This window comes from Lithobates pipiens, unplaced genomic scaffold (genome assembly GCF_037356315.1).
Source record: "Lithobates pipiens isolate NorthernLeopardFrog02 unplaced genomic scaffold, aLitPip1_a1.2 Scaffold_8, whole genome shotgun sequence".
Taxonomy (NCBI): domain Eukaryota; kingdom Metazoa; phylum Chordata; class Amphibia; order Anura; family Ranidae; genus Lithobates; species Lithobates pipiens.
The window spans coordinates 608,863,569-608,935,657 of NW_027507903.1; the positions used below are offsets into that span (position 1 = coordinate 608,863,569).

The following is a 72,089-nucleotide window of genomic DNA, read 5'->3' on the forward strand; positions in this document are numbered from 1 at the left end:
ATTTCATAATGAGCTAGTATGCGGTGCATACTAGCTCATTATGCCTTTTGCTTTGCAGGTTTAAAAAAAAAATGTGCGGGTTTACTACCACTTTTACCACTGCGCATGCGTGAAGCGTACAACGCTTTCTAATTGGCGTGGGTGGGGATGACATGGTGACATGATACTATAAATCAGGTGGCGCTGTGGCTTAGTTGGTTAAAGCGCCTGTCTAGTAAACAGGAGATCCTGAGTTCGAATCTCAGCAGTGCCTAGCATTTTCTTATTTGGAAATTTATCTCCAAAGAAAAAAGTATTAAAGCGGAGGTCCACCCTAAAATGGACCTCCGCTCATCGGAATCCCCCCCCCTCCGGCGCCACAATCGGCACCTTTCAGGGGGGAGGGGGGTGCAGTTACCTGGATAATCCAGGTAACTGCACCCACTTCCGGGCTAGCTCTCTGCGGAACGGGGCGTACGTTACGCCCCGTTCCGCAAGCGCCCGCCCCCTTCAGCAAGTGCCCCGCTGCCTGCTGGGAAACACACAGCTCCCAGAGGCAGCGGGGACCGTCCGGATTGCGCCGCGCGGCTCGCGCATGCGCAGTAGGGAATCGGGAAATTAAGCCGAAAGGCTCCATTTCCTGATTCCCATACCCAAGATGGCGGCGGGACCCGGCAGCCGAGCGAGCGATCGGCTTCGGGTGCCGACATCGCGGGCGCGCTGGACAGGTAAGTGTCACTATTTAAAAGTCAGCAGCTGCAGTATTTGTAGCTGCTGGCTTTTAAAAAAAAAAAAAAAAACGCGGAGTCCCGGTGGACTCCCGCTTTAAGCATCCAGGAAGATTCCACCATTTGCCTGTCCTCAGAATATTGATCTGACCATGAACAAGTGTTTGGAAAAGGGGTTCAGATTTAATATGACATGGGGAGGTCTTGGTGGCCATCACTTACTGACATGCTATGCAATCTTGTCTGCCATGTGTGAGGCCTGGATGTAATGAACTCCTTCTTGCAGGCCATACACATATACACTATATTGTCAAAAGTATTGGGGCACCTGCCTTTACACACACATGAACTTTAATGGCATCCCAGTCCTTAGGGCTCTTTCACACGGGGCGGATCAGTGATTCTCTGATCCGCTTGCTCTGCGCGGATCGCTCCGTTGATCCCCGCTGAGCAGGAAGCTGACAGGCCCGTCTCTGCACACTGCAGGGACGGACCTGTCAGAGCACCGCTCTCCCCTATGGGACATCAGATGATGACGGACCGCAGAGTTCCTCATCACGCGATCTGCAGATGGATGGAAAAGTAGGTTTCTCCTCCGTCACATTTTTTCGGATCGGTGCGGGTCATATGTCAGCGGACATGTCACCGCTGACATCCGACACTCCATAGAGGTCTATGGAGCATCCGTTCAGGTCCGCCTAAAAAACTGACAGGCGGAGCCCTTAGTCCGTAGGGTTCAATATTGAGTTGGCCCAACCTTTGCAGCTATAACAGCTTCAACTCTTCTGGGAAGGCCGTCCACAAGGTTTAGGAGTGTGTCTATGGGAATGTTTGACCATTCTTCCAGAAACACATTTGTGTGGTCAGGCTCTGATGTTGGAAAAGAAGGTGCTGCTACCATCTGGTGGTTTATGTACATTGGCCAGATGAGAGGGGGTTAATGGAGATAAGGAGAGAGTGAGGAGTTTGTATCTCAAATCAATACAGCAGTCTAGGGTAAGTTGGAACGAATGAATGTTCAAGTGCTAAACATGCCCAGCGTTTAGGTATATTTACACGCGTTTAGTCTCTGCTCTAATTTATCCCAAAGGGGTTCTATCAGGTCCATCGTGGCCTCCCACGGTAGGGGTGTCAGACAGAAGTGTGGACACATGCTTTACACCGGCTAGACACACTTTCCCAACACTTCGCTCCTTCTATTATGCAGCTGTTTACTTTTTGATTTATTGTCCAGGAGTTCCATAGCTCCCAACGGTCTCTTATTTGGAGGAACTGTCCACCATCAGGAACCAAATACATTTGTCCTTCTTTCCTTCTCAGAGGACCTTCTTTTTATTCTTGAGTACATTCAAATATATTATTCATCTATCAAGCAGAATATTGCACTTATTTCATTTCACGTATTAGCCTAGTATACCGGAAATATTAGAATTTTCTTGTGCAATCCACTGAACATAAATAAATTGATGGTCATTAAACTTCAATATTTTTGGTCGCTAAGTAAAGGGATCAGCCATAGTAGATTGTCAGGTCTTGGGAATAGCATGCTCTGGTTCAGTTCATTACAAGCTTACGATTGCAAATCCTTCAGAACTACAGTCCAAAATACTTTTGTTGATTGGCTTTTCCCCTCTCTGCAGACTGAAAAGGCATTGTACTGAGATATGCTCATAGCTCCTGCCACATGTACAAATTTACCTTTAGATTTGTTATGTTATGTGTAGATCTACGTCAATGATGGCTTTTTCCTGTACAGTTATCAGCCACAGACTCAAATCTGTAGAACTTGAGGAAAAAAACTTGCACTGCATTGGCCGGGAATCGAACCCGGGCCTCCCGCGTGGCAGGCGAGAATTCTACCACTGAACCACCAATGCATTTGTACTATATTTTTTGACCTGTAATCATTTGTAAAAATATTTCACATTTTAGTTTTTTTTAAAATGTAACAGCTTGTTTTAAAGCCCTCATTAAAGCAAGCCTTCAGTAATTTTTTCAACTTTCCATCTATTAAATCCTCTGCCCTTGTTGTTTACATTTTGGATTAGCCTAGGTTTATGACATCATGCAAGCATTTTAACTGTGGGCAGCTGAAGCTGCAGACTGTTCACTTCCTGGATTTACAAAGACACACAGAGCCACACCTCCAGCTCTGCAGCTCTGATTGGCCCTTTGTGTCTGTGTAAATCCAGGAAGTAAACAGTCTGCAGCTTCAGCTGCCCACAGTTAAAATGCTTGCAGCCAGACTTAGGCGGCACTGATGGGCACTGTTAGATGGCCCTGCTGGGCACTGATATGTGGCACTGATGGGCACTGATATGCGGAACTGATAGATGGCATTGATAGGCATCACTGATGGCATTGGCAGGCATTGGGGTTGGGCACTGATTGACAGCTGCCTGGGCACTGATTGGCATTTCCCTGGTGGTCTAGGGTGGCATACCTGGTGGCCCAGTGTGGTGGCCATCCCTGGTGGTCCTGGCGTCATCCTCCTATTTTTTTCTGCCTGGAAACTCACCTCCATCTTAGCCAATGTGTACATGCACACTATGGCTTTATCAGGCATATGCTCCTACAGGCGGTAAAAACCCCACCAAACTTGAGTTTTTGAGTGGAGCTAGTGCCCAAAAGAGCTAAAAAAAAGCTCAAAGGAGCTCAAAAAAGCTTGAAAAGGTACAACACACATGTTAAAGCTTTTTGTTTTGCTTATACAATGGTTAAAAAAAATACTATCTTGGAAGGCTTGTGAAAAAAAAACGCTTATGCTCAAAGGAGCTTGAAGAAGCTTGTAGTAACTCAATAAAAACATGCAAAAGAGCACAAAAAAGCATAAGCTTCTTCAAGCTGAAATAAAAACTCAAATGCCTGTAAAAGCAGTTTTTTTTGAGTTGCATTGTGCATGAGCCCTAAGGTGCTCCTTGGGAATTGTGGACTATTATTCATGAATGGACTTTTATTAGGGCCACGTTTTCATTTTAATATTTTTGATTGTTACCCACAATAAATGCTCGCTGCTGTCCTTTGTTGCAAAACCCAAGTGCGGTGAAATTTTATTTATATAATGGCAAAATTATCATTGAAGGAAATTCCAATAGAAAAATTTAATACTTGCTCTGGTTCATAGAAGGGTAGACAGGTAAGTGAGCTGAAGGAGCTAAAGTTTTTTTTTTTTTTTGAAAGAGGGAGGAATAATTAAGCCGTAACCCCTGAAGATCTCTCTAAAGTAAGGGAAATCGTTTTTGGAAATTTTCACAGAAAGGGTCCTCTTTGAAAGATCTTTTTTTTTCCATTCCTGATGCAGTAGCAACTCAAACTTTTTTGATTTTCTCATTACTTTTTATCCTGGTGGCACCATAGAGAGGGTAATTATACCCTAGGGCAGTGGTCTCCAAACTGCGGTCCGAGGGCCAGATGTAGCCATTTGCTTGCCTTTATTAGGCCCTTGGGACACCATTCCTCCCTCTGATTCAAGACACTATTCCTTCTACACCAATGATTGGGCATCATTTCTGTCATTGATACCAACCATAGGGCAGGATTCCTACCACTGATCCCAACAATGAGGTACTATTCTTCTCATTGACACCAATGGTGGGGCAATTTTCCTCACCCTGATACCAACAATGGGACATTATTCCTCCCACTGACACCAATGATGGGGTACTTTTCCTTCCACTGACACCAATGATGGGGCACTATTCCTCCGATTGACACCAATGATTGGGCACTATTCCTCCCACTGATACCAATGACAGGGCACAATTCTTCCCAATGTCACCAAGGATGGGGCAATATTCTTCTCACTTACACCAATGATGGGGCAATTTTCCATGCCCTGATATCAATGATGGGGCATTCATTCTTCCACTGACACCAGTGATGGGGCGCTTTTCCCTCCCACTGGCACCAATGATGGGGCACTATTTCTCCCAATGACACCAGTGATGGGGCATTATTCTTCTAACTGACACAAATGATGGGGCAATTTTCCATACCCTGATACCAACAATGGGGCATTATTCCTCCAACTGACAGCAATGATGGGGCACTATTTCTCTCACTGACACCAATGACGGGGTACTATTCCTCCAAACGACACCAAGGATGGGGCACTATTATTCCCACTGATACCAATGACAGGGCACTATTTCTCCCAAAGAAACCAATAATTGGGCAATATTTCTTCACCTAATGTCAACAATGGGGCAATATTCCTACTACTAATACCAATGATGGGGCGTTGTTTATTCCCTTTCATTTCTACTCCCACTGGCCACTGTTCACCCCCCCCCCCCCCCCAAAGTCTGAAGGATAGTAAACTGGCCCTTTGTTCAGAAGGTTTGGAGACCCCTGCCCTAGAGCAATACAAATCTGGCAAAAGTGGAAATCCTTATTTCTATCCAGAACCAACAATTGGCATTAGATTGTTTTTTTTCCTCACCTCTAAATGCTCCTCTTCTAATACGCCTGTAAATGCTGATGTCTATTTGGCTACAAAGGCGAACATAGAGGTGCGTTTAGAGACTAAAAAAAGAAGGCAAATGCCAGTAAAAGCAATGTTGATTGGAGGCTTACAAATTGAAGAAACTTACAGACTCAGATACCAAAGATACTATCCAAAATTCTGTTGTAGACCAAAATTAATTGTACAGTAAGCATGAGTAGTAATTTTGTGGTTGAATTCTTATCTGCCACGCGGGAGGCCAGGGTTAGCTTCCTGGCTATATTACCAAAGGTATTGGGACACCTGCCTTTACACGTACATGAACTTTAATGGCATCCCAGTCTTAGTCCGCAGGGTTCAATATTGAGTTGGCCCACCCTTTGCATCTATAACAGCTTCACCTCTTCTGGGAAGGCCGTCCACAAGGTTTCGGAGTGTGTCTATGGGAGTGTTTGACCATTCTTCCAGAAGAGCATTTGTGAGGTCAGGCACTGATGTTGGACAAGGAGGCGCTGCTACCGTCTGGTGGTTTATGTACATTGGCCAGATAGGAGGTGGTTAATGGAGATAAGGAGAGGGTGAGGAGTTTGTATCTCAAATCAGTACAGCAGTGTAGGGTGAGTTGCTCATCCATAGATGTAGTACGGTGAGTGAACATTATTATTGACTCGCAGTCTCTGCTCTAATTTATCCCAAAGGGGTTCTATCAGGTCCATCGTGGCCTCCCACGGTAGGGGTGTCAGACAGAAGTGTGGACACATGCTTTACACCAGCTAGACACACTTTCCCAACACTTCACTCCTTCTATTATGCAGCTGTTTACTTTTTGATTTATTGTCCAGGAGTTCCATAACTCCCAACGGTCTCTTATTTGGAGGAACTGTCCACCATCAGGAACCAAATACATTTGTCCTTCTTTCCTTCTCAGAGGACCTTCTTTTTATTCTGGAGTACATACAAATATACTGTTCATCTATCAAGCCGAATATTGCACTTATTTCATTTCACGTATTAGCCTAGTATACAGGAAATATTAGAATTTTCTTGTGCAATCCACTGAACATAAATAAATTGATGGACATTAAACTACAATATTTTTGGTCGCTAAGTAAAGGGATCAGCCATAGTAGATTGTCAGGTCTTGGGAATAGCATGCTCTGGTTCAGTTCATTACAAGCTTCCGATTGCAAATCCTTCAGAACTACAGTCCAAAATACTTTTGTTGATTGGCTTTTCCCCTCTCTGCAGACTGAAAAGGCATTGTACTGAGATATGCTCATAGCTCCTGCCACATGTACAAATGTACCTTTAGATTTGTTATGTTATGTGTAGATCTACGTCAATGATGGCTTTTTCCTGTACAGTTATCAGCCACAGACTCAAATCTGTAGAACTTGAGGAAAAAAACTGGCACTGCATTGGCCGGGAATCGAACCCAGGCCTCCCGCGTGGCAGGCGAGAATTCTACCACTGAACCACCAATGCATTTGTACTTTACAGATTGACCTGTGATTATTTGTAAAAATTATTCATATTTCAGTTTTTTTTACTGTAACGGCTTGTTTTAAATCCCTCATTAAAGCAAACCTTCAGTAACTTTTTCAACTTTCCATCTATTAAATCCTCTGCCCTTGTTGTTTAAACTTTGGATAGTAATTTTTTTTTTTTCTGCCAGTAAATACCTTATACAGCCCACTTTCTGTTTCTTGTCTGGTCATTAGCCTAGGTTTATGACATCATGCACAGCTCTCTCTCTCACTCTTGTGGGAGTTTGCCCGGACGGATGAGTCATAAAAGGGCCAATCAGAGCTGCAGAGCTGGAGGTGGGGCTCTGTGTGTCTGTGTAAATCCAGGAAGTGAACAGTCAGCAGCTTCAGCTGCCCACAGTTAAAATGCTTGCAGCCAGACTTAGGCAGCACTGATGGGCACTGTTAGATGGCCCTGATATGTGGCACTGATATGCGGAACTGATAGATGGCATTGTTAGGCATCACTGATGGCACTGGCAGGCATTGGGATTGGGCACTGATTGACAGCTGCCTGGGCAGTGATTGGCATTTCCCTGGTGGTCTAGGGTGGCATACCTGGTGGCCCAGTGCGGTGGCCATCCCTGGTGGTCCTGGCGTCATCCTCCTATTTTTTTCTGCCTGGAAACTCACCTCCATCTTAGCCAATGTGTCCATGTACACTATGGCTTTATCAGGCATATGCTCCTACAGGCAGTAAAAACCCCACCAAACTTGAGTTTTTGAGTGGAGCTAGTGCCCAAAAGAGCTCAAAAAAGCTCAAAGGAGCTCAAAAAAGCTTGAAAAGGCACAACACACATTTTAAAGCTTTTTGTTTTGCTTATACAATTGTTAAAAAAATACTATCTTGGAAGGCTTGTGAAAAAAAAAACGCTTATGCTCAAAGGAGCTCGAAGAAGCTTGAAGTAACTCAATGAAAACATGCAAAAGAGCACAAAAAAGCATAAGCTTCTTCAAGCTGAAATAAAAACTCAAATGCCTGTAAAAGCAGTTTGGTTTTTTTGAGTTGCATTGTGCATGAGCCCTAAGGTGCTCCTTGGGAATTGTGGACTATTATTCATGAATGGACTTTTATTAGGGCCACGTTTTCATTTTAATATTTTTGATTGTTACCCACAATAAATGCTCGCTGCTGTCCTTTGTTGCAAAACCCAAGTGCGGTGAAATTTTATTTATATAATGGCAAAATTATCATTGAAGGAAATTCCAATAGAAAAATGTAATACTTGCTCTGGTTCATAGAAGGGTAGACAGGTAAGTGAGCTAAAGGAGCTAAAGTTTTTTTTTTTTTTTTTTGAAAGAGGGAGGAATAATTAAGCCGTAACCCCTGAAGATCTCTCTAAAGTAAGGGAAATCGTTTTTGGAAATTTTCACAGAAAGGGTCCTCTTTGAAAGATCTTTTTTTTTCCATTCCTGATGCAGTAGCAACTCAAACTTTTTTGATTTTCTCATTACTTTTTATCCTGGTGGCACCATAGAGAGGGTAATTATACCCTAGGGCAGTGGTCTCCAAACTGCGGTCCGTGGGCCAGATGTAGCCATTTGCTTGCCTTTATTAGGCCCTTGGGACACCATTCCTCCCTCTGATTCAAGACACTATTCCTTCTACACCAATGATTGGGCATCATTTCTGTAATTGATACCAACCATAGGGCAGGATTCCTACCACTGATCCCAACAATGAGGTACTATTCTTCTCATTGATGCCAATGGTGGGGCAATTTTCCTCACCCTGATACCAACAATGGGGCATTATTCCTCCAACTGACACCAATGATGGGGCACTATTTCTCTCACTGACACCAATGATGGGGCACTATTTCTCTCACTGACACCAATGATGGGGTACTATTCCTCCAAACGACACCAAGGATGGGGCACTATTATTCCCACTGATACCGATGACAGGGCACTACCGTATATACTCGAGTATAGGCCGACCCGAATATAAGCCGAGGCCCCCAATTTACCCCCAAAAAAACTGGCAAACTTATTGACTCGTGTATAAGCCGAGGGTGAGACATGCCTGTCCATCCCTGTGTGTGTGTCCGTCCATCCCTGTGTGTCCGTCCATCCCTGTGTGTCCGTCCATCCCTGTGTGTCCGTCCATCCATCCCTGTGTGTGTGTGTGTCCATCCATCCATCCATCCCTGTGTGTGTGTGTCTCCATCCATCCATCCATCCATCCATCCCTGTGTGTGTGTGTCTCCATCCATCCATCCCTGTGTGTGTCTCCATCCATCCACCCATCCCTGTGTGTGTCTCCATCCATCCACCCATCCCTGTGTGTGTGTGTATCCATGTGTGTGTGTGTGTGTGTGTGTGTGTGTGTATCCATGTGTGTGTGTGTGTGTGTGTGTGTGTGTGTGTGTCCAGCCTACCTTTGTCCCGAGCCTCCGTCCCGTGCCTTGCCTCCTTGCCTCCGTTCCGTCCCGTGCCTTGCCGTCGTGTCGTGCCTTGCCTTGCCTCCGTCCCGTCCCGTCCCGTGCGGTGCCGTGCCGTGCCGTGCCTTGCCTTGCCTTGCCTTGCCTTGCCTCCGTCCCGTGCCCTCTTCGGCGGCCATTGTAAAATTCAAAAGCCGCGCCTCCTCCTTCGCCTGTGATAGGCGGAACACTGAATTTCCCAGCAGCCTGTGTTCCGCCTATCACGGACGTCGTATCATCCTCGTCCGTAGTACGAGGATGAGCGGATGCCCGTGATAGGCGGAACACAGGCTGCTGGGAAATTCAGTGTTCCGCCTATCACAGGCGAAGGCGGAGCCGGAGGCGCGGCTTTTGAATCAGAATGGCCGCTGTCTGTCTGCTCGACACGCTGATCGAGCGGGCAGACAGCGATGACTCGAGTATAAGCCGAGGGGGGCACTTTCAGCCTCAAAAAAGAGGCTGAAAATCTCGGCTTATACTCGAGTATATACGGTATTTCTCCCAAAGACACCAATAATCGGGCAATATTTCTTCCCCTAATACCAACAATGGGGCAATATTCCTACTACTAATACCAATGATGGGGCGTTGTTTATTCCCTTTGATTTCTACTCCCACTGGCCACTGTTCACCCCCCCCCCCAAAGTCTGGATAGTAAACTGGCCCTTTGTTGAGAAGGTTTGGAGACCCCTGCCCTAGAGCAATACAAATCGGGCAAAAGTGGAAATCCTTATTTCTATCCAGAACCAACAATTGGCATTAGATTGTTTTTTTCCTCACCTCTAAATGCTCCTCTTCTAATACGCCTGTAAATGCTGATGTCTATATGGCTACAAAGGCGAACATAGAGGTGTGTTTAGAGACTAAAAAAAGAAGGCAAATGCCAGTAAAAGCAATGTTGATTGGAGGCTTACAAATTGAAGAAACTTACAGACTCAGATACCAAAGATACTATCCAAAATTCTGTTGTAGACCAAAATTAATTGTACAGTAAGCATGAGTAGTAATTTTGTGGTTGAATTCTTATCTGCCACGCGGGAGGCCAGGGTTAGCTTCCTGGCTATATTACCAAAGGTATTGGGACACCTGCCTTTACACGTACATGAACTTTAATGGCATCCCAGTCTTAGTCCGTAGGGTTCAATATTGAGTTGGCCCACCCTTTGCATCTATAACAGCTTCACCTCTTCTGGGAAGGCTGTCCACAAGGTTTCGGAGTGTGTCTATGGGAATGTTTGACCATTCTTCCAGAAGAGCATTTGTGAGGTCAGGCACTGATGTTGGACAAGAAGGCGCTGCTACCGTCTGGTGGTTTATGTACATTGGCCAGATAGGAGGTGGTTAATGGAGATAAGGAGAGGGTGAGGAGTTTGTATCTCAAATCAATACAGCAGTCTAGGGTGAGTTGCTCATCCATAGATGTAGTACGGTGAGTGAACATTATTATTGACTCGCAGTCTCTGCTCTAATTTATCCCAAAGGTGTTCTATGAGGTCCATCGTGGCCTCCCACGGTAGGGGTGTCAGACAGAAGTGTGGACACATGCTTTACACCAGCTAGACACACTTTCCCAACACTTCACTCCTTCTATTATGCAGCTGTTTACTTTTTGATTTATTGTCCAGGAGTTCCATAGCTCCCAACGGTCTCTTATTTGGAGGAACTGTCCACCATCAGGAACCAAATACATTTGTCCTTCTTTCCTTCTCAGAGGACCTTCTTTTTATTCTGGAGTACATACAAATATACTGTTCATCTATCAAGCCGAATATTGCACTTATTTCATTTCACGTATTAGCCTAGTATACAGGAAATATTAGAATTTTCTTGTGCAATCCACTGAACATAAATAAATTGATGGACATTAAACTACAATATTTTTGGTCGCTGAGTAAAGGGATCAGCCATAGTAGATTGTCAGGTCTTGGGAATAGCATGCTCTGGTGCAGTTCATTACAAGCTTCCGATTGCAAATCCTTCAGAACTACAGTCCAAAATACTTTTGTTGATTGGTTTTTCCCCTCTCTGCAGACTGAAAAGGCATTGTACTGAGATATGCTCATAGCTCCTGCCACATGTACAAATTTTCCTTTAGATTTGTTATGTTATGTGTAGATCTAAGTCAATGATGGCTTTTTCCTGTACAGTTATCAGCCACAGACTCAAATCTGTAGAACTTGAGGAAAAAACTGGCACTGCATTGGCCAGGAATCGAACCCGGGCCTCCCGCGTGGCAGGCGAGAATTCTACCACTGAACCACCAATGCATTTGTACTGTACTTTTTGACCTGTGATTATTTGTAAAAATATTTAATATTTCAGTTTTTTTTACTGTAACTGCTTGTTTTAAATCCCTCATTAAAGCAAGCCTTCAGTAACTTTTTAAACTTTCCATCTATTAAATCCTCTGCCCTTGTTGTTTAAACTTTGGATAGTAATTTTTTTTTTTTCTGCCAGTAAATACCTTATACAGCCCACTTTCTGTTTCTTGTCTGGTCATTAGCCTAGGTTTATGACATCATGCACAGCTCTCTCTCTCACTCTTGTGGGAGTTTGCCCGGATGGATGAGTCATAAAAGGGCCAATCAGAGCTGCAGAGCTGGAGGTGGGGCTCTGTGTGTCTGTGTAAATCCAGGAAGTGAACAGTCAGCAGCTTCAGCTGCCCACAGTTAAAATGCTTGCAGCCAGACTTAGGCAGCACTGATGGGCACTGTTAGATGGCCCTGATATGTGGCACTGATATGCGGAACTGATAGATGGCATTGTTAGGCATCACTGATGGCACTGGCAGGCATTGGGATTGGGCACTGATTGACAGCTGCCTGGGCAGTGATTGGCATTTCCCTGGTGGTCTAGGGTGGCATACCTGGTGGCCCAGTGCGGTGGCCATCCCTGGTGGTCCTGGCGTCATCCTCCTATTTTTTTCTGCCTGGAAACTCACCTCCATCTTAGCCAATGTGTCCATGTACACTATGGCTTTATCAGGCATATGCTCCTACAGGCAGTAAAAACCCCACCAAACTTGAGTTTTTGAGTGGAGCTAGTGCCCAAAAGAGCTCAAAAAAGCTCAAAGGAGCTCAAAAAAGCTTGAAAAGGCATAACACACATTTTAAAGCTTTTTGTTTTGCTTATACAATTGTTAAAAAAATACTATCTTGGAAGGCTTGTGAAAAAAAAAACACTAAGCTTCTTCAAGCTGAAATAAAAGCTCAAATGCCTGTAAAAGCAGTTTTTTTTTTTGAGTTGCATTGTGCACGAGCCCTAAGGTGCTCCTTGGGAATTGTGGACTATTATTCATGAATGGACTTTTATTAGGGCCACGTTTTCATTTTAATATTTTTGATTGTTACCCACAATAAATGCTCGCTGCTGTCCTTTGTTGCAAAACCCAAGTGCGGTGACGTTTTATTTATATAATGGAAAATTATCACTGAAGAAAAAGGGCAATAGTAAAAATGTAATACTTGCTCTGGTTCATAGAAGGGTAGACAGGTAAGTGAGCTAAAGGAGCTAAAAAAATGTTTTTCTTTTTTTGAAAGAGGGAGGAATAATTAAGCCGTAACCCCTGAAGATCTCTCTAAAGTAAGGGAAATCCTCTTTGGAAATTTTCACAGAAAGGATCCTCTTTGAAAGATCTTTTTTTTCCATTCCTGATAGTAGCAACTCAAACCTTTTTGATTTTCTCATTACTTTTTTATCCTGGGGGCACCATAGAGAGGGTAATTATACCCTAGGGCAGTGGTCTCCAAACTGCGGTCCGAGGGCCAGATGTAGCCATTTGCTTGCCTTTATTAGGCCCTTGGGACACCATTCCTCCCTCTGATTCAAGACACTATTCCTTCTACACCAATGATTGGGCATCATTTCTGTCATTGATACCAACCATAGGGCAGGATTCCTACCACTGATCCCAACAATGAGGTACTATTCTTCTCATTGACGCCAATGGTGGGGCAATTTTCCTCACCCTGATACCAACAATGGGACATTATTCCTCTCACTGATGCCAATGATGGGGTACTTTTCCTTCCACTGACACCAATGATGGGGCACTATTCCTCCGATTGTCACCAATGATTGGGCACTATTCCTCCCACTGATACCAATGACAGGGCACAATTCCTCCCAATGACACCAAGGATGGGGCAATATTCTTCTCACTGACACCGATGATGGGGCAATTTTCCATGCCCTGATACCAACAATGGGGCATTAATCCTTCCACTGACACCAGTGATGGGGCGCTTTCCCTCCCACTGGCACCAATGATGGGGCACTATTTTTCCCAAGACACCAGTGATGGGAAACTATTGTTTCCACTGATATCAAAGACAGGGCACTATCCCTCCCAATGACACCAATGATGCGGCATTATTCTTCTCACTGACACAAATGATGGGGCAATTTTCCATACCCTGATACCAACAATGGGGCATTATTCCTCCAACTGACACCAATGATGGGGCACTATTGCTACCACTGACACCAATGATGGGGTACTATTCCTCCAAACGACACCAACGATGGGGCACTATTATTCCCACTGATACCAATGACAGGACACTATTCCTCCCAAAGACACCAATGATTGGGCAATATTTCTTCCCCTAATACCAACAATGGGGCAATATTCCTACTACTAATACCAATAATGGGGCATTGTTTACTTCCTTTGACTTCTACTCCCACTGGCCACTGTTTGCCCCCCCCCCCCAAAGTCTGAAGGATAGTAAACTGGCCCTTTGTTCAGAAGGTTTGGAGACCCCTGCCCTAGAGCAATACAAATCTGGCAAAAGTTGAAATCCTTCTTATTTCTATCCAGAACCAACAATTGCCATTAGATACACTTTAAAGAGAGTACAATAAATACATTTGGATTCTTTTTGTGTCGTAGAGGGACTTACATTCCCTATTGTCAGCGAAGGCAACTGGAACGTGATGTGTAATGGCTTCAACTAGTATCAATAAATGTCTCTATCTGGAGTCTCTTTGGTGTTCCCAGACCATTATCTGTTTCCATATCAGCCCTCTTCTACAGAGGTGTCAGACAACAGTGCGGACACTTCCTCATTGTTGTCACCTGGACACACTTCGTAATGACAAACTGGCAGTGACACACTTCTGTCTTTTTCATATGCGGCTGTTTGATCTTCTGTCCACTTGGTTTTCAGTCCTCACCTAAACCTGTAGAGCATCATAAAGGGCAATGGTCACTTCTTTGTGGAAATTTCCATATGTTTTACTTGTGTACGACCCCAGCTTTACTGATTGACCCCAGTAAAACTGGGGTCAACCAATAACTCTTTCTATTTGTGGACAATCAATGGACCAAATGACAATGTAAGATGGTTCGTTGATGAATGCATACCGATCCATTCAATGATGTTTAAAACGAATGTATATTTTTAACAGTTAAAGCCTTTCTAAATCCAAATTTAATAAATTGCAGCTTACCACTACTTAGATGTGGTGACTATATCATTTTCTATATATTTTTAGGCCTTTTTATCTTTATTTTCTAGTGATCATGCCAGTACCACACGTTCTGTCCTAAAGTGACAATCCTCACTCATTGTACTGTATGAGCAGCAGTATCAACCTGGGGCAAAAAGTGTGTTAGGAAATATTTTGTGAAATTCTGCGCTAGAAAGTGGTCACTTAAATTCCAATATTTTTTTTTTCTTCTTGGAAGACGTCCCGTCTGACGAAAAGTTCAGGGCGGGTGTCATCCGGGGTTGGTGGGTAGTTTATTTTATGCTTTTGGCCTTTGTTGTTTGAGAGTATAATCTCGCTACTTTTAAAATACATGGTTAAAAGGTACCTCTCTATTGGCATCTTCTTGCTCTCTCCTTGTGGTTTGAATGACACCTGGTGTACTAGGAAGCATCTTTTAGCCCTTGTACACATGGTCGGACTTGGATTTTGTCCGACGGATTTTGTCCGATGAATTTTGTCCGAAACTGTTGCATACACACGGTCGGACAAAGTTGTCGGAAAATCCGATTGTACATAACGTGATGACGTTATTTTGTTACGACGGGACTACGTTCAGGCTAGTAGCCAATAGCTTTGGTCTAGGAATTTGATCTGAGCATGCGTGGCACTTTGTCCGTCGGAGTAGGCTACACATGATCGGAGTATGTCTGATCGGAGCATTTTGTCGGAAAATTTTACAGACAAGTTGGAAAACTTGGTCCGTCGGATACTCAGACGGAAACAGTCCGATGGAGACCACACACAGTCGGATTATCCGACAAAACGGTCCGATAGGACACAGACCGTGTGTACAAGGGCTTAGAGAGGATCCGAGTCCTCTGTTTGAAAACTGAGATGGCAGAGGTGCTCTTGGACTAAGGCATACACGTATATAGTGGTTATTATCTGTCCATCCATCCTGCGTGTTATCCCATAAAAAAAATTCAGACCTCCCTATATTTAAGGTCTAATGCTGCGTACACACGACCGTTTTTTCAGTTAGAATAAACTCTGACGGTTTTTCTGACGGAGTTCCGCTGAAATGGTCTTGCCTACACACGATCACACCAAAGTCCGATCGTCTAGAATGCGGTGATGTACAATGCATACGGCGGGACTAGAAAAAGGAAGTTTAATAGCCAGTAGCCAATAGCTGCCCATGCGTTGTTTTTGGTCCGTTGGAACAGCATACAGGCGAACGGTTTTCCCGATAGGAATTGATTCAGTCGGAAAGATTTAAAACATGTTCTATTTCTAGGTCCGTCAGAATTTCCTTAAAAAAAGTCAGATGAGGCATACACACGATCGGAATATTCGATGAACAGATTCCGTCTGACTTTTTCTGCCAGAAAGTCCGACCGTGTGCACACGGCATTAGACTTCGGTAAGCTGCTGCATGTTCTTTCATGGTGGCTGATGCACTTTAATGGTGTGAAGAATATAACTTAATTTCATGGTGGAATCCAAGATTTTGGGACTATTTATATTTACTATATTATATTTGCACATAATTTGTGAATGATACATTTAAAGGGGCAGCACAACACATTTTTTGTTGATAAGAAGTGTGTTAGGACTTTTCCATAACACAAAGGGCAGGCATTCACAAGTGCTAATAGACTTACTGATAACATTATTTGAGAGAACACTGCAGAGTACACAGGACAGCACTGGATTTCCATCAGGATCAATCATTTTTGTCTTTATAGAATAACAAAACATGTTCTTTCAGTTTTTTGGTTGGAATTCTGGAGTAAAGTTTTGCATGGCAAACAGCAAAATCATCATTATTCTATTAATTACAATTGTGACAAGAGTGGACTGAGCCTTAGATAGATAAACATCAATGTCAAGGTAGAAAATTAGGAGAGGAAGAGTAGGTTATAGAGGAGGGCGTTGTGAGTTTTCAATGTAAGATCAATTATCATGAGTGAACCTGTTTTAATATATAACCATGGATACCAGTTATTTTCAAACTGATGTTGTTTGTCTTTTAGTATACCAGAAAGTTTTTCATATGTTCAATCCTTGCCCCACTACAAGAGTGTCTTTGAATTTTACCTTGAGTTCAGCTTAAACCTAATCCAATAACGCTAAAGTTAAATTTAAAAAATTTGCAAGAACAAAATACTGCCAAAAAATCATGGAGTTATCGGACAGTGTGGTATACCCTCTGCACCCAAAAGTCTAAGATCTACTGTATTATGCTGATAAATACTGATCCATCTAAAAAGGTGCTCCCAAGAGGAGTGTTTGAATAGTACAATTTTCAATCCTTTCAACACTAATCACATAATAAGGTGTTCATTCCATGGTCTGTACTGTCACAGATTTGAGGGATCTGGGGGCTTTACAACTTTGTTTAGAGGCACCAAAAGGCAACAGGGTAAGTATGCTTCTAAAGTGTGTCTTTTCTGTGCTCACACTTCCCTTTGATTACCTCATTACCATTTAGAGGTGACATTATCTCCGCAATTCGAGGGTCCTTGTTAAGTTCACACAAAGCTATGGGAAAAGCTCAGCTCAACTGTTCCCGTTCACTATGATTCTGAAGGGGTGTTGAGGAGAATGTAGGTGGTTTACGGCTCTAATTTGACACATGCAAGTTTAGGATAGACAGTGGTGCCCATTATGGCCAAATAATTGTGGACGCCCGATCATCATATCTACAGTATATGAGCTCATTGAACATTCCTTTCCAAAATCATGGGCATTAATATGGATTCCTGCTATAATACCCTACACTCTTCTGGCAATGCTTTACACAAGAATTTGGAATGTGTCTGTGGAAATCTGTGCCCATTTAGGCAAAAGAACATATCAACCTTCTTCTACAGAGGTGTCAGACAACAGTGTGGACACGTCCTCATTGTTGTCACCTGGACACACTTCCCAATGACACACTGGCAGTGACACACTTCTGTCCTTTTTATATGCGGCTGTTTGATCCTCTGTCCATTTGGTTTTCAGTCCTCACCTAAACCTGTAGAGCACCTTAAAGGACAATGGTCACTTCTTTGTGTATATTTCCAGATGTTTTACTTGTGAACAGCTGTTTTACATAGCTGTAATACTGGGGTCAATCATAGCTCTTTCTGTTTGTGGACAATCAATGGACCAAAAGACAATGTAAGATGGTTGATGAATGCATACCCATCCATTCACTGATGTCTAAAACTAATTTATATTTTTAAGAGTTAAAGCCTATTTAAATCCAAATGTAATAAATTGCAGCTTACTACTACTTAGATGTGGTGACTGTATAATCTTCTATTTTTTTTTAGGCCTTTTTATCTTTATTTTATGGTGATCATGCCAGTACCACACTTTCCGTCCTAAGGTGACAATGCTCACTCATTGTACTGTATGAGCAGCAGTATCAAGCTGGGGCAAAAAGTGTGTTAGGAAAGGTTTTGTGAATTTCTGCGCTAGAAAGTCATCACTTAAATTCCAATAATAATAATTAGTTGCCTCTTGGAAGGCATCCCGTCTGACAAAAAGTTCCGGGGCGGATGTCATCCGGAGAGTTGGTGGCTTGTTTATGTTATGCTTTTGGCACAGTATATGAGCTTATTGAACATTGCTGTCCAAAACCTTGGACAATAATATGGATTCCTGCTATAATACCTTCCACTCTTCTGACGGGGCTTTACACAAGAATTCGGAATGTGTCTGTGGGAATCTGTGCCCATTTAGGCAAAAGAACATTTGGGGGGTCATGTACTGATTTTGGATGAGAAGACCTGGCCTGCAACTGGCATTTCAATTAATTTCATAGGTGTTCAATAGAGGTGAGATCAGAGCTCTGTGCTGGCTATGTCTACATGGTGATGGCTTTGTGCACAGGGGCAAAGTCATGCTGGAACATAATAGAGTCATTCCCCAATTATTGCCACAACCGTGAAAGTGAAAAATTGTGTAAAATTTGAACATTTGGTGAACATTTCCTAATTCAACTAAAATCAGCTGGATCAGGAGACAATGTGATGTCTGCGAGGTACCCATGGACATGCCTACCAAGACTCGTGGAAGGAAGTAGTGGAGCATCAATATAACAGTCAATTAACTAGTATATCATTCTTATGGGACAGAACTATCAACACCCACCATCTCCTCAATATAAGTTTAACTTTTCAAATAGTGGAACAAACCACAACACTCTAAAGAAAAGGATTTTAGGGGTGGGTGGTCTTGCAGAAGAACATCAATACACTTTATAATTACAACCCTCTTTATTCCATAAATCTCAAAAATGAAGGGGGTACATAGACCCCAACTTAAAATCGCTTCACACGCAACATAAGAGATATTACAGAACATCAACCCCATCCAACATATTTAGAAACAATTATATTTATATTCCACGTTTACAATGTGGTACCGATTAAATGGCTACTCAATATTAATGAATAATCCACCGGCAAGATCCCAATGCATTTCACCCAAGTAAAAAGGGTGTTTGTGTTCTGTTAATTCTCATGGAATCCAAAAACCCACCAGCCCAAGACAACTGGAAACAGTCCCAACCACATCAGTATTAAATCACTTGATAATTGCAATCAATTTGATTGAGGGTCCCAAGGGAACACAACATCATGGACATCAGATGAACACTATGGATTACACCTCCAAAGTTCCTGTGGCTTTTCCTCTGTCTTATCACTAAAGTGAATGTAGCTTGGTCTGAGTGGTGGCACCAAATCTTTCATGACAGTAATTCTTTACAGGTATTACCTTAGATGTACAACCCACTTACACATTCACTAATAAGCCAGCAGCACTCTTCAATGTGAACTGTTTTGGTTACATTTATGGTTCAGTTAGAGACACATATAATAACTCAATCTAAAAGGACATTTGTCTATCTCTAGGCAACTGAAAGTCAGTAACATAGTATAGCTTATAGCTATTCTAGTCTGCACTGGTCTAAACTACAACAAGAAACTAACAAGTATGAAGTATTTAAAGACCATGTCTTATTACCTTTTGGTGTAGGGAACAAAGGCTTTTTAGTCTTCCAGTCCTCAACTTTGTCACATTCCTAAATTAAGGGTAGAGTACAGCTACATTGATTGGTGGGGTTTACAAACAGATAATATTTACTGTAACTGGGCAGTTTAAAACAATTGTATAAATGGTAGGTATGTCCTACACAATCATGGCAGACATCACCTAGCTGATTGGGTTGAAGATTTTGTTACCATTCGCTATTGTCTTCCATCAAATGGTACTAACATCTGGGGAGAAGTTTGTAGATTACTCCACTCTTTTTTATCTCTTAGGCCTCATTCTCACGAGGCGGATCCACTTCCACGGAGTCCGCCTCTGTCCGCCAGCTCAGCGGGATATCTCTCCGTTGATCTCCTCTGAGCCAGCGGATGACAGGTGCCTCTCTGCTCACTGAGTGGGCATAGACTTGTCAAGCGTCGCTGGTTTCTATGGAGAGACCAGATGAAAACGGACAGCACGTCAGATCTCACCCGATCTGCCAGCGACGGATGCAAACTTAGGGGCATCTGTTTGCTTTTAGCGGATCGGACGGGGTCGGATGTCAGCGGACATGTCACCACTGACAAGGGGCCTTAGACCCAACTTATATTCATGTCCACTCTATGCTCTACGATTAGGAATAATTCATCAGTATCACCATGTCTGTGATTTGTTGCTAGCTGGCCAAAGGGGACACTGTGGTACATAGAGAAGTGCAAGGATGGTCTGACCACCTCAAGATGTCTTCTGGCATGGTTTTAACTCTAAACAAGAAGGATTTGGTGGCAAAGCATTGCAGACAGGGTCTGTGTTGGCTTAACCTAGAAGTGACAATTAAACGGATATGACAAAAAACAAACAACTCATGCTTATAGGAACTTTTAAGTGACCCTTTACTGAAACCTGTTGCAGGGATAGGATAGTGTAAATGTCTCTCACCTGAGTGCCTCTCATAAATTACTGTAGCAGCTACACATCTTTCAAAATAAGCTTTTCTCTGAAAAACACATACTGATTATATCTGTGGTGTAGAAAAACCTTCCACTATTGCAGACCCAATATTACTTAGTAATTTTATCAAATAATGCATCAAAATACAAACAGATCTTTGTAGCTTTTTAAAAACATAACAGATTGCCTGGAAATCATTTGCAAAGTTTGGGAAATACTTTGATTCTGACCAGCACTGTAAGGGGGCATTCTTCTTGCAGGCACCAATGTAAGGGACATTTTTTCAACTGACCCTGAAGGAATCGGTTTTAAAATCCAAAAATGATTTCAAGGGTTACCCTGAGACAAAAAGGTTAAGTAAGACTGACAGACAAGGGGGTGCTGATAAGTATTGAGCCTTACCCAGAAAAAAATGAGTTAGGAAGATGTATCTGCCACACTATTCTACATATTCCCCCAGGAAGTCAATGCACTTGCGACATCTGTCCTGCAGCTTCTTAAGACCCTGCAAATAAATTTAACAGACTGCTGGTAACCACTCATTTGCAGCATTAGTTGCCTCCGGAACGCTGCCAAATTGTTGTCCCTTTGGTTGTTTTTTGAGATTGGGGAACAGATGATAGTCAGAAGGAGCCAGGTCGGGTGAATAGGGGGGATGGAACATCACTTGAAAGCCTAAGGCCCCTTTCACACGAATGGACTGTCTGTCCATTTTTATTTCATCTGTCAACAGACGACAATGCATTCCTATGAGCAAATAGATGACCATCCATTACCATCCGTTAACCTCCGCTTCTGATTTTATCCATTTTTATTTAACGTGCAAGGCTACTCTGAGATCCCGTGAAAATGTCTGATCAGTTAAGAACCGTTTTTTTTTTTTGTTTATCTGTGAACTCAACCTATGACCCAGGCAGTAGTTGGACAATAGGAAGTACATTGGAAGTACATACCCAGTACATCCCCAAGGAGAAAAATGATCAGAGATGTCTCCCAGGAGGAACTAATAAACCTGGTGCATGAAAGGCTAGGCTAGTGGGACTCAACCTGTCGGGACCACAGTGACAGAGTAAGAACACAGCAACTATGGGATGAAATCTCTAAGCTCTCTAATCTCTATGAGTCCACCATGACTCCCAAATAGTGTGATCAATGTGGTAAGTGTTGCCCAACTTCAGCATGCTCTCTTGTCACTGTTTTTATGGAATCATGAGATTATGGAAACATGCGTTGCGTACTGTTCAGTCTCGCGCTGCAGCAGAGCCAAACCATGTGGCACTCTGCTTTGTATGTATTGTTATTTAACTTTTGTAGTAATGCATGTGAATTTGAGGTCAGTGCACATCCTTTCTGGCCTCTCTGATGTGCGTGCACTGTGTCACAGAAGGACATAATTTTTGTGTCTATTCCTGTCCTTGTTGCATGCTCAATTTGTGGTGACCTAAGCATAAAAATGCTGCTGTCCATCTGAATATTTTGATAGTATTATGTGCACATGATGTTTAATATTGTGAGTAGGCAAAGGCATGCTGACTCCACCACAGACTATGGAGTCCTATTGGTTAAAAAAAAAAATTCTTAGCCACTTTACTCAAAATCTTTACTCAAATTCTTTCTCAATGTGTGTACAGGATTCAAAATGAACAGAAGGTGGCATTCTCTGGGAGACCGTTTTCAAAGAGATTTGAATGATGAGGCAAAGTGTGCAAGCAGTTCCGGAGCCATCACAAAGAAAAAAAATCAGTCTTCTTTGAAATGTTGTCCTTCCTAAGGAAAGTCATGGACGTTAGACCGTAAGTAACGTTTGGATGTTCCATCTAGAAAGTGAAAAAAGTAGGTCTCCATATAGTAATATTGTGACTAAATGTTCCTCCTTTTATTGTAGTACATCATCAACCATCTCAGAGTGTGAGGAGAACACTGAAAATAAGGAGACAGAAGCAGTGCAGGGAGGTGAGCAATCCATACAAGAGGGTGAAGGCCAGTCCCAGTCTGTGGATAAGACAGGACGTCCGAGCACATGTCCAAACTCTTCGTAAAGATCCATACATGTAAGCATACTATTGATTACTAAGCTTTATCTGATATACACCAAGACATCATTGCATTTCTCAATTGGCAAATTATTCTCTGTGGGTTAGACATGACAGGCTAACAACATCACAATCCTCGCAGTGTGGCAAAAAGCCTGAAAATCCAGAGATGGACAAAGCAATGAAGTCCTTGGTGGACGAGATGACCTCCTTTAAAAGACAGGAGAGTAAGGATCCATTCTGTGATGCAAATAACTCAAATCTGTCTTTCCTGGGGACAATTTATAATACACTTCAAAAAGCACCAGCAGAGAGGCAAATGGAGATACATATGGGTATATTTAATTATGTGGGGGATGTATTAGAGCTGCGGAGTCAGGAATGCCATTGCCCACTATTAGCCAGTTTGAACCCCCTCAGAGGTCATACTGTCAATATACCTATAAGTCCCCATGTCTTATGGCCCAGCCATATCTACTGCCCTATCCACAGACCCCTGTGCATTCATACAGCTCAATGCACATTACCCAGAGGCCTCCTTATGTAAGTTCCTCTCCTACTCATTCCTCACAGGGAACATATCCTCTGAGTGTAAACACAAGCTCAAATTCTGCTGATGTTTCTCAAGATAATAGTCAAACCAGCTCTGGTTCTTCTTCCCAAACTTCTACTGCATATTCCCCATCCCCCACTTCTTTTTATTAGGATTTGTAACCTGATTTTTATGTTAAATTTAGAAATTTTGGAAAGTTTGCATATTTTAAGCTTTGTTCAGACTTTGACAAATAAAAAAAGTTAAGTGAAAAAAACTTTATTTTAAACGGGTTATGCAGAATAATAAAACTAAAACCATTTTGAACATATCATGTGCTTTTGTGTCTTTTTATGCTATCAAAACACATTGAAATAACCAAAAATAGCAAACATTACACACGTTTTTTTTCATATAGCATCTTAGGACATTTTTGTACAATTATTGAAATTTGCACTGTATCATTTACATATATTGTTATTACCATGAAACATCTCCTGGTGGAGATAGAAAGTAGTCGGCAAATTGTTCCCCCATGGCAATGTAGGTTCTCCTTGGATATATTCTGCTGTACTGTATGGAGGGTAGGTGGAACTCTTCCTCTTATTCAACGTGGATGCCCTCTGTATGCCAGAACAATATTATGCAGAATGCAACAGGCCTAAATTACTAACTCAGCATTATCAAGACTGAGTTGCAAGGGTGTTTGGAAAATACGTCATTTACTAGACAATATGCCAAATGTACATTCAATGAGGAGTCTTGCGCAGCTCAGCCGATAGTTAAAGACCCTCTTCTTGTCATCCAGATTACTTCTGGCATAAGGCCTAAGCAGATATTGAGAAAGTACAAAGGCCTCATCTGCAACAAACACAAAATGCAGGTCTGGTCCTTCAGTTCCAGACAGAGGCTGATCAGATGGTATGTTGAATCGCCCTTCTCACAGTCTTTGACCCATTATAGACCCATGGAACACTCTGGAATCAGAACTGCTTCCATATGCCCCAATGTCCACAGCAATAAATTTATAATTGCTGTCACAGATAGCCATAGAGACCATGAAAAACATTTCTTGTAGTTATGAAATCTGGAACCAAATTTACAATACAATAGAATTTGGAAAGTTTGCTCAATTCCAAAATCCATCTGCTATTCTTTACCACATGTTTTCATCTGGTAATGACATCACTGCTGGACACAGCTCTTCCCATTTGGCTAAGCTAGTCTCTGAAGTAGTTGAAATTCCCAGTAAAAATAATGGTTTAAAGAGGTATAGGACTGGCCAGTTGCAAGAAACCTAGAAAAAATTGAACATCTTTTTAGCTTTTTCGAACAACATTATACTGGCACATAAATGGATACGATATTTATTATCTATACATACTGTTTTTACACACACACACACACAGTAGACCAGGGGTAGGTAACCTCGCTACCCCAGCTGTTTTGAAATGACAAATACCATCATGCTTCTGCCTCTAGGAGTCATGCTTGTGATTGTCAGGGCCTTGCAATATTTCATGGTAGTTTCACCAAAGCTGGAGGACCGAGGTTGCCAACCCCTGCAGTAGACCAACAAAAATATGACTCTTGTTAAATGAATGACATCAAGGTCACTAAGAGACGTTCATCTGCATGTATACACATTCTCATGTTGGTATGTCTCCACTGCAGCCATTGGTGCAGCTGGTCCAGTAAGTAGTCACATGTGGCTACAGTCATCCTGGTGAAGTTGAAAAATGTAGTAGGATACTGTCAGAGATGGTGCAGAGCCACAAAACCTTCAGAAGGCCACTTCAGTAGTATGGGGTGGGTCCAAAAGCAACGTTTCCTAGACACACTGCTTTTTCTTGCTCTCCTTTCTCATCATATAAGCAAATATGACAAACAATGATGTCACACTATCCCAAAAAATGGAACCAACTCTCTCACGTGATATTCCAAGATATGTAGCAATACTTTTTGCTGATATTTGGCGGCCCTCCATGATCATATTATGGATGGCTTTCACATTTGCAGGCACAGAGACAGAAATAGGCCTTTCACTGGGTTTCTCATTTTCGACACCAAAATGGCCAGCTTTAAAATTGACAACCCAATGTTTAATTGTTGTATATGAAGGGCCACTGTTGCCCAAAGTTTGTGACATTTCATCATGGATCTGCTTCTTATCTTTCCGTTGGAGAAACAGGAAATTGATTATAGTCCTATGCTCTTTCACATTGAATTTTCAGGAGGTTCTGCCATGTTCACTTTGGACCTGAAAAAGAAAGATAAGTTAAAATCATAGGTAGTTGAATTTGGACCTGAAAAAGAAAAATAAGTTAAAATCATAGGTAGCTGATTTTTGCACCATTAAATATAGACAAATTGGCCAGTACACTCTGCAATTTACAGCTTCCTATCTCAATTTGTTTTAAGTAAGGCTCAATACTTATCAGTACCCTCTTGTAGGCTATGAACTTCACAAATAAAAATGAGCATTACTCATATTTACTCATATTTACAGCCATTATCATCTTTCATTGGATGCTATGCCGTGGCGCTGTGGCTTAGTTGGTTAAAGCGCCTGTCTAGTAAACAGGAGATCCTGAGTTCAAATCTCAGCAGTGCCTTGCTTTTTCTAGAGATTTAACAGAGCAATTTTCACAAAAAGGAAAATACCCATTCTCATTTTCATCTTGAGAATACCTATTCCCATTCTCAAGATGTCTGGTAGATAGATAGAGAGCACTGACACCAGCACCGTGATAGAGAGCACTGACACCAGCACCGTGATAGAGAGCACTGACACCAGCACCATGATAGAGAGCACTGACACTAGCACAGAGATAGAGAGCACTGACACCAGCACCATGATAGAGAGCACTGACACTAGCACAGAGATAGAGAGTACTGAGACCACACCAGCACCGAGATAGAGAGCACTGACACCACACCAGCACCGAGATAGAGAGCACTGATACCAGCAACTAGCTGCGGGACCCAAAAATATGACATCGCTCAACCTCTTCAAACAGGAGGGTACGGGCATATAGTACGGTGTGCTTTTTTTGTACAAGGAAGTGAGCCAAAGGTAGAAAAAGGGTCCGTGTGCTAGATTGAATAAATCGTTTATAGAGTTACGCATATACATGGTCCACTGGTCACATGTTTTGAATTCCTCCGAGATCCATGCCTCATTCATTTTTAGAAATGGGAGGTAGTCAACACTGTCGTGAGCTAGGCGAGTGCGCTTATCGGTCACAATCCCCCCTGCTGCGCTGAACGTCCTTTCAGACAGGACACTGGATGAGGGGCAAGCCAACAGTTCCATTGCAAATTGGGCAAGCTCTGGCCAGAGGTCAAGCCTGCCCACCCAGTAGTCCAGGGGTTCATCACTTCTCAGAGCGGCCGGTAACCCGATGTAGTCGGACACCTGTCGGTCTAGGCGTTCCCTGATGCTGGATCCAGATGAGACCTGTCGATGGGTCGGCTGAAAGAATGACCTCATATCAGAAGTCACCAGTACATCTTCAAACCACCCTCTTCTTGCAGGCTCTGTTGGATTTTTACCCGCAACTCTTTCTCTGGGAGTGGGAATTCCTCCTCTGCCAGCGCACGCAAAAGCAGAATGCAGCATTTCTCGAAGCAAGGCCTTTAAGTGCTCCATTCTGACAGCCCTCTGTGATGGTGGTTAACATTTCTGTCATTTTGTGTTTGTACCGGGGGTCTAAGTACGTTGCCACCCAGTACTGGTCCTTGACCTTTATGCTTTTTATACGAGGGTCCCTGTTAAAACACTGGAGCATGAAGGCCCCCATTTGCACTAAACTGGAAGCGGTGTGGTGGCCTGGCTCCTGCTCATCATCCAGGATAATGTCATCCTCCTAGTTCTCCTCTCCCCATCCACGCACAACAACAGGGATCCCAGAAAGGTTTAAAGCATGCTCTTCTTGCTCCTCCTCATCCGCCCTGGCACCATCCTCCTTTACCTCCTCTTCAGACTCCTGTTATTGACTTGTCTCAGATAGAGTAGACCCCCGGGAATTCATCTAGAAATGCGACTTCCTCATCTTCCTGCTCCTGCTCCTCCACGGCTTGATCAACACGACACAACATCGACACGAGGCAATGCACGCTCCATAAAGAAGGCATAAGGTACGATGTCACTGATGGTGCCATGGCTGCGACTGACCAGTTTAGTGATCTCATCAAATGGCCACAGAAGTCTGCATGCGTCACGCATGAGCAGCCACTGGCACAGTGAAAAAAAAAACAAGCTCCCAGAACCTGTTCTGCCGCAGAGTTCGTACAGGTAGTCGTTAACTGCACATCTCTGCTGGAGCAGCCTATCAAGCATATAGAAGTTTGAGTTCCATCGCGTCGGGCAATCGCAAATAAGACATCTGACCGACAGATTGTGTCACCGCTGAATGTCAGCAAGGTGAGCCATGGCCGTGTAAGATCTTCTGAAATGGGCCGAGATTTTCCTTGGCTGCCGTAAGATGTCCTGGACCCCAGGGTATTTGACAACGAATCGCTGCATGACCAAGTTTAAGACATGTGCCATGCATGGCACGTGTGTAATTTTGCCCTGTTTCAATGCGCTAAGCAGATTGGCACCGTTGTCACACACCACTTTACCAACTGTCAAATTGAGCGGTGTTAGCCACTGATCTGCCTGTGAATGCAAAGCTGAAAGGAGTGCAGGGCCAATGTGGCTCTTGGCTTCCAGGCACAACAGACGCAGCACAGCATGGCAACGTCTCACCTGGCATGTCGAATAGGTTCTGGGGATCTTGAGCGGCGCAGAGGAAGAGACGCTAGCAGCGGAAAAGGAGGAGTCAGCCGAGGAGGAGAGGGAGGAGGATGGAGTAGGAGGAGGAGAAGAAGAGCCAGGCCTGCATGCAATCCGTGGCGGTAAAACCAATTCTTCACCGGTGCCACGGGTTTCATGCTTGACGGCTGTCAGAAGGTTCACCCAGTGGGCAGTAAAAGTTATATACCTTTCCTGCCCGTGTTTGCTAGACCACGTGTCTGAGGTCAGATGTATCTTGGCACCGACACTGTGTGCCAGAGATACATTCACTTGCCGCTGAACATGGCCATATAGCTCTGGGATGCCCTTCTGTGAGAAATACTTCCTTCCTGGGACCTTCCATTGTGGTGTTCCAATGGCCACAAATTTTCGAAAGGCCTCCGAGTCCACCAGTTTATATGGCAGTAGTTGGCAGGCTATCAGTTCTGACAAGCCAGCCGTCAACCATTGGGCAAGAGGGTTATCCGGCGTCATCATTTTTTTACGCTCGAACATTTGGCACATGGAAGCCTGCCTTTTTGCAGAAAAACGTGAGGATGGCATGATGAAAGGTGGAGTGGAGGACAATTGTGAGGAGAGAGAAGGAGAAGTAGAAGACGAGGCTGGACGGTGAGAGCCTGGAGTGTGGCTTTGTGGGTTCCGTTGCTCCCACTGGGCTCGGTGATGGCAGCTCATGTGCCTTCTTAAGGCGGTCGTCCCTAGGTGAGTGTTGGGCTTACCACGACTTATGCGTTGACTGCAAAGATTGCAGATGGCAACACTATTGTCAGCAGCGGACACGTTAAAAAAAGCTCACACTGCAGAGCCATGTGCCGGCGTCCTGGGAGCGCCAGATGTGACCGTACATGGTTGATGCCTTGCTCCTGATACATTAGCAGTCTGGTTTGTCCCTCCTGTGCAATCTAAGTTTCTACCTGCTTCTCCTCCCTATCTGCTGGTCCATATCTTACTCTGAACTCCCCTCCTCTTCCTCTCTTGTGGGCACCCACATGACATCACTAGACACGTCATCATCGACGTCACCTTCCCCACCGCTATAATTAGAGATCTCGGAGTAGGCAGCAACACCGGGGACCAACCTCCTCCTTGGGCTGATCTGGGTACTGTCGTCAGACTGCTGAGTGGCGGTTGTTGCTACCTCCTCTTCCTGATCCAATGCCAAGAGTGGCTGCGCATCGGTAATGTCTTGTGATGGATCGGAAAATAATTCCTGTGACTCAAGCGGAGGGTATATGGTGGTGGTGTTGGTGGTAGTGTCTTTGGGGGTGCACACAACAGAGAGTGAAGAAGAGGGTGCAGATCGAGAGGATGAGGAGGGTGCAGAAGAGTAAGGCTGAGTGAGCCACTCAACCAAGTCTGGTGCGTCCTTTGACGTAATCTAACGCACCTTCTGCAATTTTCCACTTTGGCTCGAGCCTGTTGCTCCTGCCCTACCCCTACCACCCCTGTAGAAGGGCCTGCCTCTTCCTCTGCCTGTCATTTTTTAAATTACCCTGTGACAAAAGTCTCTAGAAAAGTGCAGTATGTATGTGGAAGAAGGTATATAACACCCCGCTTCAATCGGTCGTTTTGGGGGGCCACTGGTCTATCACACCAGTTATAATACTTTTTTTTTTATTGCGTTTGTCACTCTTTGTAGTATGGCTGCAGAACCGCTCAGCAGTCACAATACTGCACAGTGGAAATGCACTATACTATGCTTTCTACATGTGCAAGTATTTTATACGTGTATTACACCCCTATATACTGCACACCAAATAGTACACCTATACCTGTCCTTAAAAGGACCTTTGTGGACCTAATAGTAGCTAGCTAGTAGCTAGTGAATTGCAGACTGTCCCTGCTCCAAACACCAAACTGTCCCTCCCTACATTGAGAAACGACAGCTGCAGAATCGGTCAGCAGCACAGCAGTGCAGTGCACTATAATATGCTTTCTATATTTGAAAGAAAGTATATTATACGTGTACAACCCTTTATACTGTACACCTATACCAGTCCTTAAATGGACCTTTGTGGACCTAGTAGCTAGTGATTTGCAGACTGTCCCTGCTCCAAAACACCAAACTGTCCCTCAGTCCCTACACTGATAAACGACAGCTGCAGAATCGGTCAGCACTCAGCAGCACAGCAGTCAGCAGTGCACCATAATATACTTTGTATATTTCAAAGAAAGTATATTATACGTGTACAACCCTATATATTGTACATCTATACCAGTCCTTAAAAGGACCTTTGTGGACTTAATAGTAATAGCTAGTGATTAAACTGACTGTCCCTGCTCCACACAGCGTCCTTTCCCTACACTGACAAAAGACAGCTGCAGAATCGGTCAGCAGTGCACTCAGAAGCACAGCAGTCAGCAGCAGTGCACCAAAATATACTTTGTATATTTGAAAGAAAGTATATTCTAAGTCTATTACAACCCTATATACTGTACACCTATACCAGCCCTTAAAAGGACTTTTGTGGACCTAATAGTAATAGCTAGTGATTAAACTGACTGTCCCTGCTCCACACAGCGTCCTTTCCCTACACTGACAAAAGACAGAATGTAAAATGGCCGCCAGATCAGGTCTATTTATAAGGTAGGGGGAATGTCCAATTGTCCATGTGCTGAAATGTCTCAATTGGCTGTCCTGTACCCCATGATGGATGTGTCAAGGGATCAAAGTTCTTCACAATGAAAATGCATATGTCCGCCGGGCGAACAGCGCCAGAAGTCCGCCGGTTTGGCGAATCGCGAACGTCCAAAATTTGCCGCGAACCGACCGGGCGAACCACAAGGCCATCTCTATACAAGAACCCTGAATTCATATGGACTATGGTGATTTGAATGATAATTGACCATGGAGGGCAAAACACTCATAGTCATAATTTCTGAGCTATGTGAAAGTTTTAATAATTTTCTGCATCTGGCATTCCTCTAGCAGATAGTGCCCCCTTCTGAAAATGTACAGTACACTAGCAGCTCCAGACCTGTAGATGAGACATCAAAGACTTCAGAGGTGTTAGAAATAGATAGGCAACATAGCAGCAGTGGCTCCTTTCTCCCTTGACCACACATCTTTTTGACCATCCCAGGACAATAAATGAAGGTGACATTGACTCAGTAGTTGGCAGTTTTGTGTTAATTCTACACAGTATTCTGGGAAACAACCAACTCCACGGTTCTCATGGTTTTGGCTCCAAATGGTCCTGTGGTCACACTTGGCAGAGGTATGGAGAAGTGTCACAAGAATATAAAAGTGAAAGGAACAAATGTCCCCATTGTCCTAGCACACTTTCCACCCTAGTGCTTATATTAATGGTCTCCTCCCAGTAAACAGTAAAGTGTACCAGTCATAAATCACTTGTAAGAGCATATCTTGAACTTTGAATTTCAGCTTTAGCACCACATTGTAAGAAGGAGAGAGTTTAAAGGCTTAGGGGTGAGTGTATTTGAGAATTTCATCTCCCAGAAATGTCTTCAAAATGAGGAGATCTTGGCAAAAGTTTGCTACTTTGGTGAATTGTATTGGAGTCAATAGGCATGGCAAAAGTCAAGGTGGTGTTAGTTGTTGTTAGGCCCCATTCACAGTTGCAAATGGGGCTTTTACCAATTACTGTCTGTGTCCAGGCCCAATCAACGCAGGTAATCATTCTATGAGCAACTACATGTGAGCAGCTGCGATTAGCTGTGGGAGCTGTCAACCCCAGAGAATTACAAAAGCTAATTTCAACTATCTTGGATCTGTTTTTGTGTCAAATACCAAAAAATAGTCCAATATTTTACATATGACTACATAAAGAAAATAATGACAGTGAAAAAATATAAATATATTGCTATTGTACACAAAAATAAAATTAGTATAAAAAGGGAGGAAAGTACTAATATAATATAACATTATAAAAAAAAAAAAAAAAATGTAATATTGTGAATAAGAAGCTCAATATGAGACAGGATGATTATCTAATGCTGGCCAGTCACACAACAATATATTTTTACTACAGTTCATCAATGTCACCTTTTAAATCATTAGATACAAAACTTATACAACAGTATACTCGATTTCTCTTCCCCCATATGTTGCTTAGCCCAACTCACAGGCTTGGAGCTTACATGGGGTTTTGCATTTTTCTCTGCTTGTTTCACGTAGCAGTAGAGTTGTGCATGGGCAAGTGCATATGCTAGATGATAATTAAAACTTCAATGGCGAAAATCTTCAAATTCTTAAATAAATATATTCTGTTTTGGAATTGCTAAATTAACCACTTGACCACTGGGCACTTAAACACCCTTAATAACCAGACCAATTTTCAGCTTTCGGTGCTCTCACATTTTGAATGACAATTACTCAGTCATGCAACACTGGACCTATATGAAATTTTTGTCCTTTTTTTCACACAAATGGAGCTTTCTTTTGGTGGTATTTAATCACCGCTCGGTTTTTTATTTTTTTGTGCTATAAAAGAAAAAATACAGAAAATTCTGTAAAAAAATTAATTTTTCTTTGTTTCCGTTATAAAATTTAGCAGATTAGTAATTTTTTCTTCATAAATTTTGGCCAAAATTTATACTACTACATATCTTTGGTAAAAATAAGTACAAATTGGTGGATATTATTTGGTCTTTGTGAAAGTTATAGAGTCCACAAGCTATGGTGCGTTTATATCTGAAAATTGATCACACCTGAAGGACTGACGGCCTATTTCAATTCTTGAGACCCTAACATGCCAGAAAAGTACAAATACCCCCCAAATGACCCCTTTTTGGAAAGAAGACATTCCAAGGTATTTAGTAAGAGGCATGATGAGTTTTTTGAAGTTGTCATTTTTTCCCACAATTCTTTGCAAATCAAGATTTTTTTTACTTTTTTTTTCACAAAATTGTCATATTATCAGTTTATTTCTCACACACAGCATATGCATACCACAAATTACACCCCAAAACCCATTCTTCTATTACTCCCAAGTACGGCGATACCACATGTGTGAGACTTTTACACAGTGTGGCCACATACAGAGGCCCAACATGCAGGGAGCGCCATCAGGCGTTCTGGAGCACCCAGGACAATTCTGACATTTCTCTGCTACATGTAAAAATCATAATTTATTTGCTAGAAAGTTACATAGAATCCCAAAACATTATATATGTTTTTTTAGCAAACACCCTGGAGAATACAATGGTGGTCATTGCAACTTTTTATCTCGCACGGTATTTGCGCAGCAATTTTTTTAATGCTTTTTTTTGGAAAAAAAACATTTTTGTGCTTAAAAAAAAAAAAAAACAGTAAAGTTAGCCCAATTTTTGCATAATGTGAAAGATGAAGTTACTTTGAGTAAATAGATACCTAACATGTCACTCTTCAAAATTGCACACGCTCGTGGAATGGCGCCAAACGTCGCTACTTAAAAATCCCCATAGGCGTCGATTTAATTTTTTTTTACTGGTTATATGTTTTGAGTTACAGAGGAGGTCTAGGGCTAGAATTATTGCTCTCGCTCTAACGTTCGCAGCGATATCTCACATGTGTGGTTTGAACACCATTTTAATATGTGGGCGGGACTTACGTATGTGTTCGCTTCTGCATGCGAGCACATGGGGACAGGGGCACTTTAAAAAAAAAAAAAAATTTATTGTTCATTTTACTTTATTTATTTTAGTTTGACATTTTTTTCCCCAAAAATAATTTTTTTGATCACTTTTATTCCTATTACAAGGAATGTAAACATCCCTTGTAATAGGAATATGGCATGATAGGTCCTCTTTACAGTGAGATATGGGGTCAATAAGACCCCGCATCTCACCTCTAAGCTAAGAAGCCTGAAAAAAAAAGATTCTGGCTTTGATCGTATTGGCGAGTCGGTAGAAGCACCGGAGGGCAGCAGGGGATGTCTATGGCTGGGTATTGCAGGGTATCACCGACTATGGCTGGGTATCTCAGAGTATGGCTGGGTATCTCAGAGTATGGCGTTGCAGAGCATTGCAGGGTATTGGCGGGTGTTGCAGAGCATTGCAGAGTGTTGCAGGGTATTGGCGAGTGTTGCAGAGCATTGCAGAGTGTTGCAGGGTATTGGCGGGTGTTGCAGAGTGTTGCAGGGTATTGGCGGGTGTTGCAGAGCATTGCAGAGTGTTGCAGGGTATTGGCGGGTGTTGCAGAGCATTGCAGAGTGTTGCAGGGTATTGCAGAGTGTTGCAGGGTATTACAGAGTGTTGCAAGGTATTGGCGGGTGTTGCAGAGCATTGCAGAGTGTTGCAGGGTATTGCAGAGTTTTGCAGGGTATTGCAGAGTGTTGCAGGGTATTGGTGGGTGTTGCAGAGCATTGCAGAGTGTTGCAAGGTATTGCAGAGTGTTGCAGGGTATTGCAGAGTATTGCAGAGTAATGGCAGGGAATTGAGGGGCTAAATTTCGGTGAGCAGCGATGTGGGCACTGCAGATGCAGCCCACAGCGCTGCTGACACCGATCTCTTCCCCCTCCGCTGTACTGATCGGTACAGAGAGGGGGAGGGAGGAACCGGCGTCATAGCATGACGCCGGTTTGTTTACAAGTGATCACTCCGTCATTTGACGGAGCGATCACGTGGTAAACGGCCGCGATGAGCGGCTGTTTACCGTGATCCGTGATGCGCCGGGTCCTGTGGACCCTGCGGTCACGGATGCTCTCGAGTGTGTGCCCCAGGGGGCGCGCGAGAGCGGAATCCTGGGAGGACGTCATATGACGGCCTCCCAGAGTTAAACAACCGCCCTGTAGCTGTCATTCGGCTATGGGCCGGTTGTTAAGTGGTTAACTTAGAAGTAGTATGTATACAGTACAAAACAACTACTAATAACCACGGAGAATAGGTGCAGGAGCTCCCCTTTTCTGAGTCACCCCTTGTCTCCGCCCCTACCCACCCCACCTCCAAGCCCTATTCCTTGGTTCCACCCCCTACCCACCTCCCAGTACTGCCCTTTTTAAACACTTAAGCCCCGGCCCCTTTTTGCGATTTGGTACTGTGTCGCTTTAACTGACAATTGCACGGTCGTGCGATGTGGCTTCCAAACAAAATTGGTGTCCTTTTTCCCCACAAATAGAGCTTTCTTTTGGTGGTATTTGATCACCTCTGCGGTTTTTATTTTTTACGATATAAACATAAATATAGCAACAATTTTGAAAAAAATGCTATATTTTTTACTTTTTGCTATGATAAATATCCCCAAAAAATATATAAATAATTTTTTTTCCCTCAGTTTAAGCCGAAACCTATTCTTTTACATATTTTTGGTTAAAAAAAATCGCAATAAGCGTTTATTGATTGGTTTGCGCAAAAGTTATAGCGTCTACAAAATAGGGGATAGTTTTATGCCATTTTTATTAATAATTATTTTTTTTACTAGTACTGGCGGCAATCAGCGATTTTTATTGTGACTGCGACATTATGGCGGACACGTCGGACACTTTTGATCAGTGTGATTAAAAATGCACTGATTACTGTAAAAATGTCACTGGCAGTGAAGGGGTTAACCACTAGGGGGCAGTGTAGAGGTTAAGTGTGTGTGGTTTTTTTTACTGCAGGGGGCGTGGCTTGGCGTGTGACATCACTGATCGTCTTTCTCTATGACAGGGAACAGAAGATCAGTGACAAGCTCACTAGGAAGCACGGGGAGAGGTTTGTTTACACTTACCTCTCCCCGTCTATCAGCTCTTTGACCCGATCGCGGGACACCGGCGGCGATCGGGTCCGCGGGTCCCACGCCCACGGTCACGGAGCTCAGGACCGGGTTGCGAGTGCGCCGGCGGCGGCACGTGCGACCCACCCCTGGGCTCTTAAAGGGCAACGTACCTGTACATGCTTGTGCCCAGCCGTGCCATTCTGCCGACGTATAATGGCGTGAGGCAGTCCTTAAGTGGTTAAAGAATACAAAACCACATATAATTTTGTATGGAATTTGGTAATGATAGCAAGAAAATCAGTAAAATAGATCCCCTGCAGCCAGTAACAATAGGGTCCCACGCCAGCAACAATAGATCCACCTAAGAACAATGGACCATACGCAACAAAATTTCCCCGCAGCCAGCATCAATGGACTCTCCGTCAGCCAATAACAATAGATCCCTCCCTCAACAGTAGATCTCTCCCAGCAACATCTGACCCCCCAGACCCACCCTCAACAACAATAGGTTTCCCACCAGCAACATTAGACCTCCTCAGCAACAATAGACCCCCCTGCAAAAATATACTACTAGACTACTAATAGACCACTCCAACCAGACTAGCTCCCCCAATCAATATACCCGGCAGCACACCCCAGCTTTTCTTGCCATTACAGTCAGTGCTGGAGGTGCCGGAACTGCGTTCCCCCGCGTTCCCGCTGAAAAAAGACCTGCTAATAACTATTTTCAATTCCTCCCAACCTTCCTTACCTTGACTTGTTAGACTATTTTTTTTATTTAAATCGCAATTCGTTTGTGATGTAAGAAAGAAAATATAAGCGTCAGGGCCTGGGCTTGAATGTGGGTCTTCAGCTGTTTCTAGTAATGAGTCTTCTTACTAGGCTACCTGAGTTACTATACAGTACACTGCCTGATCTATTGGACAACCCTGACAACCCTTTCTTCATCACAGACTCATCATAAAACATACATGTAAAAAAAAGGTATTTCCAAAATACATACAGCATTAACACATTACATTCTAAACGCAAAAAAAAGGGGGGGGGCCCAAAGCAACTTCTCCCTAAAAACATACAGATTCTCTCTTCCTCTCCTCCACTCCGCCAAAAGCCCCCTACACCATTCCTTCCTTCGTAAGACTTCATCCCTTAATTATTCTATAACTGGTAAATAATCTGTTAACCCTTATGCTTCCATCTGGTCCCAAGATAAATGGTGTCAACCCTGGTAACGTCAAGCATGGTTCCCACATTTTACTAAATTTATTTGCTAAACCCCTATTCTTATGTAGCTGCCATTCCTTTAGTAGTGTATCATTCACCTGTATCCACCATTCTTCATATGTTGGGCTACTAGAGGATAACTATTTCATTGCTATTAATTTTCTTGCTATAAATAATGTTCTAATAATGGGAAGTCTAATTGCCGGAGTATACATTTCTTTTTCTTATTGTCCTAACAAACATATTTTTGGGTCTGTCTGTATCTAGGTTTGATATACCCGATTAATGGTTTCTACCACATTCTGTCAATATCTAAACAATTTAGGACAATTCCAAAGCATATGTATTATTTCAGCAGATACTCTTTAACATCTTGGACATTCTGATGTATCCCGCTTCCCCCGCTCACTGGTGACCTATAGGCTCTATATATTATATATAATGGGGTTAGGCATTGTGGAGATACCGATACAGATTCCAACATGCCCTGCCAAGTTTCATCTGTGATTTTTCCAAGATCTTTTTCCCATCCTTTTCTAGCTAAACAACTATTTGTTTCTCATGGTTGCTCAGTCAGGCGACCATATAGAGTAGAGATCAGACCCCTCTTAGCCCTTGTACACGCGGTCGGAGATCCCGACAACCAAATCCGTCGGATTTTGTCCGTCGGATCTTGTCCGAAACTGTTGCATACACACGGTCGGACAAAGTTGTCGAAAAATCCGATCTTTCAGAACGTGATGACGTATTTTCGTTACGATGGGACTACGTTCAGGCTAGTAGCCAATAGCTTTGATGTAGGAATTTGATCTGAGCATGCGTGGCACTTTGTCCGATCGGAATTCTCTACACATGATCGGAGTTTGTCCTATCGGACCAGTTTGTCGGAAAATATTTCCAGCAAGTTGGAAAATTTGGTCCGACGGATATTCCGACAGAAACAGTCCGATGCATACCACACACAGTCGGATTATCCGACAACACGGTCCGATAGGACACATTCCGACGGATTCTCCGACCGTGTGTACAAGGGCTAAGCCTGTATCTTTGCTAGAACATCCATAAGTGGCATATTTTGTATCTTAACTTTTTTGACTTTAAACTCAAGGGTAAGGAACCTCGGCTCTCCAGCTGTTTTGAAACGACAACTCCTATCATGCCTCTAGGAGTCATGCCTGGGATTGTTAAGGTGTCATGCCTGTGATTGTCAGGGTCTTGCAATGTCTCATGGGACTTGTAGTTTCAAAACAGCTGGAGAGCCGAAGTACCCTACCCCTGAGTGTAGCGCATGGCGTAGTTGTAAATATTGATAGTATGTGTAGGGAGTAGGCAATACATATGTTTTCTGTAAATCTTGAAATGTTTTTAATATATTATCTGTACAAAGCTGTGCAATATATTATATCCCTTTTTCTCTCCAAACCCTTTTAATTTATCTAGTTCCTCATAATTTTTATTTCCCCATAAAGGGAAGTATACTGAAATATGATTATATTGCATTATATGCCTCACATCCTGCCAAACCTTATGTATGAATCCAAAAGTTAAACCTTGTGCCATATCAGCAAAGTTACCTGATTCTATTTACGCTATCAAATGGTATTGTAAAGAACTACTCAAAATTATCGATTAGATAGGATCTATCCAGTCTATCTCTCTTCCCATCCTGCAACCCGGCCTTGAGCCTTGACTTCTGCTGAACCTTGAACTCTTTGCTCTTCCCATGAACTTCCTGATATATTGGATATACTGGATTTCTCAGCCAGTATCTCGTTCTTGTCTTCCCTGCTGCCATCCATATTTTGCTACCACTCGTTATCGACCTTTGGCTTGTTCTGTGACTACGCTTCTGCCTAATCCCAAACTGCAACTACTCGTTACCGACCTTTTGGCTTGATTGCTAACCATGCTTCTGTGTGATCCTTACCTGCTTATCTGCTACTGGACCCCGGCTTGCTCACCCCCTGTTGGGGCAATCCTGAGGACTGTGACCTGGTACTAACATGCAGCTAAATCCATCTCCACCATAAGAAGCTCTGGTGAATACCGGTTAGTACTTAGACTCCGCACCTCAGATGAGCCTGCATCATCTTACAGGGTGACTACCTGAGTACCTATCCTGCTGGTTGGTGCTAGTCCCGCAACTGCTATAGCACCTCGCCTTTGAGCCTGGTGCCTGATCGTGACACTAATGCCGCATACACATGACTGGACTTTTCGAGGGACTAGGTCCGGCGGTCTTTCCGACTGAGTTTTGGTGGAGTTCCGACGGACTTTCCGAATGAACGGACTTGGCCACACACAATCACACCAAAGTCCGCCGGATTCGAACGTGATGACGTACAACTGGACTAGAATAAGGAAGTTCATAGCCAGTAGCCAATAGCTGCTCTAGCATCAGTTTTTGTCCGTCAGACTAGCATACACACGAACGGATTTCTCGGTCAGGCGAAGTCCCAGTGGAAACATTTAAAACATGTTCTATTTATAAAGTCCCCCAGATTTTTGTCAAGCAAAGGTCCGATGGAGCCCACACAAGGTCGAATTGTCTGACGGACTCGTTCCCTCAGAACTTTTCTGTCAGAAAGTCCGGTCGTGTGTACGCGGCATAAGGCTCGGCAGAAGATACATGCATTACTTCATTCTGTATCACATGATAACACGTGGTTTTTGTATGTTGACCCATCATTACTTTTTCTCATGAAGACCTTCCGAATCTTGGTCCATATCCGTCCATGCTGTAACAATGCTTGTTTACCAATTTTGGATTGAAAATCTTTAGCAAAATATATTGATATGAAAAAATACTTGTGAGACACACAATGGAGTTGAGCATTGTCTAGGTTACAAACCAGATCTTCTTCTCCGCATAATCCTTTGATGTTTTAAGGCTCTTTTCTTGCCTCCAGCTATAGAGGTGTGAAGCAGAAGTGTGGACACTGGTTACCATCAGCTAGACACACTTTCTCTACACTTCTCACATTTTGTTAAATGTCTCTTTACTGTTTGATTTACTGTCCATTAGTTCCATAGCAACAATTTGTCCCTTATTTGGAGGGATTGTCCCAGATTATGAACCAAATCCATTTGCTCCTCTTTCCTTTTGCAAATTTTAACAATGGAAAATGTTTGCAACACTTTCCTTCTCAAGTTTTTATAATACACAGTGCACAGAGCAAACTATAGGTCATCCTGTGTTGGTCCATTCAAACCTATGTATTAGTGTGTTGTGGTGCTATCCATTTTTAATGGCTTCCCAAGGTACTTAAAGTGGAACTCCACCCAAAAAGGGGAATTTACGGCTTTAAGGCCTCCTCCTCCTTTTTTTTGGGAGGTGGGGGGCAGATAGTGGGTACTTGGTTTTGACAGGTCGGCTCCGATCACCTAGTTCTCTTCTCCCTCCCCCTCTTCTCTCTCCCTTTTTCCCTCCCTGCAGTCTTCTGGAGCATGTTACAGGTTCCAGAAGAATATGGGACCATTCACAATGTGCAATGCGGCTCACACATGTGCAGTGGGCACTTGGCTGTGAAGCTGCAATCTGTCACAGCCCGGTGCCCACGGTTCAGATGCCGGTGCTGAGGACAGCATTACTTTACTCATGCGCTGTTACAGCATATGGAGAGGAGAGAGCCAGTAACTGGCAAGTGCGAAAGGGGACATCTATAGTGCCCATCAGTGCTGCCTATCAGTGCCTCTCAGTGCCACCTATCAGTGCCCATCAGTGATGCCTATCAGTGCCCATCAGTGGCACATATAAGTGCAGCCTCATCAGTGCCCATCAGTGCCGCCTCTTCAGTGGCCATTAGTGCTGCATATCAGTGCTGTCTCATCAGTGCTATCTGTGGCACCTCATCAGTGCCATCTCATCAGTGCCGCCTCATCAGTGCAGCCTATCAGTGCAGCCTATCAGTGCAGCCTTATTAGCATGCATCAGTGAAAGAGAAATTACCTGTTTGCAAAATTTTATAATAGAAACTAAGAAAACCTTTTTTTCCTCCAAAATGTTTGGTCTTTTTTCATTTGTTTAGCAAAAAAATTAAAAAAATTCAGTGGTGATTAAATACCACCAAAAGAAAGCTCTATTTATGTGAAAAAAAATTAATAATTTTATATGGTTACAGTGTTGCATGACCGTGCAATTTTCGTTCAAAGTGCACTAGCGCTGAAAGCTGAAAATTGGCCTGGGCAGGAAGGGGATGAAAGGGCCCAGAAGGCAAATGGTTAAGGAATGAATACACCTACTCTGCAATATGCAGTAATGCCCTCTGTGCATGAGGTGTGTTGCACTGGAAAAAAAGGATGCATGTTTGATTTTCGGTCTGTTGGCAGCCCAATCAAATTAATATTCTACCTTAATGCAATACACATTAACATGCAGCATTTTAAACTTTAACACAGCACAGTTGACTATAAAGAAGTGACCGCACCTAGGATTTACAACTCCTTGAATCCTGTGTTATAAGTGTGCTGATGTATTCACGCCTTTAGGGAGGATTGTTTTGTACCTCATTATTCATTTATTGATTGCTTTTATTTTTCTCTTTATCTTATTACAATTTTATATCGCCAGTCAGAAACAAATAAAATTTAGACTATTAATATTGGTGTAAACAGTTTTTTTAAGGCTTATATTGGTGTATTTGTCATGTGTATCCCAATAATCAGGGTTTCATTTACCAATTTGGATGGCAGAATTTGCACTGTGGATATTTGTAGTGTGCAACCAATTTTGTAGAGCTTAGGTTGGTGTGTTTGTCCCCCATAACCAAGGTCTTGCTTACCAATTTGGTCGCCATAAAATAAGGGGGTTTTAGCAAAAGGGGTTAACCCCAACAAATTATTGAATCTTCAGACTGGAATTCTCCTGCAAAATTCACTGAAATTATATAAATTGCCAGCAAGCAATTGAACTTAAATGTTTTATGTCACTCCGTAAAGGGATCAGCCAGAGTTGATTGTCAACTCTTTTGACTAGCAATTCATTACAAGCTTCCACTCTTCTTGCAAATCCTTCAGAACTTCAGTCCAAGATATGTTTCTTGTTTAACTTCCCTCTGTACTAAGCTATGCTCATAGCCACTGCCACGTGTTCAAATTTACCATTCAGGTAGCTTCACACTGCCCTGCGCGGTCCTGAGGTTTTCATGTGGGTTAACTTCACTTTCCCATTTTTTATGATGTTCCACTGTTTTGATGCGGTTTCAGAAAGCGTGCCGAAATTGCAGGACCCCATAGACGTGTATGGGAAAGCTAACCTGCACAAACAACGCGGGTTAGCTGTGCTTTAGCAAAAGCGTAGTGGGGCAGTGTGAAGCTACCCATATGCCGCGTACACGCGATCGGAAATTCAGCCAGCAAAAGACCGATGAGAGCTTTTGGTCGGAAAAAGCGTTTGTGTGTATGCTCCATCGGACCGTGGCTGGCCGAATTTCGTTCCAGAAAAAGATTGAGAGCATGTTCGAAAATGCGTTCATGTGTATGAAATTCCAACGTGCAAAAACTCACGCATTCTCAAATTCAACTACGAGATGGAAGCTATTGGCTACTGGCTATTGAACTTCCTTTTTCTAGTCCCATCGTACGTGTTGTACGTCACCGCGTTCTTGACGGTCGGAATTTGGTGTGACCGTGTGTATGCAAGACAGCTTGAGAGAAATCCCATTGGAATTCCGTTGGGAAAACCATCAGAGCTTTTTCCAACCAAAGTTCCAATCATAAGGCTGAAGTTGTCTGTGTATATTCGAGTCAATAATGACTTTTTCATCTACAGTTATCAGCCACAAAATTGTAGCAACTTGTTGAAAAAAGCTTTCTCTGCCCATTTAGCCCTCCGCAATACCCTGATGTTCCCCATGGTAAAGTCCCCTTCCCTACCCTTCTTTCATTTCCCCATCTCTTTTCTCTTTGTCCAGTTCCTGGTGTTTCTTGCCCATTTTTCTCTCCTCACTTGTAGGCCACCATTCCTTCTTTTTTTCTCTATTGTTCTTCTTTTTCTTAACGCTACTGAATATCACGGTCAGTTGTAGGACCCTCTTCTTTGACAAACTATATACAATAGTACTCTCCTGCGCTCGAGGGAGGTGTAATAGTAGTGGATGTTTCACAGATTCTGGGTAGTTCAAAAGAAAGCACAGGTTTTGCTGCCCTCTGTGGGTCGGGGGAGAAACCCAAGAGGAGCACTGTAAAACAAAGAAGGGAGGGCGCACCAGTCTTGTGCATTACCCAAGTGGTATCTTTAATAAAGTATATAAAGAAATATACTCACAAAGACATTAATGATAAAAGCATATTAAAGTCCACAGTAGACATGAAGCAACCAGCACACAGAGACTGTCTTCAGAAAGTTGGAGGACTTTCCAGGAGGCTGAAGCGTTTTGAGGGGAGATTTCCTTTTACTCAGAGCCAATCCTTGGACTTTGTCAAGACAGTCTTGGTGACCTGGTTACTTTGTGTCTACTATGGACTTCAATATGCTTTTATCATTAATGTGTTTGTGAGTACATTTCTTTGTAAGCGAAAGTTTTTGATAGAAGACAAAAAAAAAAGCTGCTTTGCATTGGCCGGGAATCGAACCCGGGCCTCCCGCGTGGCAGGCGAGAATTCTACCACTGAACCACCAATGCATTTACACTAGATTTTTCCCTGGAATGAGTCTTTGTGTGAATATTCAAACAGCTAATTGACTTTGCTTCTTTTAACCCAAAATTATTTTAATTTTAGATTATTTAACATTGATCGACATATATCTACAACCTAACAAATAAAAAAAAAGGTATTATTATTTGTTCCAATTCAGTAACTCTTTTATTTACAAAATCTAATATTTTTAAATCAGATTTAAAGAATCCACAAAATTGGAAATTGGAGAAAGGGCCCTTTTTATTTTATTTGTAAATAACTTTGCAATGCTTTGAACCAAAATAATAATTTTAGTGTCATTATAAAAAAGGAAAATAATATAATGAAATATATACTTTTATGTGCAGTAAAAATAAATAAAACAGCTACCACTAACACACATATATATATATATATATATATATATATATATATATATATATATATATATATATATATATATATATATATATATATAAAATCTTTTTTATCACTGGACAAAGTATAAAATAAAATTAATATTTTTGTATCTATTTACATAACTTTTTTCTATATTTATAAAATTTATAAAAAAAATTTTTTTTTATTTTGACCTGGTAATCCTGTCCTAGAGATTCAATAAAATATATACTTTATGTTGAGTAGCAAAAAGTTAACAACAACATATTTGAACTATTTTTGTTTTTAATTTATTTTGCTCATTATTATTTTTTTTTTGTGTTGATTTAAAAATGCACAAAATTGGAAATAATGCCCTTATTTCAGTCATGCTGCCTTGTATCAAAATTGTAACTTTACTGTCATTATAAATTGAACAATTTATGGAATAAAATACATACTTTTTATCTACATCAGAATTCATTTAAAAAATTGTTTTGTTGCATCTTTTTTCTAAAGATTTCAAAGAATAAAATAAAACTTGACTTTTGCAAGACAATATCAAGTAATGACAACATCATTGCTGAACATATGAACATATAAATTGCTCAGGTCTATAGGGATAGACAGGTTTAAGAACGGAAAAAGCTAAAGATTTTCACCAAGTCTTGCGAAGAAATTATTAAATTGTTTGACCCTTGGAGATCTCTCCAAAGTATGGGAAATCCTCTTTAACAGTTATATCTACTTTGGAAGATTTTTCTTCTATTCCCAATGCAGGGAGAACTCAAAATGTTAGTGTTTTTCATATTTTTCTGTCCTGGTCACAATGGTCACCAGAACAGATAGAGGGTGATTCTCTCCAGAGAACAAAAAAACGAATAAAAAAATGTATTCAGATACATTTCAAAGAGAGTAAAAATCTGGATTCTCTTGAGAGTGGTTAATGAGCTTACAAACAGGAATATCTCTCAACATGACCATCAGAAGTCTCTTTGGTGTTCTCAGACTCCTCTCTGGTACACTACCAGCCCTCTTCTACAGAGGTGTCAGACAGAAGTGTGGACAATTCCTTGTTGTTGTCACCTGGACACACTTCCCAACCACACACTTGCAGTGGCACACTTCTGTGTTTAAATATGGGACTGTTTGATCTGCTGTCCAACTAGTCTTCAGTTCTCACCTAAACCTGTTCAACTGGTCTTCAGTCCTACCTTAAACATGTCCAACTGGTCTTCAGTCCTACCTTAAAGGGGTTGTAAAGGTTCGTTTTTTATTTTCTACATAGGTTCCTCTAAGCTAGTGCATTGTTGGTTCACTTACCTTTTCCTTCGATTTCCCTTCTAAATGTTTTTTTTCTTTGTCTGAATATCTCACTTCCGGTTTCTCCTCAGTAAACTTCTCACCATCATCCGAGCGGTGCTTAGTCAGCCAGAACAGCTTACTAAACAGCTTACTGAGGAGGAACAGGAAGTGAGAAATTCAGACAAAGAAAACAAAGAAAAAAAACATTTATAAGGCAAATCGAAGGAAAAGGTAAGTGAACCAACAATGCAGTAGCTTAGAGGAACCTATTTAGAAAATAAAAAACAAACCTTTACAACCCCTTTAAACATGTCCAACTGGTTTTCAGTCCTCGCCTAAACCTGTGCAGTGTCTCAGAAGACAACGGTCTTTTCTTTGCGGATATTTCCATATGTTTTACTTGTGTATGGCTATTTTACATAGCAGTCATCCTGGGGTAAATCAATATCTCTTTCTGTTTGGGCTGATTTACCAAAACCAGCATTTGAGCACCACATCAGAGCTTCATACAAAATCTCCTTTTCTGGGGGAAAAATCAATTTTTTTTTTATGGGACAACCCTGAGAAATGATTCTCAAGGGAATTTGCGACTCTGTAGATTAAAGTGTTTGTTACCCCAACACTTCATATTCCTGACATGTGGCTGTTGTAGCATGTACTTGTATGAGAAAGTATCCTGCTTGCTTTGTATTTCTTCCTTTAAACAAAATCCCTGGTATTCTCTTCTAGTCCCTCTGCTTTCCTATTAAAAAAGTGACCACACTAAGCAGGAGAACACACTATGATCAGTTTTTTTGTTTTTTGTTTTATACAATACATATTATATCAAGCCACACAACATGGGCTGCAACCGTCCACACACTTGCCGGTGCACTACAGAAAAACAATACAACATAAAAGTTCTCACAGAAACTTGTGGTACATCCCTCCCTAATTTTGCCCAGACAGGTACACAAACGTTCCTACCTCCAGCCGGAGGCAATGGACACAAGGATACAATTCCGTGGCTCACCCGCGTTCTATCAGATGTCCTCCATGGAATGGTTACTCTTTCGACCACCCCACCCCATAGTGAAATGGTTTAATTAAGGAGAGTAACCCATCCCCAACTGTGCAGTGTGCAAATTCTTCAATCACTCACTAATCATCTAGCCCTTCAAGACAATTGGCCTTCTGTGTTATCTTATCTACAGAGGATCTCAGGTTATGTCCCAGTGTGGTTAATCTGATACCGTTTTCATGGAAGCCATCCACCCCCCCCCCCCCCCCCCATCTTCTCAAATTTGTTCAGAGCCCCTCTGCTCAAGTATGTAGCCTTGTAAAAGGGTACTGCCTTGTTGTCCAATGTTTACCAAGACTCCAAGGTCGGTGAAACAGTGCTCTTCCATGAAAGGATAATGCGCTTTTTAGCGTAAAACCGTAACAGGGTAAGAAGGGTCCGTATGGCCCTGGTAGTGGCCAGGGGCTCCACTAAGTGTACAAGACATACTATCTACAGCTATCTACAGCTTAAGTCCTAAGGTGCATTGGCTGCATCAGTTTTCTTTACCTTTTTTTTTTCAGGATGTTTTTCCTTTACAAATCATTTTCCTACTCATTGCAAATGTAGAATTGTTGGTGATAAGTGAAAATATAGCCTAATATATACAGTCATTTATAGCAAAATGCATACAATCAATGCAGCAGATGACCTTCTCCTGATGTCACCTTGATGTTGTCAGATCCTTCTCTGATGCCATCTCAGCCCTGCTGCTTTAGAGATGTCAGACAGAAGTGTGGACATTTCCTTGATGTCACCTCGTCATACTTTCCCGACACTTCTGTACTTTTTTATGCAGCTGTTAGATCTACTGTCCTACTATGCACATCAACAGAAGTATCTATCTAAATTCTGGGCTAGAAATTCCCTACATAATTATTGTAGGGTAAGAGGGCCATTATTTAATATTACTTCTCTTTGCATAGTTTGATGTTGATATTTCATAAAGATTCATAGGAGACACAGACCAATTTGTTATTCGCAGATCACTTAAAGTAGAAAACAATAAATATCTATATTGGCAAATCGAGAAGAAAAAAAAAATTGTTTGGCGAGGATGATGAGTAAAATGTATCAGGTGGAACTTAGACCCCTTTCACACTGGGTCGTTTTGCAGGCGCTATTGCGCTAAAAATAGCGCCTGCAAACCGACCTGAAACAGCTGCTGCTGTCCCTCCAGTGTGAAAGCCCCGAGGGCTTTCACACTGGAGCGGTGCGCTGGCAGGACGGTAAAAAAAGTCCTGCTAGCAGCATTTTTGGAGCGGTGTATTCACCACTCTACTGCCCATTGAAATCAATGGGGCAGTGCGGCTAAACCGCTGGCAAAGGGCCTCTGCAGAGGAGCTTTGCGGGGGTTTTGAATTCTTTCTCAGCCGCTAACGGGGGGTAACACTGCCCTGCTAGCGGTCGAATAGCGCCGCAAATCCGACCATGAAGAGCCGCTAAAAATAGCGACGCCTTACCACCGACGCACCTCCCACCCCAGTGTGAAAGGGACCTTACAGAAGAGCAGCCCTGCTCCTATCACTGGTTATGGAATTGTTATATTTGTTTCTGATCACTGATTTTATGCTTTCTCCTACAAATGTTTAATAAAGTATATTTTAACCCCAGAAGGAATCTGGTGAGTTGACCATTTTCATTTTTTTTTGGAATATTTTCATGTTTAATATGCGTCTAAATGTAATTCTCTGCAGCATAGAATGAGTAGAGGAAGAGGACTCAAGGATGTCGTATGGCTGGTCCAAAGACACTTATACACTTAAATGACAAGGAGGGAGCAGGGGTCTCACCAATCTTGGGCTGATTTTTTCCCTTTGTTTTGTATGTTGGATGAAGTTAAAATACAACATCAGGAAAATAATATTGTGACTTTATAGAATATAGACCAGCCAGATCAACCAAGGCTTTGTGGGACCTTAGTGTTCCTCTAGAGTTTGCTAGGGTTATTTTAGCTGTGGCAGATTTGATTTAATGGTGCCTACATAGTTTCAGGGCCAACACCACTTGGCAGAGCCGGCTGCATGACACCAATATTCTTTTTAATTGTTTCTTATGCCCCGTACACACGATCGGACTTTCCGCCAACAAAACCGTGGATTTTTGTTCAAAGGATGTTGGCTCCAACTTGTCTTGCATACACACGGTCACACAAATATTGGCCAACAATTACGAACATGGGAACGTGGTGACGTACGACGAGCCAAGAAAAAGGAAGTTCAATAGCCAATGCGGCTCCTTCTGCTTGATTCCGAGCATGTGCGAACTTTTGTGCATCAGACTTGTGTACACAACATTGGAAATTCCGACAACAAAGTTTTGTTGACCGAAAATTTGAGAACCTGCTATCAAACATTTGTTGGTGGAAAGTCTGACAGCAAATGTTCGATGGAGCATACACATGGTCGGACTTTCATCCAACAAGCTCAATACAACATTTTTGTTGGAAAATCCAATTGTGTGGATTTTTGGAGCCCCATTTGATCAACTCTGTATACGCTAGAACCAATTTCTGTATGTGTGCTCTGTTTTTTTCTAATTTTGGGAAAATAAAAAGGACAAATTTGTATTGGCATTTGATTCATACCCAGGCCTCGAAGGCAAGAATTGTACCACTGAACCACCAATGCATTTATGCAAAATATGTTTTTTGGGTCATTATCATGTTAGCATACTGCCCTGCGGTCCAGTCTCCGAAGGGAGGGCATCACGTTCTGCTTCAGTATGTCACAGTACATGTTGGCATTCATGGTTCCCTCAATGAACTGTAGCTCCCCAGTTCCGACAGCACTCATGCAGCCCCAGACCATGACACTCCCACCACCATGCTTGACTGTAGGCAAGACACACTTGTCATTTTACTCCTTATCCGGTTGCCGCCACACACGCTTGACACCATCTGAACCAAATACGTTTATCTTGGTTTCATCAGACCACAGGACATGGTTCCAGTAATCCACGGCCTTAGTCTGCTTGTCTTCAGCAAACTGTTTTCAGGCTTTCTTGTGCATCATCTTTAGAAGAGGCTTCCTTCTGGGATGACAGCCATGCAGACCAACTTGATGCAGTGTGCAGCGTATGGTCTGAGCACTGACAGGCTGAACCCTCACCCCTTCAACCTCTGCAGCAATGCTGGCAGAACTCATACGGACATTTCCCAAAAACAACCTCTGGCTATGATGTTGAGCACATGCACTAAACTTCTTTGGTCGACCATGAAGAAGCCTGTTCTGAGTGGAACCTGTCCTGTTAAACTGCTGTATGGTCTTGGCCACTGTTCTGCAGCTTAGTTTCAGGGTCTTGGCAATCTTCTTATAGCCTAAGCCATCTTTATGTAGAGCGACAATTTTTTTTTTTCAGATCCTCAGAGAGTTCTTTGCCATGAGGTGACATGTTGAACTTCCAGTGACCAGTATAAGAGATTGAGAGTGATAGCACCAAATTTAACACACCTGCTCCCCATTCACACCTGAGTAACACTAACTAGTCACATGACACTGGGGAGGGAAAATGGCTAATTTGGCCCAATATGTACAATTTCACTTAGGGGTGTGCTCATTTTTGTTGCCAGCGGTTTAGACATTAATGGCTGTGTGTTGAGTTATTTTGAGGGAACTGGCCAAGCATATCGTCAGACCTAAACCTTATTGAGCATCTATGGGGCATCCTCAAACGGAAGGTGGAGGAGCGCAAGGTCTCTAACATTCACCAGCTCCATGATGACATCATGGAGGGGTGGAAAAGGACTCCAGTGGCAACCTGTGATGCCCTAGTGAACTCCATGCCCAAGAGGGTTAAGGCAGTGCTGGAAAATAATGGTGACCACACAAAATATTGACACTTTGGGCTCAATTTGGACATTCTCACTTAGGGGTGTACTCACTTTTGTTGCCAGCAGTTTAGACATTAATGGCTGTGTGTTGAGTTATTTTGAGAGCACAGCAAATTTACACTGTTATACAAGCTGTACACTCACTACTTTACTTTGTAGCAAAGTGTAATTTCTTCAGTGTTGTCACATGAAAAGCTAGAATTAGCCCTTGTACACACGGTCGGAGATTCCGACTGTGTGTGGTCTACATCGGACTGTTTCCGTTAGAGTATCCGACGGACCAAGTTTTCCAACTTGTTGGTAAAATTTTCCGACAAAATGCCCCGATCGGACATACTCCGATCATGTGTAGAGAATTCCGATCGGACAAAGTGCCACGCAGGCTCAGATCAAATTCTTATACCAAAGTTATTGGCTACTAGCGTGAACGTAGTCCCGTCGTAACGAAATAACGTCATCACGTCGGATTTTCCGACAACTTTGTCCAACCGTGTGTATGCAACAGTTTCGGATAAAATCTGTCGGACAAAATCCGGCGAATTTGGTTGTCTGTTTCTCCGACCGTGTGTACAAGGGCTAAGAGATTTATAAAAATGTGAGGGGTGTACTCACTTTTGTGAGATACTGTAAAATAATATGCAAAGTGGTTGGAGGGAAACTACACAATGGCAAAGTTTTTTTTTATTACAAATTATGTGAGCAGACTGCAGTTCCTCTTTAAAGTTCATGTGCGTTTAAAGGAGGGCATCCCAATACTTCTTTCCACTTTGTAACACTGGAAGTATGCTTGTCTCCTACACCTTCTCTGTTTTTGTATGGAATGTCTTTGATAGTTGACAATCATCGAATAACAAAAAGTACATGTGAAATACATAGTGGGGTTGTGTATTGTCTAGGTTACAAACCAGATCTTGTTCTCCTAATGTTGCTTTGATGTCTCCAGACCCTTTCCGGTTCCTTATGGCCTCCTGCTGTAGAGGTGTCAGCCAGACAGAAGTGTGGACACTGCTTACCATCACCTAAACACACTTACCCGACACTTCTGTCCTTTTGTTATCCAGCTGTTTACTGTTTGATTTACTGTCCAACAGTTCCATACCTCCCAACTGTTTCTTATTAAGATTAACTGTCCCTCATCAGGAACCATATAAATTTAGCCTTCTTTCCTTCTCAAAGGACGTTCTTTGTAGTCTGGAGAACATACAATAAATGTTCTATTTACCTATAAGCATATTATTGCACTTATTTATTTCAAAGCTAGAAATATTAGAATTCACATGTGCAATCAACTGAATTTATATAAATTGATAGTTATAATAAATGTTTTATTTTTTATCAAGTCGTACGATTTAGCCCCCGTACACACGGTCGGACATTCTGCCAACCAAATCCGTCGGATTTTGTCCGTCGGATTGTGTCCGAAACTGTTGCATACACACGGTCGGACAAAGTTGTTGAAAAATCCGATCTTTCAGAACGTGATGACGTAATTTCGTTACGATGGGACTACGTTCAGGCTAGTAGCCAATAGCTTTGATGTAGGAATTTTATCTAAGCATGCGTGGCACTTTGTCCGATCGGAATTCTCTACACATGATCGGAGTATGTCCTATCGGACCAGTTTGTTGGAAAATATTTCCAATAAGTTGGAAAATTTGGTCCGACGGATATTCCGACGGAAACAGTCCGATGCATACCACACACAGTCGGATTATCCGACAACACGGTCCGATAGGACACATTCCGACGGATTCTCCGACCATGTGTACGGGGGCTAAGAGTATGTGGCTGATAGCTGTAGAGCTTTTCTGGTTCCTCAGGGCCTCCCACTGTAGAGGTGTCAGACAGAAGTGTGGACATATGCTTACCATCACCTAGACACACTCTCCCAACACTTCTGCTCCTTTGTTCTACAGTTGTTTACTGTTTGATTTACTGTCCAACAGTTCTATAGCCCCCAACTGTCTTTTATTTCCCTCGCAAAGAACCAAATCTATTTGTTCCTTCTCAAATGACCTTTTTTTTGTTTGTCTGACATACATACTACATACTATATTATAAATCACATTTTGTTGCTTTCATTTTTTTTTTATCAAGCCTTCAGGATATTGCACTTTTTTTTTACTTCAAACACTAGCCTAATTTATGAACGTTGAACGGGGACTCAAGTGCATAAAAATAAATGCATCCAAGGGCAAAATAGGTATCGGTAATTGGTATCTGCTAGCACTTGAGAAAAGGTATCAGGGCTGAGTCTTAAAAAACTGGTATTGGTACATCCCTACTAACAATGATTAAAAAAACTAACACTAAAAGCTTCCAACAATGTTTTGTTTTTATTCATTTTGTTAATATTTTTTTACAGTTGCAATTAAAATGGCATAATTTTAAAAATAAATCATCCATTTTAATACATTTTCTTCATTAATATTTTTAAGTGTTGTGTTACTAAATGCACACAATTAAAAAAATAACACCCATATTTCCATTGTGAATAACTTTGTAGTGCTTTTGTACCAGAATCGTAGTGTAGAATTTTAGTGTAGCTAAAAATTATAAAATGGTTGGTTTAATTAGTTTTGCTTATTCATTTTTTGTGCGGTGTTAAAAAAAAAAAAATACAAAATTGAGAATAAGCCATTAATTGAATGGTAAATAACTTTACAATGCTTTGTACCAGAAATGTAAGTTTAGTGTCATTATAAGCAGGAAAAATTATAGAAAAAAATGTACAACTTTTATCTGCAGTAAGAATAATTTAAAGAACTAATTTAATTTAAACTGGTATTTTTATATAGTTTGTTACATCTTCATTTCAAAAGTTTTCATGAAAAAAAATATTTTTGCAAGATAATATCACTTAAAGAAAGCTTGTTTGTCTGAAAAATGTATTACTTTGTTATCTTAAGTATTAACAAAGGTATTGCTGAATAAGCAGGTCCATAGCACAAATGTAAAAATTGCTTTGATCCATAGGGGGTAGACAGATATGAGAGGTGAAGAACTTGAAGATTTTTTTAGTTTTGGATAGAGTAAAGCCTCGTACACACGATCCGATTGTTGGCCAACCGAGCGTTTGATTTTTTGTCCAAAAGGAGTGTGCCAGGAAATTGTCCTGCATACTAACGTTACACAATTGTCGGCCAACAAACACGAACATAGTGACGTACTAGATGTACTACGAGACTATAAAGAGGAAGTTCATTTCTCAAGCGCCACCCTTTGGGCTCCTTCTGCTAATTTCATGTTAGAAGTTTGGTGAGTGTTGATTCGCGCTTTTCAGTTTGTTTCTGAACAGCCGTTCATCAACCAGCCATGTTGTGTAATCGGAGGAGAGAACGTGTTATTATTGGGCTCTTAGATATTGCTTTGACTCAAGTCCAATCCAGGAACAGGAGGAGGAGGAGTTCTTGGACCAAAAGTCGGTTGCTTAATTGTGACCAATTATGTTATATGCCATTGCTGCGGGAGCTCCAGGAGAATAATCTGGATGATTTTCGGAATTATCTCCAGATGACGGACCCCTGCTTTCACTAACTCTTGGCATTGGTGTTCCCCTATATTAAGAAGCAGGACACATGCATGAGGCTTGCCATCACTCCCGAGCAAAGGCTCATAGCCATCTTGCAGTACTTGGCGATGGGGAGAAGTCTCCAGGACCTCACCTTTAGGACTGGGATCTCCCCCACGTTTAGGACTGGGATCTGGGACTCATTATTCCAGAGACCTGCTCAGCCATTATTCAAGTCCTGCAGAAGGACTATTTTAGGGTAAGTTTTTACCTTTAAAATCACATTCTATATATTAATGTTTGCTAATGTATTGTATTAATTTGTTGATTACATAAATATCAATATTGTATGCTGGGAATGTCCTCTCTGTCCTCATGCATGCTGTAAGCTTTTCCTGCTCCTTTTTTGGCATACATGCATATTTTCCTTCACTAACCTCCCCAGCATGCTATCCTCGGGCCGTACACACCTAGTCTAGTAACTTAATGTCAGCTACATTTTGGGGCTTACCCTAAACCAATGCTCATCAACCCTGTCTTCAGGGCCCACAAGCAGGCCAGGTTTGCAAGATAACTGAAATACATCACAGTTGATATAATTTGCTGTTCAGTGATTGCAGTATTCTAGTCTGCATCTCCCCAAGGTAATACATAAAACCTGGCATGTTAGTGGGCCCTGAGGACAGGGTTGATGACCACTGCCCTAAACAACCCCTACAATGTGTACAAATGTTATTGTTGTCCTCAGGCAGAGTGCAAGAGGCCATTTTTTGTAGCCCAAACTCATTTGGAACCCTCCCTCCCCCCAAAAAATGCTAAGTCAACAGATACAGCTGACTTTGCAAAACCCATACACACTATCCATCTTTTGTGTTCACATGTCTGTATAAATTCACCAAACCATGTAGTACAAGGGCCTGTCTGATTACCTACAAATTGTAACATAGAAAGCGGTGGAAGTGAAAGTGGAAACTGTGGTGGTGCTATTGATGGCAAGCATGTCCGGATTGTCTCACCACCCAACTCTGGCTTAAATTATTTTAATTATAAGGGCATGCTACCAGCTACCTAGCCTCACTGCCAAGTGATGCGGACGCTGCAGTGGCAGGCCCAGCTGAAGAGGCTGCATCTCGTTCGTCTGTGGGTGCACTGACGGGCATTGCAAATGTCCGTGCTGGATTGCCCTCGCAAATTGCCAGAGATTTAGGGCAGAAGTACCTTGACTATTTTGTGGGAAGAGGGGCAGTGGCTTGGCAGCAAATTGTAGCTGATTATGTCTTTTTTTGAGATCATAAACTCATATTTCATTTGAACTACTGTTGTCTGTGTTTCATATCTGTCTAATATGTTCCCAAATGGGCTTCATTTTGGCCACTTGCTGCAATAGTGCAAATGTACCTTACTTGCTACATAAGGGGACAATATCTTCTTCAGCTATTATGGTGTGCTGTGGGTCTGCTACACACACACACAATGTTTTTATACTTAATCGATCTAATGCATGAAGTTCAAAAACATTATGCCTTTTTAACTCCTTACATTTTTTGTAGGTTTAAAAATTGCCGGAGTTGGCCACCTTTAAGAGCACATTGTCACTGCAATTATAACAACTTACCAAATACACTGGTATTGAGCACTGAAAAAATATGCAACACATTGTTTAGTAAAAAACATTTAAGGTTTTAAAACAAACCAACATCTTGGTGTATAACATGTATGTTTTGCATTATTTCTCCTTTTTTCTGGCTAAACAGGCATGTTCTAAAACATTAGATACATATCCCAAACTCAGGAACTTACAAAGTTCAACTTTGGTAAAGTGAAGGCCAAATGAGACATTAGTGTCCCAAGACTGTGTGGATGTTGCCTTCCTCAGGTGGGGTGATCTCACCCTCTAAAAGCCAAAAGTTGAAGCTACGTACACGTAGAGGCATAACAATTAAATGTCCCTTATGATCCCATGCCAAAAATATGTGAGTTATAAACATCTTTTTTTCCAAACCCACAAAACACACAGTGTGTCAACATGTGCCATCTCCCATCATGGGGTATGAATGGAAGTGTTTTGGGGGGTGCAACCTCTTCCTCTGAGCTACTTTAGTTATGAGGAAGGGATTGCATCCCCAAAACGTGTCCATTGATACCCAGTGATGGTAGATAGCACATGTTGACACACTGTGTGTTTTGGGGCTTTAGCAAACTAGATGTATGGAAATACACACATTTTAGGTGTAGGATGATGAGGGAAATAAGATTGTTAAGGCAGGCCCAATTTGGGGGCACCTTCAAATATGGGGTTTTATATTCCTAAAAACACAGAAACATTACAATTCACATAAGTTAGGGAAGTGTTTCTCAACTCTCCTCCTCAAGATGCAAACCCAGGTCATGTTTTCTATATTTGTAGAATTTGGCACAGGTGATGTTGTCATTTTCACTGTTAGTAATTCACACAGTCATTTTTAGACTGAGGAAAATACAGAAAACAGGACCTGGTGGTGCACCTAGCGGAGTGTAGTGGAAAAACACTGAGTCCCTAAACTTTAACATTTCAAAGTCATAAAAACATGGTAAATATTAAAAGGGCAAACAGGAGCCAACAAGTGGAACAATAAACTTCAGACCAGACAAGAGAAAATTAAAAATTGGCAAGCATGTCCACAAAATCTTTGATTCTTTGCTGTAAAGCAGTGGCAGTCTCCTTTATTTGCTCCAGATCCTTCAAACAATGCAACATATCTGCACACATTCTGCTAATAGTGCATCGTGGAAGATCATGACCTAGTAAGAAGAGTAAAAAGTAAACAATGGTCAAGTGGCTGAGGCCCTACATAGTGAGTTATGGTCAAGTTACTAGTCAAAGTCAGGAAATACTTACCTACCCAGTCTATTGTTGCTTGCAACCTGCTTGCCCTTCAGACACCTACACTACTAGGAATGTACACACTGCAACTACTCTGTAATCTTGGCCCTGGTGCCTGGGTCTCCAAAACTCAGGTACCTAGCAACACTGACAGCTCCTTCCACCTCTTTCTTCTCCATGCTAATGTTAAAGCACTACATATTTTGCTAATGTGTGGAGTGGGTGTTTTGTTTGGACATCTAAACACTTGACATGTATACACATTTGAAGTCAGGTTCCAAGATTACTTACTTGTACAAACAAGTGGCTCCTGAATACTTTCTTCCTCTTCTGGGTCGCTTTGGCCCTTACTGTGACTCGCATCAGGGGATTTGATGTCCACAATGGCAATGTCTGTGCTGGGTCCAGGAGTCAGATTCCATGGTTCCAAATAAACATCCTGGGTGAGCTGACCACACTCACTTTCCTCTAAAAATAAACAATACACCATTCATTAAGCCACCTTAAGTCATATCTGTTTCTAGCATCCATTTTGCTACATTAGTTGACCAACCTTACACTTGGTCCGGTGTCAATGTTTACTCCTGACTAGTGGACTCCACCATGCTGCACTCTGGTTCTTTTTCTGTAAAAAAAATGCATAGAAAGGGAAGGTGATGTCATTTTACAGAGGGCAAACACTTCACAAGTGCCATCATTGAAAAAGTCCAGCAGTTGCCCCCCACCCCTCTTGTCTCCTATGGGATAGGTTATATATGATGATCATCCTAGTAGGTGTGACTCTGTGTGACTGTGAGCCACGGGCCTCTCCTCTACCCATGTCTACACTGGCAAGACTGCATTAATGGGCACTAATGAGCCAGTCAGCAACCAGAAAGTGTTCTTTACCGCTCAAGTTCTGCCCTAAGCCCATGGCCTTTGGCCCACCTAAAAACACTCCTGTCGGTGGCTAAATTAGTGTGTTGGCACTTAAATTTTTGGGGGAAAGATGGCCTTGTTGCCTCCCCTGTTGTGGTCTGAGCAAGGATAGCCTCCCTTTGTCCCTTGTGGTGGCTTGGCTGAAGCTTCATTTTTTGGTGCCTCCCTGTTGGAAGAAGAAAAAAAAAATTGTTCCAAAAATAAAGAAATGTCCAAAAACATGACCAAATACGAATGTTCATATCTGCTTTATATTTACCTTCATCTTTAGAACACCAAGTCATACAACGATTTTAGAAAACCTTAAATATAATTCTCTAGAGCTTGGAGAAAACATATACAGACAGCTAATTTACACATATACATATTGGTTAGTAGACACGTGCAGAGTGAAATATTTTGTTTCGGAATTTAGTTTTCGTCCAAAAAATACATTTATTTAGTTACTCCCGAAATTCGTTTGTATTTATTCAGTTTCTCGTTCAAAAATTGCATTCGTCCGAAAATCCTGATGTATGTACTCAATCTGGTCTTGTTCACGGTGTTTGAAATCAGACCATCGTTTTCTGATTTGGTCCTTTGATCGTTCCACTGAAAATTCGCACTGCAAAACGGCGATGACCTTATCCAAAATTAGGTCCTTTCGGCTGTTGGGCCTTTCGTAATTGCACAGCTTGCAGTCGTAATCATGCTTTTCTAGGATGCGCACCATCTCCACCATCGGCTGTTGGGTCTTTCGTAATTGCGCAGCTTGCAGTCGTAATCATGCTTTTCTAGGATGTGCACCATCTCCACCATCTCACCCTTGCTCATGGGGGTTGCTTTATGCCTCCTATGAGCTCTACCACCGCAGGGCTGCCTAAAATCCACCATGTTGTCCCTCCCAAATGTTCCGCCGTGTGTGTCTCATGCAGAAGAGAGATGGTCACACCCCAGTGTCATGACGCACTGAGAGCGGAGTTTAATACATGCGCAGTGTATATAAAGCCAGAATGCACGGTCGATGGAACGGGCATAGGAACGATCTTGGAGTGGAGGGTGAACAATCGCCAACGCAAGAAAGGAGCCATAAAACGAAGCTACAATTGGAAATTGGGGCATATTTGGTTAGGGCCCTATACTGCTTAGATTGAGGCATATATTGGGACCAGCTTATGAGTTAAGCCAGACATTATGGTTTGTCTTGTGTTCTGTCTTGCATGCATCATATCATTTATCATGACGGATACATTTACTTTTACTGATTTTCTACCCCAATTCATTGACCTGTAACGGGAGCTGCCCTGTCCCTGGAAGGTCAAGGGTAGAGACTATGCCAATAAAATCTTGAGGATGGCAGCTTTGGAGAAACTGCTTGAGTTGGCGAAACCTGTGTACCCCAGGGCAGACATCAACTATGTCAAGACAAAAATTTCAAATCTGAGGAGTACTTTTAAAAGTGAGCTCAACAAGGTCCTTGACTCAAAGAGATCTGGAGAAGCAGCAGATGACATATATGTCCCCAGCCTGTGGTATTACCACAGCCTGCAGTTTCTGACTGACCAGACAGAACACAGGCCATCGCTGTCTATACTCCCTTCGACATCTGCTGAGGCTACAGCTCCTGAGATCCACACAGGTCCTGCTGCACAGGATGAAGATGTGGAGGAGCTCAGCTTGACAAAGGTATAGCATTGTTGAACATATTTTTATCCAAAAATACAATGATGATAACTAGACGTTATTGTTAAAATATTAAAATATTTCTGCTTTAACAAAGTGGTTTCCATATCAATAGACAGTAGTGACCAAAAATGATTTGAACAAGAATGAAAAATGCTGGGGTCAGAATGATAGTCTTTTCTATTTCTCCACATGAAATTTGCAACAGCGAGGAGATCAAAATTGTGCGTAACTGATGACCAAACCCTAAAAAAGATTATAATTATGTCCCATTTTCATACACAGGAAAGTGTCAGTCTGGAGGAGACAGCGGCCAGCAGCCAGACAGAGTCGCAGATCCCTCCCTTATGCCCTCCTGCTAAAAGAGCCAGGAAGACTAGGAATCTGGAGGGGGCCAAAGCTTCCTTCCTCAGCCAGGCCACTACTGCGCTCTGTACAGACCCAGATGAGGGATTTCTTAGGGTGACAGCCAATAAATTAAGGCAGATTGCCGGTGATCAAAGGAGCAGGTGTGAGGAATTCATCCTGCAGCTCCTCAACAAGGGGATGAGGGGCCAAATTTCAGAAAACACACACCTGTGTGATTTTGTGGCACCACATCTACCACCTCCACAGTCAACACACACACCACAGCCACCCCACCCACCACTGCAGCATGGCGGTCAGTGGCAATAACAGCAACAAGACCCCCAACAAGGCCGCTGGACTGGGGATTTTCACTCCTTCATCACTTACTAATTTCTATTTTTATTTTTTCATAATGATTTTATTTGTTATATTTTCTATATTTTTGTCTGCATAGAATGCACTTTTTGGTTAAGTTCTTTGTATTTGGATGGCAGATAAAATCTAAATTTTTTTTTTTTTATGTATAATATAAAAATTGCGTGGAATAATACTTGGCTATGTGTTTTACTTCAAATGACAGTTACATTTAAAAAAAATACAATGTAAAATTAACAAGGGACACCAACATAGTTGTACCTTTGATCTTAAAAACTACGGGATAATGGTGTTGTGGTAACTTGCCCCCCCCTCCCCCCCAAAAAAAAAAAAAAAAACAACAAGCATCATAATAATAATAATCTTGATATCACTAGAAAACAAAAGCCTTTTAAAATATGTTTGCCAACTCCATCAGTATCACCAGCAAAGCAGCTTCATTATTATCCCATTAAAGTAGAAGAGAATGTGCGCTGCATTTCGACATTTCAAAATTTGCCTTTTGAAATCCTCTCTGACAGCTGTCATAGGAAAGTCCCCTTTGTAATATCTTCTTCTATTCCTGATGCAGTGTCAGGTCAAATTCAGATTTTCCCATTCATTTCTGTCCTGGTGACACCATAGAGAGGGTCGAATTTTCCTGAGAGCAATAAAAATCTAACATAAGCTCTAACTTTTCTCAACCCTATTCAGAACCAAAAATTGGTTTTAGATATACTTTAAAGAAAGTAAAAATAAATATCTTTTGGAAAGGGCCTACAATCCTAGGAACATTTTCCAATCTGATGATAAACATCTGGGTGGAACAAATTGTCTCTAATATCGGTGAAGGCAGCTGAAAGGCAATTGCGACTAGTATAAACACATTTCTCTATGTGTCTTCTCTTTGATGTTCTCAAATCCCTCTCTAGTGCCATATCATCCCTCTTCTACAAAGGTGTCAGACTGAAGTGTGGACACTTCCTCATTGTTGTCACCTTGACACACTTCCCAACCACACACTGGCAGTGACACACTTCTGTCTTTTCATATGCGGCTGTTTGATCTACTCTCCACTTGTTCTTCAGACCTCACCTAAACCTGTGGAGCATCTCAGAGGAAAATGGTCACTTGTTTCTTGATATTTTATTTTCATGTCTTACTTGTGTACAAGTTTACATTCTGCCTGGCCAGTGTAAGCCCTTGTATACACGGTCGGAGATTCCGACAACCAAATCGGACGGATTAATTCCGGAAGAGGTCCGGAAGTGATGTTGCATACACACGGTCGGACTAAGTTGTCGGAAAATCCTATTGTACATAACGTGATGACGCTATTTCGTTACGACGGGACTATGTTCAGGCTAGTAGCCAATAGCTTTGGTCTAGGAATTTGATCTGAGCATGCGTGGCACTTTGTCCGTCGGAGTAGGCAACACATGATCGGAGTATGTCCGATAGGAGCATTTTGTCGGAAAATTTTACTGGCAAGTTGGAAAACTTGGTCCGTCGGATATTCAGACGGAAACAGTCCGATGCAGACCACACACAGTCGGAAAATCCGTCAAAACGGTCCGATAGGACACATTCCGTCGGAATCTCTGACCATGTGTACAAGGGCTAACTTTTTTTTACCTTTTTTTCCCCTGAATATCCCTTTTAAGTCATACTCATCGGGATTTTCATTTCTTACCTTTTGAAATGCTGGACCCATAAAATAATCTTTTCACTTTTACTTGACTTCCTTTTCTCTAGGTTAAAAGGCAAATTATCCTTGCAGTGAGGGCTCTCATTGGACTTCAAGAGTTACATTTTTATTCCTGTCTAGGGGAACATGAAAAGGTAAGTATACTTACCATATTCTTCACTCTTATAGGTTTCTCTCAGCTACACATCTAGTCCCCCAAAGCTGGCACTCTGGTGCCATCACATACATTGGAGGTACTAGCAGTCCTACATTGTAAGGGCAGATGTTGAGAGCCTGCCCACAACCCAAATCGTTTATTTAATTCATGGCGTGAACTTTTACAGATTTGGAGGATCTGGTGACTTTACGGCTTTGTGAAACGTGTTAGAGGCACCAAAAGGCAGAAGGGTAGTTGTGTCTCTAAAGTGTGGCTTTCCCATGCACACACTTCCCTTTGATTGCCCCATTACAATTCAGAGGTGACATCATCTCCACCATTTAAGGGTCTATGTTAATTTCACATAAGGCTGTGGAAAAAACTCAGCTCAGCAATTCCTGGACAAAAGAGTTTATTTACTAGAACTGGAGGGTGAAAAATCTGGTGCAGCTGTGCATGGTAGCCGATCAGCTTCTAACTTTAGCTTGTTCAATTAAGCTTTGACAAGATTTTGGAGTGTTTCTGTGCGAATTTCTGGCCATTTAGCCAAGAGAGCATTTGGGAGGTCAGATACTGATGCCTGGCCTCAGTATCTTACAGGCCCATGCAGGCCACTTGAGTTCCTCCACACTAAATTTACCCAATAATTTTACCCAATCAATTCTTTATAGAGCTGGCTTTGTGTACAGGGGCATAGTCATGCTGGGACAGAAAATGACCTTTTCTAAACTGTTTCCACAAGGCAGTTTAACTCTCAAAGAGACGTATTATCTACAAAGTTAGACATGCACTCCCATCTAGAATGTCTTTGTAGCATCAACAGTACTCTTCACTGGAAACACCTAAACTCAATAATTTGGAAAGGTGTTTCCATACTTCTAGCCATATAGTGGGTTCAAGACCCAAGGTGGGATTTAACTAAAACTGGAGCATGCAAAATCTGGTGCAGCTCTACGAAGAAACCAACCAGCTTCCATTTTTTTTTTGTCAAAGCTTAAAGCGGATCTCCACCCTAAAGTGGAACTTCTGCTCAGCAGATTCCCCCCCCCCCCTCCGGTGCCACAATTGGCACCTTTCAGAGGGGAGGGGGTGCAGATACCTGTATAATACAGGTATCTGCACCCTCTTCCGGGCATAGCTACCCGCAGAATAGCCACAGATGCCCGCCCACCATTGGTTGTGTTCTGGGAAACACACAGTTCCCAGAACACAATGGGGACCAGTGAAGACGCACAGCCCGGGCAGTGAAGCCGCAATGCTTCACTTCCTGATTCCCTGACAGAAGATGGCGGTGGGGGCAGCCAAGAGACGTCGTCATCTGCTGCCGACATCGTGGGCACCCTGGACAGGTAAGTGTCCCTTTATTAAAGGTCGGCAGCTGCAGTATTTGTAGCTGCCGGCTTTTAATAATTTTTTTTACGGTGGAGCTCCACTTTAATTGAACAAGCTGAAGTTAGAAGCTGATTGCCTAATATGCACATCTGCACCAGATTCTGAGTTCTCCAGTTTTATTAAATCTTCCCCCAAAGTCTTCTAACAGTATGTGTTTTCAGTTTACCTTCACAGGATCGTATGTCGGTGTTATCTACTTTCAGTTTTCACTCCCTTTGCCTTTGGTGAACATTTCTTAAGTTAGTTGTATCAGGAGACAATGCAATGTCTATCAGACACTCACGCCTATGCCTACGGAAGTTAATAAAAGGAAATAGCAGAACATCAAGTAGCTAGCATTTTTGGAAGGGGGTAAAAAATTACAACCTACCTAAATCTTTAATGACAGGTTTACGTTACAGAGATTACCTATTTTTTTTATACATTCACAGCTCAGCTACTGTTTATTGTTAATTTCTGTGGAAAATTTCAAAGAAAGTTTAGGCAGAGATACTTGTGGATAATAACTTGGAGAGTTTAATTGTCTTTCTGTTGGGCAACTGAAAGTTGGTGCCATAGTTTAGCCTTTAGTGAATACTGTGTTTTCTGCATTGTAAACTTTTAATGACAAACCTACAGGTGTAAAGTATTACCCTTTAACGGTCATAAACCATCCCAAAAGCTCTGCTTGGACTCCCTGTGTCCGGGAGCTGAAGACTTGAGTCCTTTCCACAGGCTTGTGTGAAATTAACAAGGAGCTTCTAATTATGGAAATGCTGTGAATTTCATTTGTTGATGGTGCAATTATTTAGAAGTGTGTCCCTGGGAAAGACACAATTCTAGAGAGACAAATGTCATGTTATCTTTTGGTGGCAGGAGTAAAGGCTTTTTAGTCAGCCAGTCCTCCAAAGTTGTCACATTCCTAATTCAATGTAGAGTAGAGCTATATGTTTGGCCAGGAGACTTATTTTTGATCAGTGGGGTCTACAGACCTTAGATAATATTCAACATAAATAGGCAGATGGAAACATTTGTGTGTTGGTAAGTTCTACACAATCATGGCCGACATCCCTGAGCTCATTGGGTTGGAGCTTTTTCTTACTCTTTGCTATTGTCTTCCTCTAAGCCCTTGTACACACGGTCGGACATTCCGACAACAAAATCCATCGGATTTTGTCCGAAACTTGTGTTGCATACACGCGGTCGAACAAAGTTGCCGGAAAATCAGATCGTTCAGAACGTGGTGACTTTATTTCATTACGACGGGACTACGTTCAGGCTAGTAACCAATAGCTTTGGTCTAGGAATTTGATCTGAGCATGCGTGGCACTTTGTCTGATCGGAATTCTCTACACACAATCGGACTAAGTCCGATCGGATCATGTTGTCGGAAAGTTTTATAGCCCAGCTCTAAAACTTTGTCCGTCGGATATTCCGACGGAAACAGTCCGATGGAGCCCACACACAGTCGGATTATCCGACAACACGGTCCGATCGGACATTTTCCGTCGGAATGTCCGACCGTGTGTACAAGGGCTTAGAGATAATAAGAGATAATAGCATTCAGGGGAAAGTCTGTAGATTCTTCCTATTTTTTCCCTTTTTGATTGATCCACTATACATCCATGACCACTCTATGCTCTATAGTTGTAAATAAACTAACAGCCATTCTGCTGATGTCTGTGGGTAGCTGTAAGCTTGCCAAAGTAAGACCACTATATATATAAAAGGGCTAGCATGGCCTGACCACCTCAAGACGTCTTCTGGCCTGGCTTTAATTTTAACTCCTTCCCTCTGATGTAACACATATATGCGACCCCACTGCACTGTGATTTTTTCCATGGGGCCGCATATATGCCTATCTCCCTTTGTGTTGGGAGTGCTCTCAGCACAGAGACTGGGGCTCACCAATAGCCCAGGGCCCCGGACAAATGATCGGGACCCGGAACTCCTAATTCCGGGTCACCTGATTGCAGCGGTAGCCTCCAATTGGCTGCCACAGTGATCAGTCACTGTGAAGCCCATCCATGTGTTTCTCTGTCTGTTAATGAAGAGGAAAGATACAATGTATCTTTCTCTTTCCTTGCAGAGGAAAAAAAGTGTGTGTGATAAATAATAAAAAATAAAGAAAAAATACCTAGATAAAGGTTTGATCTAGGTTAGTGCCAGGCTTAGTGTTTGGGTCAAGGTCAAGGTCAGGGTCAGTTTATTTTGGGCAGAATTCATTTAACTTTTTTTTTTAAATTAGCATCAGTGTCAGTTAGTGTCAATGGGTTTTACAGTGGATTTTAGGTAGGATAAAAAAAATAAAAATAAAATGCACACTATTGCTTTTGAGCTATACTATGGGTACAAACAACAAATAACATACAGATAAGGATGCATCTCATAAAATTAGAATATCATTAAAAGTAAATGTATTTCAGTAATTCAATTCAAAAAGTGAAATTCACATATTTTATATAGATGCTTTACACACAGAGTGATGTATTTAAAACATTTCTCTTTTAATTTTGATGATTATGGCTTACAGCTGGTGAAAACACAAAATTCAGTATCACAGAAAATTCGAATATTACATAAGACCAATAAAAAAAGAATTTCTAATATAGAAATGTTGGCTTACTGAAAAGTATTTTTAAGAAAAAGTGTGTAGTGCTAAAAGTAAATGAACAGCGATGAAATGTGAATACTGTAAAAATAATATTCCATATCAATATAGTCAAAAATATAGATTTAAATGCACAGTTCTATGATAGGTTCAGCAATACAAACTTATTGGTGAAAGCACAATAGTTCAGTGCAAAGATGTGCACAAAAAATTGGTGGTGACATCAAAAGTGAAGAAGCGATCCAGTACAGTGCTCTAGAATCATCCACCGCACCCCTGTGAAAAGGTCACTCACCGGAAAAGCTGGCTGCCATTACAGCAGCAAACACGCACTCAGTGTAGATCCGCCATCTGTTGTGGGGAAGGCTGTTCAGCAACTCGCACCATCTAGATGTAACTGTAGTAAATAAAGCTCATCGGGAGCCAGATGAAGTCTCCATAGTGTAGTATGTACTGGATTTGTATGTTAAAAGCCAAAATAAAATGAATCATAACAACTTATGACAATGGGTTCCACTGCCGAACCGGTATCAGACAGTGGCCTGATGTCAGCACTAGTGTCTCCTCCTTGACGCGTTTCTTCCAATAGGATGTTATCAAGGGGTCTTCTAGTGTCAGACATCAAACTAGTTTATATAACCTTTCAAAATTGATAAAATCACAGTGTCCCCTAATGCCGTGTACACACGACCGGACTTTTCGAGGGACTAGGTCCGACAGACTTTCGACTGAGTTCTGACGGAGTTCTGACAGAGTTCTGACAGACTTTCCGAATGAACGGACTTGGCCACACGCAATCACACCAAAGTCCGACGGATTCGAACGTGATGACATACGGCCGGACTAGAATAAGGAAGTTCATAGCCAGTAGCCAATAGCTGCCCTAGCGTCGCTGTTTGTCCGTCGGACTAGCATACAGACGAGCGGATTTTTCAAATTGCAAATCAAAAGTCCGCCGCAGCCCACACACGATCGAATAGTCCGCCGGAATCGTTCCGTCGGACCTTTGATGTCGAAAAGTCCGCTCGTGTGTATGGAGCATTAGAGAAATTGCAAACAGGAATTGATCCATCGGCCATTTTGCCAGCAAAATTACAATGGGAGAATAGGAGAATGGAAGGCGATTGCCCAATAGGTAATACTTCAAGGACCCTCTTTCCACTATTGAATAGTTGTTCTCTGCAGGTGTTAGATTCCAGATGAGGTATGCTACTGGATAGTCTCCCCCACTCATTTCATGGGACAAGACTGCTCCCAGGCCCATTTTAAGAGGGAGGTTCGTACGTGAAATTCTTGACTAAACTTGGAGATGGTCAACCCTGCTCCCTTATACAATGCTACCTTAAGCTCTTGAAAAGCTCTCTCTTCTTCTTCATTCCATTTCAATGTGGTGGACTTGGCCCCATTTTCTGAGACGCATAAATGGAGCTGAAAAGTTAATAACAAACCTCCGATAGTATCCTGCTATTCTTAGGAAGGGCCTAACTGTTTTTTTTCTTAACGCTGACTTGAGTCGGGTTTTAATTATTTCATTCCTATTAATTAGGGGCTTTGTGACCCTCTACCTAATGCTGTAGCCCAGATATGGAGTTTCTTCCAGGCCTACGGCACTTTTTTTGAAAAAGGCAACATGACTCTGTTGCAATATGAACACGCAAACTTCTAATCTAGTCAGACATGCTACCATTGCACCCTGAGGTCTTTTGCACTGTCTGCTTAAAGCTTTTGGTTGCGGTGGTTTCCACAGAATGACTTATAGCCCAGATAGCCCGTTGCCAAATTTGGCTGGCTTCCCCTGTGCAAGGTTGGGCCGTTTAGCTCAGTTGGTTGGAGCGGACTGCTAATAACACCAAGCTAAACTATTATTTATCAAATAGCACATCAACAGCACAGTGGGGGAGACTTTCTAAAACAGATGCACACAGAATCTTATGCAGCTGTGCGTAGAAAACAATTGGCTTTCATGTTTCAGACTATGTTCACACTGTTCTGACACAGAAGTTGCATGCCTTCTGATCCAACTTTGCCCTGCGACTTCATGTCCGACTTTCATGTGATTTGAATTAACGGGATTCATACCAAACAATTATCCGAGCATGCAGCAGGTTAGGAAAGTTAGTCTTCTTCCCTTGGTCTTCACTCTCTGCTTCTTCTCCCTTTGCATCTTCCCCCGGTTCTTCTCCCTCCACTGATGACTTCTTCCTCTGCCAACCCAGTCTTCCTCCGATGCCGCCTCCCGCTGTTATGTCAGGTCCAGTGTCTGTCAATTCTTATATAGCCATGAGGCATGGTCAACCGGGGATGTGACACAGAGACCCAGCTCCCTTGTGACTCAAAAAGTGTTTCTAGCTATTTAAAAACAAAACAGATTGCTTGGGAACCATTTTGGCATGTTTGGCTTATGAGTTTATTCTGATCACCATGGTAAGGGGGCATCCTTCCCTCTGACTCCCAGTTATTTGGCTTTAGCTGGGATTCCCCAAGACCACATAACTGTATTTCAAGGACAAAAAGGTTGAGAAAGATTGACAAAGACTATAGATTTTAGAATGAATAACTGCAAGCATACAACTATGGAAAAGTAAACATGTCTCTCATATTTACACACATTATGATTTTCCATCAGACATCAAGATATTGTCATCTGGCGCTGTGGCTTAGTTGGTTAAAGCGCCTGTCTAGTAAACAGGAGATCCTGAGTTCGAATCTCAGCAGTGCCTTCCTTTTCCTGGAGTTTCCAACCGACAAGGAAGGTACCCGTGAAGGAAGGTACCAACCTACTCCAATTCTCAAAATGGCAGCCAGGACCAGGAATTGGAATTAAAGCAGAGTACCACCCACAACTATATATGCCATGTTCGGCCCCTCCCCTCCTCCGTGAGACATAGAGGTCCCAGAAGACAGCAGGGACCAGTGAGATCGCGCAGCGCGACTCGCACATGCGCAGTAGAGAACCGAGCTGTGAAACCGCAAGGCTTCACTTCCTGAATCCCCTTACTGAAGATGCCGACGCCTCCACCCCGGAGCTGAGGGTCAGATCGACTTTGGGTGAAGACATCACGGGCACCCTGGGCAGGTAGGTGTCCATCTAAATGTCAGCAGCTGCAGTATTTGAATTTTTTGGCGGAACTCTACTTTAAGCAATATAAAAAAATCTGATGGTTATTCGGTTGCAAAGAAAAGTCCTTCCATTTTACTTTCCTCTTAATGTGTATCATAATATTAAATGATTATAGATGTGAGCAATAGAAGAAGGAGGTAAAGGGTTCCCTTCACTTAACTTCTCAATCATGGCAGACATCCATGAGCTGATTGGGTTGGAGTTTTTCTTCATGTTCGCTATTGTCTTCCTCCAAGATACTCTAGCATCCAGGAAGATGTCCATAGATTCCTCTCATTTGTTACTTCATAGACCCAATATACAGCCATATCCGCTCTATGCACTAAAGTTGTGAAGGGCTACTATGAAAGGTTAACTAGGCAGGAGAGTCAAAGTTAGAGAGCGGTCACCACGGGTAACCAGGATCTGGTGGGAGATTCATAGTAGTCGGTCCTGGTGCGGTACCTGGCAAAGGTGACAGGTATTCAGTAGTGAGGGGGTCAGTGCTCTGGCTCCCTCCCTAGCAGTTGGTTACTCCAAAGTATCTGGGACCAAACCCATGGTATGGAGACCCCATATTTCTAGCCGCATGGTACTGGAGAGTGGAAGGAATTAATGTTGAGCAAGCATGAGGTCTGCGTTAGTGCGGGACCCCATTCTGTCACTGGGAGTGATGTGGCAGAGGTATGCCAGACTGGTGGAGAGGGCATGGGTTCAGCAGTGTCCCTCCTAAATTCAACATACATCAAGGAAGGTGTGTACTAACATGGGACAGAACCTTTTACAAAAGGACTCTGTACTTTTAACTACTGCACACAGTGTATGAACCTTCTCTAAGCCAGGGTACTGATGTTAACTTTCACATGAACGTGGCCCTGCCTGGTCCCGAACATTGATGAGTGCGTACACGAGAAAGGTCAGCCCCACATGCAGGGTGAGTAGGCCCCATCCACAAACTGAGCCTTGTATATGAAAAGTGTTTGAGAAGACTGTTCTTTGTGAGGACTTCAAGTTTGAGGTCAGGATTGGAAGAATTCCCTGCCTGGCATTCCAATTTGCCTCAATACATATGCAGAGTAACTTTATGTGCCCGTAAGAACAGCTCAATCTTTCTCAACCTTCTTACCCCAGAGAAACCTCTAAAATAATTTTTAGGTTCAGGGAAACCCCTATTAAACAAATTTATTGGGGGTCAGTGACAAAAATGGGGGTCAGTGACAAAAATGCCTCTTACGTTGGTGGCCAGTGGTAACAAAACTCAAAAAATATACCCTAAGTAGATAAATAGTGCTTGAAATTTTGACTACTACTGTAGGTCAATGGTCAGTTTAACTTTGGGATATTGTTGTATATAGAGAAAAATATGGAACTGGAAACAATTCTCTTTATCCAGGAGCAATGTGTTGGTCTAGGAAAGAAGTACAGCTGTACATTAGATCAAACAGATGCATAACAAAAGACGAGAAGTGTGTCGTTGAGAAGTGTGTCCAGGTGACAATGAGGAAACGTCCACACTTCTGTCTGTCACCTTCACAGCACAGGGTAGGATGGCATCATAAAGGGGGTTAAGAACATCAAAGAGACTTCAGATGGAGATACTTGTTGAAACTAGCTGGTATTATGAAGTGTTATTTTCCAGCTGTTTATTAATGTGCTCAGTGATCTGGGCCCAAAAATGAATGGAATGCTCTTGGACTTATTGAAAAAGAATTTCACATGAATTCAGATAACACTTTCAACTCAAATACAAAGTGCAAATACATGATGAACACACAGAGTGGTACCTACAAATATTAAGAAGTGTGTACCTAATCTGACAATTTCTGGTTGGACCTGCGATTGTTTCTAAAGCTGGCCATACATAGATCAAAATCTATCAATTGACTTGCCATCAACTGGCTTGTTGGGCAATTAACACTCTTCAGAGACACAATTTCCCTGTTGACATCTGGTGCCACATAACAAGTCACCAGTAGGGATGAGCTGCTGATTTGGTCTGAACCTACGATTGGACTGTTTTTTTGCTTGTTTGGAAGTGCGGGGAACAAAAAAAAATTAAATGAGTGTTTGGTCAAAATCCACCTCCGGCTGTAGAGGGAAGTGAAACATTTAGCAATAGTATTATTACCATTGCTGATTGCGATAGATTCCCATTCAGAGTAGTTGTAAGCCCTTGTACACACGGTTGGACATTCCGACGGAAAATGTATGATTGGACCGCGTTGTCAGATAATCCGACCGTGTGTGGGCTCCATTGGACTGTTTCCGTCGGAATATCCGACCGACAAAGTTTTAGAGCTGGGCTATAAAATTTTCCGACAACATGATCCGATCGTTTGTAGAGAATTCCGATCGGACAAAGTGCCACGCATGCTCAGATCAAATTACGAGACCAAAGCTATTGGCTACTAGCCTGAACGTAGTCTCGGCGTAAACGAAATTACGTCATCATGTTCTGAACGATCAGAGTTTCCAACAACTTTGTCCGACCGTGTGTATGCAACACCAGTTCCGACTGATTTTGTTGTCGGAATGTCCGACCGTGTGTACAAGGGCTTAGAGTGGGTGCCCATGTCACCCTAATAACCAGTGATGTATCCCCGCCTGGCCCATTCACCTGTTAGCTGTGGATTTCCTGCTGGCAGATAATTGTAGTATGGTGAGGAGCAAAATAATAAAATGTTTAAAAATATAATTCTTTTAAAATGAAATACTTGATTTCAGTACTTTTTTTTGTTCTTTTTTTTAAGCAAGAAGGTGAGAACTATTCTAACATTAAGGAGAAGATTACAACACAGTTTCTTAGAAAACCCTTGGTGCTCGTGGAATCCACTGCTATGTATTAAATATTTATTATGAAACACACTTATAAATATACATCCCATGATTATACAAAAGGTTAGCAACGCATAAATATAATAAAATATATGAAAATTTAATTAACCAAAGGTTTATCTTTAAAGTTTATGTAAACCTTAACAGTGAACTTTTCTTATTTACTTCCTTTTGGTCTAATAAATAAACAGCTTAAAGCATTCATTCTTGTCAGCCCACCTGTAACAGAAATAAAATTAAGGTCAAAAATTAAAAATTATTATAGTGGAAAGTTTAATTAAAAAAATGTAGTAAAAGAAAAGGGAATGTCAGGTAAGCTCACAAGCGAAAAAGATGATTTCGCCACAAGTATTAAGTTTTGCCATGCATGCCAAAATGAAAGCAATAATTGTAGGGCCATCATTTATGATAACAGGTGTATGGGCGCTTCCACCTTCCTACATATCAGCTCCGCCTGGTGCTCAGACTCTGAGGCTGCTGACACTGCTATAACACATGGATCACAGGAAGGATGGTCGGCACTTAGAATAGCATCAAACAATAATATTCCTTTAGTAAAAACGTAATATACAATCACTGTAAAAACAAACAACGCATTTCGGCTGTTAGGCCTTAATCATGGCTAGCCATGATTAAGGCTGATGGCCGAAATGTGTTGACTGTGTTACAGCGATTGTATATGCGTTTTTACTAAAGAAAGATTATTTTTTGATGCTGTTCTGAGTGCCAACCATCCTTCCTGTGACCCATCATTTATGG

General features: G+C 42.2%; 1 long non-coding RNA gene and 5 other non-coding genes across 6 annotated transcripts; 3 read left to right on the plus strand and 3 right to left on the minus strand.

Moving 5' to 3' along the window:
* The first annotated feature begins 179 nt into the window (after positions 1–179).
* Positions 180–253, plus strand: TRNAT-AGU (transfer RNA threonine (anticodon AGU)). Its single transcript has one exon. It is a non-coding gene; the product is annotated as a tRNA-Thr (tRNA).
* Positions 254–2,513: 2,260 nt separating this feature from the next.
* TRNAG-GCC (transfer RNA glycine (anticodon GCC)) lies at positions 2,514–2,584 on the minus strand. The gene has a single exon. It is a non-coding gene; the product is annotated as a tRNA-Gly (tRNA).
* A 20,759-nt stretch (positions 2,585–23,343) lies between these two features.
* On the minus strand, positions 23,344–45,188 carry LOC143961359 (uncharacterized). The gene is made up of 2 exons (XR_013270452.1): positions 45,061–45,188; positions 23,344–25,340 (listed from the first exon to the last, which is right to left on the minus strand). It is a non-coding gene; the product is annotated as an uncharacterized LOC143961359 (long non-coding RNA).
* TRNAT-AGU (transfer RNA threonine (anticodon AGU)) lies at positions 25,622–25,695 on the plus strand. Its single transcript has one exon. It is a non-coding gene; the product is annotated as a tRNA-Thr (tRNA).
* Positions 43,294–43,364, minus strand: TRNAG-GCC (transfer RNA glycine (anticodon GCC)). Its single transcript has one exon. It is a non-coding gene; the product is annotated as a tRNA-Gly (tRNA).
* A 22,853-nt stretch (positions 45,189–68,041) lies between the features above and the next one.
* On the plus strand, positions 68,042–68,115 carry TRNAT-AGU (transfer RNA threonine (anticodon AGU)). Its single transcript has one exon. It is a non-coding gene; the product is annotated as a tRNA-Thr (tRNA).
* The last annotated feature ends 3,974 nt before the right edge of the window (positions 68,116–72,089 follow it).